The sequence below is a fragment of the Ruditapes philippinarum genome, unplaced genomic scaffold (genome assembly GCF_026571515.1).
Source record: "Ruditapes philippinarum isolate M1 unplaced genomic scaffold, ASM2657151v2 ctg735_1_1_1_1, whole genome shotgun sequence".
Lineage (NCBI taxonomy): Eukaryota > Metazoa > Mollusca > Bivalvia > Venerida > Veneridae > Ruditapes > Ruditapes philippinarum.
This window is the reverse complement of record NW_026865931.1, coordinates 24,356-96,444: the sequence shown is the minus strand read 5'-3', so window position 1 is coordinate 96,444 and position 72,089 is coordinate 24,356. Positions and strand designations below refer to the sequence as shown.

At 33.4% G+C, this 72,089-nt stretch overlaps 4 protein-coding genes across 9 annotated transcripts in view; 2 read left to right on the top strand and 2 right to left on the bottom strand.

Annotated features, from left to right (window-relative positions):
- Positions 1 to 5,948, top strand: part of LOC132730773 (uncharacterized) — an 11,121-nt gene extending 5,173 nt beyond the window's left edge. The window contains exons 2-4 of the mRNA XM_060716776.1: positions 1,744 to 1,969; positions 4,493 to 4,603; positions 5,066 to 5,948. Of these exons, the coding sequence (XP_060572759.1) occupies positions 1,744 to 1,969; positions 4,493 to 4,603; positions 5,066 to 5,886 (1,158 nt within the window). The 3' untranslated portion in view covers positions 5,887 to 5,948. The remainder of the gene's footprint in view (positions 1 to 1,743; positions 1,970 to 4,492; positions 4,604 to 5,065) is intronic.
- Positions 5,949 to 14,304: 8,356 nt separating this feature from the next.
- LOC132730771 (uncharacterized) lies at positions 14,305 to 23,982 on the top strand. Of its 6 annotated transcripts, none has more exons than XM_060716773.1 (3): positions 14,325 to 14,735; positions 17,794 to 17,849; positions 22,159 to 23,982. In XM_060716773.1, exon 3 carries the CDS (start codon positions 22,542 to 22,544, stop codon positions 23,319 to 23,321), a length of 780 nt encoding a protein of 259 aa, XP_060572756.1. In that variant the 5' UTR covers positions 14,325 to 14,735; positions 17,794 to 17,849; positions 22,159 to 22,541; the 3' UTR covers positions 23,322 to 23,982. The 6 variants fall into 6 exon arrangements, with proteins under 6 accessions (XP_060572751.1, XP_060572752.1, XP_060572756.1 ...); XM_060716774.1 differs by having other exon boundaries at positions 14,325 to 14,739; XM_060716768.1 differs by lacking the exon at positions 22,159 to 23,982 and having other exon boundaries at positions 14,305 to 14,735; positions 17,794 to 19,802.
- Positions 23,983 to 35,759: 11,777 nt separating this feature from the next.
- LOC132730768 (uncharacterized) lies at positions 35,760 to 61,867 on the bottom strand. The gene is made up of 14 exons (XM_060716758.1): positions 61,708 to 61,867; positions 60,202 to 60,327; positions 57,059 to 57,228; positions 52,570 to 52,803; positions 51,651 to 51,963; positions 51,010 to 51,194; positions 50,167 to 50,335; positions 47,971 to 48,272; positions 47,002 to 47,249; positions 45,590 to 45,827; positions 45,047 to 45,172; positions 44,637 to 44,763; positions 43,215 to 43,471; positions 35,760 to 39,551 (listed from the first exon to the last, which is right to left on the bottom strand). The coding sequence occupies exons 1-14, from the start codon at positions 61,748 to 61,750 to the stop codon at positions 39,339 to 39,341; spliced, it is 2,751 nt and encodes a 916-aa protein (XP_060572741.1). The 5' UTR covers positions 61,751 to 61,867; the 3' UTR covers positions 35,760 to 39,338.
- Positions 61,868 to 71,962: 10,095 nt separating this feature from the next.
- Positions 71,963 to 72,089, bottom strand: part of LOC132730772 (uncharacterized) — a 9,352-nt gene continuing 9,225 nt past the window's right edge. The window contains exon 5 of the mRNA XM_060716775.1: positions 71,963 to 72,089. This exon is cut by the window's right edge and continues 184 nt beyond it. Within this exon, the coding sequence (XP_060572758.1) occupies positions 71,978 to 72,089 (112 nt within the window). The 3' untranslated portion in view covers positions 71,963 to 71,977.

Below are 72,089 nucleotides of genomic sequence, written 5' to 3'. Positions count from 1 at the left end.
GGACGCTTGACTCATGCGAATAACAAAACATATTTTATATTTGTATCATAGTTTGGGAACCTTTCTGTTGAAAAAGTGTCCGAGTTAAATCGTATACATATACATGCACAGTGCGGTAACTAGTTACCCGCACTGCAGATAATGCCCGTTGATTGGTTCATTTTTGCTGGGGTTTACTTATTGTGACGGCAGAGAAAGGGAAAGGGGCATGAACTATCATATTCAAATGCTCGTTCATTGGTTATTTTTTTCTGGGGTTTCATATTATGACAACAGGGATCGTGCTGTCATGTTTGACTATGATACAAAAGAGAAAGAACACCAAAACACTCGGCAATCTGATTTATACTCGGGGGCTACGCCCCCTCGTACAAATCAGATAGCGTCATGTTTCGGTGCTCTTTCTATTACTAAGAACAGCCTTGTTCCAGAATAAAACCGCACCAAGCCAGCTCGCACCTGCGAATAAGAGTACAGTGGACTAAATATATAATTATATATACATTGAACTAAGAATAAATTGTATTGTTATACTATTTGTAACCGTCATTCTGTTTATGGCGACGGACATTGTAAAATGTTTATGCCTTTTGTAATAAAATCTTGAAATCTTGAGTATATTTTTTTGCATACTATCAAATATGACAATGTAACACATTAAACATATTTGAGGAATGTCGGCTTATTTTTTTTACTTCCGTTAAGTTCAAACGTGTCGATTTCATGTCAATTCTGCTTGATTGTTTCTTTGGCAAAAATATGATATCAAGTAACCGAATTCAGCTGTAAATCAACGATCTTTTGACGTTTTGAAAACTAATATAGGACCCTAAAACAAAAGAAACAAAAATACATGATAACTAATTACAGGTTTTAGTGATTATCAGACCGATAAATCTATAGTTGTAGATTTTGTCATAAATTTTGAACGCTCGAATTTGACAATTGACTTGATTTCATTCTCAAAATTAAATAAAAGGAAAGAGAACATATTCTTTTCATTTGACCACCACAAAAAGTACATTTCGGGCAATGACATTTACTGAAAAACAAAACTGGCTCATTTGAAACTTTAACAGAACAGAACAGAATTTCATTCACAGATGAGATATTTAGTTTTATTAAGTTTCTTCTTGCCGCGAAAAATGCAAACTTTTCTGATTACTGTAATAAAAAGAAATTTTCATTGTTAAACGTTATTTCAAAGAAAATAAAAAAAGAATAATAATAATAATTATAATAATAATAATAATAATAATAATAATAATGATGATGATGATGATGATGATGATGATGATGATAATAATAATAATAATAATAATAATAATAATAATAATAATAATAATAATAATAATAATTAAAATAATAATAAATAATGATCATAATGATGATGATGATGATAATAATAATAATAATAATAATAATAATAATAATAATAATAATAATAATAATAATAATAATAATAATAAATAAATAAATATAATGATAATGATAAAAAATAGCAATAACAATGACAACATGGAAAGAAAGTGCACTACCGGACGTTTGTAATGGCTATATTGATATAAAGCAGTATTTATAAGCAGAATAGCAACCCATAGCAGCCGACATTTTTTGGTCTGGGATGCCTCAGAAAAGGTCATTAAAGTTCAGAGAGTCCTTTTATTTCAGTTTATATTTATATAGAATATTTATTAATGAGAAAGGTATTTATACATTTATTATATTCACTCTCTATTCCAGCTTCCTGTCAACTGGAGCCCCTGGGTGGCTATAGTTTGGAACGCTGTTTGGTTTCTTTTTTTCACCGTCATCTTGTTTGTTGACATATTCTTCTATACCGGGAAGGACCGAAACTTCTGGATAATTTACCTCTCTCACTGGTGTTTCATTCTCGCAATTGTAACAACGCTGATGGAAGCTCTGGTCAGAATATATACTGTAAAATTGTCGTCTGGAAAAGACAAAGGTAACTCATGTTAAACCCGTTTGTAACTGCTATCAATGCTATATCATTATGTACTTATACTATTTCGAATATGGAACTGCCAATAATCAGCGATAGTAAATATTTAGAATAAATCGAGCAGACGACAGTAACAAGTATAATCAAAGTGCTGCAGCACTGAATGCGACGGACATGCAACCGGAGAGACATTAATTAAGGCTTCTTTTAGAAAAAAACAAAAGAAAACAAAAACAAAACACAAAATATATAACAGAGAAAATTTGTTCCATACAAGTTCGATATTTGTAGAGCAATATATTTTGTGTCCTAAATTGATATAATTCAGATTTTCTACTTTCAAGCACTTAAATACAGAATGAAATTTATGCCTAAAAACTCTGGTCAAACTTGTAAATCAGTGTTCCTTATCGATTTATTCTAAGAAATGATATGTAAATAGAAAAAAAAAAAACTATCAACGAAATATTCTAGAATAAATCCAGGCAAATAAAACTTCAAAACATAATAACATTATACATTTAAGAATGCTATTTTAGAATTGCTTCGTGTTATATCATAGTGGGCATACAGACAATAAAATATAAGTCATTTGTATTTTTATTTCTCTCTTGGATATGTCTCATTAAAAAAAATGGTTAAAATCATCAGCAATTAATAGTGTATTTCTTAGATTTTTTTTATTTACAAGGTAAATGTAGAGGCCAGAGCAACATCGTTTTATTTTAATTTAAATGTCACTTAAGCACTTACAGTGTTTAGTTGTCCTTTTCAACTTCACACTAAATTCCATTTTCAACTTGTTTGCTTCTTACAATTGTATAGCATTTCTAAAAGTATTGCATTACAATCCGCTGGTTTATTAATTACATGTTTAATGTGTACTTCCTAATCGCCTGTCCAAAAATCAGAACAGGTTAAGCAGAATCTATTTTTAGAATAGCGAAGGTTAACTCATATCATGACTAGTAAAATATGTAAACAACACCACAAGAATGTAAGTAGAACTGATATTATAACTTCCTTACCATGAAAGACTACATGGCGGTAAAGTGTCTTACATGCATTTTCAAAAAAAAAATAGATATTTATACTATCCGTTGTACTGTATCTAATATATTAATAACTGCTGAATATTCAGCTAAACCCGCGGTATGAGTCACGAAAATAGTTCTTCTTTTATTAATGAGCGAGTTATCCTAGAGTCACGAAAAACTTTTGATTTGTTAATAATAATGTTTTGTATTTAATGTAGAAATATTTATTTTCTACTAATAATGTCTTGGAACTCAAGAGGTTACACCTTTATTGAAGTATAATTTGCTGTCCTACTTTTTCGACAGCGGTAAATCGTTTCATCAGCAGTAATTTGCATATTGCGCAATAATGACTACGGACTACAACGTTTTATCAATAATATACGTTCATATTTTAACTTGGATAACTTAATTTGAAATTGAAAAGGCTAAATATGGAAGACATTAAGATATCCAGATAAAGTATGGGAGTTTTGAAGGATCAAATTCATGTACTATTTCTTGGGCTGTTAATTGGTTTAGGACACATTGCGCGAGTGTAGCCAACGAAATCTCATGTGTAGATGACTTAGCTCTGAACGCGCCTGAGGGCGCGTCCGTCGCAAAAAGGCAGATCGCTGACCTGGTTTCACTGCTATGTCTAATAGACGTATACTATTTTGAATATGGAGCTATAGAAGGTCTTAATATTTAGAATCAAAACACTTAAGTTGAGCCAGTATGAAAAGACAGCACGGATTTGACCAGGTTTTATAGTCAACTAGTACAGTGAGTGTTACAAATGTAATAGAGAAGTTTATATACATGTATACTAGTAGTATTTGATATCTATTCCAAATGATTTGTCTTATTATTAGTTATAAAAATGTTTGAGTGGTTATACGACCATTAACAATTGTTTGCATATAACCCGAGCCTGGGTTCCTGTCTGTCGATTATTTTATGTGCTTCTGTTCGGCAAATTGATATCATGAAAACACGAACGAGTAAGAAATAGCGCGTATGTTATGAATGAACAAAAATATCAACGCCTGAGTCCTAGGTTTATATAAACCCGAACCACTGGGCGAGGGTTATATTGCAAATAATCGTTTATATACTGCCATTTAATTTGTCAACGAATTCATAATATAACAAACTTCTTTTAAGAGAGGGAAAAAAACAACAACGACATAATGAAATTACTTGATAAATTGACAGTAGATATGTACTCGTTTATAAACGTCACAATAAGACCAATGAAAAGCGAAGTTGCAGTTTTATTGAATAAGATAGGAAGTTTTCCATGTGTGACATTTAAAAAAAATAGCTTTTTGAAAAAAAAGTCTATTAATTATTTTATTATAATATAAAACTTATGGTCCCTGTATTTGGTTAAGCCAAGCTTAACGCAACAATAATCCATTCGTCTTCCGGAAAAATCATATTGAATGCATGTTAACAGGCTTTCAGTAAGGACTTTTTCATCAAGTAATTTCTCTTCTTTCAGATGTTTCTGAAGAAATCAGTCGGATGCAGAAAGTACAGTGGATTTTGTACACCACAAATAACGTAGTTTCTTTGTCAATGACAATAATTTACTTCAGTTTGAATGACATTAGTGAGTATGATATATCTATTAACCTATACAATAGAGATAGTTTTTGAAAGATGTATTAATGGGAGACAAATGTGTCATGAAGAACAGAGCATTTATAAAAAAATTCAAATGTCAGTAGCTTTATTGCAAGGATAGGAGCGGTTCACTTGTATTTTGTTCGAAATGTGACGTTAAATTACACCGATGCGCACGGTTTGCTTGTACTTTCTGCCATTGTTAATGTTTTTGTACCGATTGCATCTTTCCCGCAATAGGGCACTTCTTTACACCGATGTGCACAGTTCAATGGTCTCTGCTTTGTATTAAGACATTTAAGCTCTGAATTATGTACGCATAACCATACCATAGGGGATTTTACTGGTTACGTCATTTTAGAATGAACAATACGAAATCTTTACTTTTAATGCTTATAAACTCTAAACGTTGGTGCTAAGAATTAGTTTATATTAATTTACATTTCAGATATGTCTCTGTCAAATGTGAGCATGCATATCCTTACAAGCGTTTATGTGATGTTGAATACCTCAATAGTGTCTTCTATTCCAGTGAAAATCTTTCACTTTTATCAGCCAGTCGTCTTCTTTATATTCTACGCAATATTCATAAGCATTTATCAACACGTTACGCCTCACGCTGGAGTACTAGTTATAGACTGGGACAATACTACACAAACTGCCATTTTATTATCAATCATGATAGTGGCAGGGCCTCCATTTTTACACTGTTTGCTATACTGCGCGTATAATTTACGAGAACATTTATTGAGAACGTGTTCAAGTTCCGGTAGCTCTTTACAGTTAACTTCTACAATGCAAAGGGACATTACTGCTACTGACGTAATTCTCGAGGATTCCGGAAGTCCAGAGTTTATTGATATCAAACCGGATGTGAAAGACGACATTTTATTAAAATCTACCTCTAGTGCCAATGGAGACGCTTTTCAACACTTAAACGGACGGCTGAATAAAAGTGAAACAGACCTTAGGGATTATAGATTAAGAAACGGACTTTATTGTGAATTTGCTAGATCTAGTCTTATATTACACACCAGAAATAAATCAGCAAGTGATATATTTGGAGAGGATAGTGACTTGGATAGCAGTCGGACGAAAACGCCGGAACGTAAAGGAAGTAAAATAATTGTTGTTAAAAAGTGTGAAACATGTACGGATGATGATATTGACGATGATGAAAATAATTCAAAATTATCCGACTGTGATTCAAGTGCCTCCTCTGATTATTTAAGTCAATACTTTACAGAAGACATATTAGCTTATTTATAACATATACTGATGTCCTAACATATTCATTTTTTATTCTAATCTTAATAAATGTGTAATAATTCGATTATCTTTACTTATATATTTAAATAAAAGAATAACATTTTAAAATATGTTACTAGACATTATGATATTGCAAAAAATATGTTTCGTACTTGATAAAAAAGAACGCTTATTAGTTTTTAATTAAAACCTCTATGGAATTTCCAAATAACTCGATTAACTGAATGTCACGATATACAATGAGTACTGTCCCTTTATATACATTATTCAAGTGATAATTCAATCACTTTGATACCCTTAATTGTATCAACTGATACATTCAGGTTTAGATTCATTTAATAGTGTCAAGTTAATTTGCCAAAATCAGCATGAAATATGTCTTTGGGTATCTAAATTGATTTCTAAGATAATAATAGAAAACATAATATCCATCAACATTTAAAACAATAAGAATTAAAAATGAATAAACAATATATTTCAACTGAATTAACAAATGTTACTAATGAATTTGTTTAATGACACAGAACAGAACATAACAACAAACAGCATTTCCATGTATATACAGCTCATCTTCAAATACAACAAATATAACTTTGTATGCATGAATGTGAAAAATGGTAACGCATATCAAAAAATGAAATAAACTAGTGAGAGTGTAATACAACACATGTTATATATACAATCGTTATATAACTTTAAACAATACAATAAGATGGTTTTTACATGACAAAAAACATAAATCTATTCACAGTTTCCTTTTGTGAAGTAAATTGTGTATTATTTTACGCATAATACAAAGTATATTAAAAATGTCATACTTGGTGTCTTGCAAAGGGAATGAAAATAAATAAAGTGAAATAACTTTTAGTGTTGATGATTGAATACCTCTAAACCCGGTTCTATGGGAGCGTGAGGAAAGACATCAGCCCAGTGTGACATTTCCCATGTGGAACTCCCCTAAGATTACAATTGCAACTTGTCAAGAATTCAGTGTTTTATTTTGTTATACAGGGGACGGCCTGAACTTTCCAACGAGAACTTGTTGAGCGATATTGTTTCACTGAGAAGGCAACAGTGGACTTTGGTATTCAACAAGACACGAACAATAAATGATTAAATAGACTCACAATATGTTCTTGTGTAGGAACCAATAATACTGGCTCAGTCAACGAGGATGTGGCCGACATATCATACCTCATAGTTGGTTCCAACTCAACTGCAATCTACAAAATATAAAGAAATAAAAAATCCCTAAAGAAAGCCCAATAAGACAAAATTTTAATTTTAAATTTAAATTAAGATTTGATTCATTAAATGTCGGATAATGATATATCAGAACATCTTGTTGTATTGACTTTTTACAGCCTCCTCACAAGTCGACCTATTTCATTCTTCATCTTCTGTTTTTCTAGCCGTTCTTGAGTCTTATATACAAAGTATATACATGTATGTTACATAATGTACATGTATAGAAAAATAAATCAATTTTTAAGTATTTTATTTTCGAATTAATTACATTTGGAAAATCATTGAATACGATAACAATGTTCCCACTTTCAGGAAAATCTACCAAAGAGATATAGAGGATATTTGTTTAGTTCAGTGTAAGATCGAAATATATTTCACCGAGTGAGCACCAAAAGGTATATTTCACGAGTGGCGCAGCCACGAGTGAAATATGAACTTTTGGTGTTCACAAGGTGAAATATATTTCGATCTTACACTAAACTAAACAAATTTTCTTTTTATTATATGCAAAGAAACGTTTTAAAAAGACATTAAACCTAATACTGAATGAAAAGCGCGCCAAATAATAATACAACGTGACGTCATTTACGCCGTCACGTCATTAAGTTGGTACCCAGTACTGTGCACGCTGGTATTTCACTGAAACAACGCAAGGGGCTTAAATTCAAAACAGTGAAATTATCAAAGTGGTAATTTCACTGTTTCAAACAGTGAAATTACCAGTTTTAAATCACTGATATATTTCTATAAACCACCGAAAAGCATGTAATAAATAAATGTAAACGTATTTAGACACACTTTTATCACAGCGACACATAACAATTATCTTCTAAAGAAACAGACTAGAACACAAGTATTTCACAATGATTTCTTTTTACTTTGTTTTTAATTCTTATTACGCATCATACATACACACGCAGTCATATTATTAGAAAAATGGGGGGGGGGGAATTGTGTTAAACATGAACTGTCTTTCATAAGGATTCTTGTTTGACATTGTCAAAGTGGATTTCGTAAAAAAATGGTGAACCGGGTCAAATGTTTCCACAAAGTATGATGAATCAGCAGCCCAGACAAAAAGCACATTTTACCGCAATAACCTTTGATTACATTACCTTTAGAGTCTGTGTCAAATCAGAATCAAAGTTATCACATGTGTACAATAACTTGAGTATCCAACCTATCCGATGAGTTCTTTGCATCCAATATGCTTATGGATAAATTTGCAGTGTTGTTTTGAAAGAATCTTTTGAGTCAATAACTTAAAATAGTTATATAAACTGTACATAGTTTGAAATACTGAAAGGGGCAAAATCCTATCCTGGGAGGACCTGTAATGTGTTTACTGGTAAACTTTGCACAAAAATTTGTGCTCCGCGTTTTCAAATTGTTTGTTTCGTCAAAACAGTTGGTCAATGAGTAGATTGCAGTAGGCTTCGTCGCAAGAAGTCATTTTGTAACGAGAGTAAATGCCTATACATAAATAAAGAGTATTTATTTAACTCCAACACATGCGTAATGAAAACAATGAATCCCATAAACTACATATTGCCGTAACATTGGCTAATAGCTTCCCAGATCGAGTCGCTTGAGAATAATCTAATGAGTTGGAAAAATTGAATTTTTCGACATTCTTTATACAGGCGACTAGTTTCTGTTTCTGCTCAACAACTTTTATTAAAAAAGAGAAGCACAGAAACGCCAAACAAAGCCCAATACGACAAAATTGAAAATGTTGTAGGCTCGGTTTGATTGAACCTGTTCATGGACAGTACAGCCCACACCGGCCAACTTGACGTACCATTGTCTGGGTGAAACAGTCATCTATTAACTTTAAAAATTAGCTTTTTTTGCAAAGGGTCATACAATACCAAGCTTTAAAGTGGCTATTCATGAAAAAATAGGAAAAAAGAAAGAAGTAGGAAAAAAGAAGGGCAAAAGTAGGAATTTGACCACAAAAAGTAGGGATGAATTTAAGACACATACCAAGAAATCTCGTATAAATTAACTCACTTTAGCAATGCAGAACATTTTAGAAAAACGGCAGTCCATGATATAAGGATGTCTTACTTCAGAAGGCTCTAATATCTTGTGTACATGCTGCTGTCAACCTGATTTTTTTCACTTTATTAATACAATCGAACATTTCGAACAAACTATAAAATACAGTGAATGTACATTTCAGTGCTGTTCTAGAGAAAGAGACCGAGAACCAGGTTGTTAAATTCTTTAGGTGGTAAAATTCTTAAGTTGGTAAAATTCTTTTCTAAGATGTTGCTTTAGAACATGCTTTTTTGAGGTGCACATGTGGCCTGTCAGGCAAAGCAGAACAAAATGCAGACAAAACTTCAATTTTAGACTTCAGTCAGTCAGTCTGACACCAAGCAGCTCAGTGTCTTTCTCAGGAACAGTTGATGCATGCTTGATTTAAACTTCTGCTGGTACAGGCACCCCAAGTACTAATATTTAAATGTGCAAATACACAATGTTAGTAAGAGTTTTGCTGAAGTAGCATATATTAAATGTTGCAGAACAATTAAAACATTACAACTTGATTAACAAACAAAACTAATGCCAGATAGATACTAATGCTCACATGTGCAAATACACAAATAGCTATTTAGTATATAATATTAGATTGAGTCACACTGGTTATAGACTAGTAAACACTTAATGTTGTAGTGCCATCATAACTACTAATAATAACTAATCATAACAATCATAATTGTTTGTGAATGTGGTATTCTTATGTAGTATTTTTGACGCTTACAATCAATACTTTGACGCTGCTCTCTACACCTCTCTACAGCTGCAGTAACCCTATCGAGGTCAGCTTTAGCCACTTCTATTAATCCTTGGGCTATGTCCAGCTCAACAAAAGTCTTCTTCTTAATAGCTGAAGCAAGTATTTTGTTTGCTTCAGCAAACACATGGTTAGCCTTTGCAAGGACTGACTTTAACTGGTCTTCGCTTTTTTAAACATTTTTTCCTTTTCACAAAATTTTCTCTATCTTTCTTCAATTTGCTTCAATGCTTCTTTTTCTTCTTCAAGTTGCTCTTTCGTTACACGCCTTTTACTTTCAAGAAATCTTGTTTCAGCATTTTCTATCTTAACTCTTTCTCTATATTTCTGAAAGGACTTGGTAACATATGACTGAAGTTCTTTAGTAATGGGAACATCTGTGACATTGCCCTTATAAATGTTTAATGCATCTCTTGTCAGTCAAAGCCCTTTTAATGATTCTTCTGAAAGCAAAGTTCTCTCATTTGTTAGAAATGTGTTAACAGAGAGACTTCTCTCTACATCTGCATTGCCATGACACAAACAGAGACAAGTAATCACTGGCTTTTGTCAGGTTCTTATTCCTCAAACGTCCTGAGGTTTCCACACTGAGATTGCAGTATTCCAGTAATGAACTATCCTAAAAATGCGAATATATTCTCATCTGGTACATTCCTGTCTCTGTACACATTCCACACATCCCTTATAAAGGATATCTCATTTTCAGAAATGTCTGGTAGTGATTCCGACAACCTACTGAATAGTTTACTGACCCCCCGTTTCCTCATTTACACCTGGATGTTAACATTCTGCCTTCTTTAATAATGTAACTCTAATTGGTAGCTTTGCAGCCAGTTAGCATGTAGCTTCTTGAAAGAGCTTTCGCATATTATATTGCAGATTGTTCTGTTTACCTGTAACAATCTTTGAAAGATTCTTCTGAGTGTAACTTCCAATTTCCATTTCTTTCAGATTAAGGAGGTATTTTGAATCTCTAGGATCTATTTTGGCAAGTTTAAATCCATTTACACCTACAGCACCCTGATTCATGAATCTGAGCTTTAAGGTTTTCACAAGATCACGTGATTCTGAATGCAACATGTGTATCTGAGGTTCCTGTTTTTGGAATAAGGTCAGGAATTTTTCAAAGATAAGGCTAACGCTGATCAAAAACTGGATCTGTGCCATTATTTCTTTGGACTTTAACTTTTCACATATTCTAAGATAGCGTGTATTCCTTCTCAGATATTTATCAGTTCCATCTTCTTTGCTCAGCTGAGGTAAATCTTTCAAAACGTACTGGTTTTAGGCATCACAATTCTTAAGATCACTCTTTAGTGCTGGAATTAATGTCAGCCACGTGCATTGAACATGTCTTATAAACATAGTCTCCTCAAGATTATGTTCATCCAATACTACACATGTAATCTTCTGTCTGAGAGGCATTTGATTTGAATAATTGTAAATGATCTAAAGCAAGTTCTTCTGCATCCTCCCCAAAGACATTTAATCATTTTCGTTACACATTGTGCACTGTATGAATTGGACATGGCACAAACTCAGTAAGTTCATGCATTCCTTTGGATTTATTATAATCATTTACACAATTCCAAACAGTTTTATTAGCAATGGGACCATCACTTCCAAGCGAAATAAGTTCTATATGTACTAAAATATTTCACAACCTTTTTATTCAGGGTATCTATAATTGCTTGACAAACATAGACACCTTTATTAAGACCAAAAATATACTTGTTAAGAACACCCTCTCTTCATTCCCACACCTTATAAAACATCAATTTTAGTGTTTCTTATTTTTACTGTACCATTCTAATCAAACTGAATTGTGTATGGACTTTTATTTGTGGTTATTTTCCTTGCTGTATGTATGGTCCAAGACCATCTGAAATTATATAAGACACCTTGGATTTGTTCATACAATAGTCTCTGGCAACAGGGCGACCTTCAAACATGTCCTGAAACAATTTTGGGATTCCTTCACAAGAATTATATGATTATCCACTTGATGCCACTTTAAAAGCAAAAACGCGTCTCTGCCTTACATTCTCTCTCTTCGAGAGAAGAATACTGAGAAAAAAATGACTTTGTTTTCTCAACATCACCTCCTGTTTTTGAGGAACTGGATATACTGGTCTTCTCTCCTTTACAGACAGAGATGTGTTTCTGAGAATCTGACAGCTTTGCTTTCATAACTTCTTTATGACTAATTCCATTTGCATGACTTATGGGTTGTTTTGCACCAATATAAGCACATTAGATGGACTTGATGCAAACAAAACAAAATGCATTGCAGACGGATGCTGAATCTGCTTTGAACCACTGACTAAGGCGGTGACCGTTGTTATCGATTTTTAGCAACCATGAAGCATTAAAACGAGTCTTTCTACTTGGCATGGTAAAAGTTTATGATCAATCAATCTGTGAAATCTATCTTAGATGTCTGTTAGTAGTCTTTGTTAGTAAATTGTTCCTCTTCATCTCATCTTCTTTCAAAAATTTGAAAAATACTTATCTAAGGAGTAAAGCTCCCCCCCGGCAGCTGATATTTCAAACCCTTCATGATGGAATTAACACTCAAAATCAAGATAAACTGAAAGACCTTTCAGGCTTTGTGAGCATCATTCTGTGTGCTTTATATACCCCAATTAGTTTGTTATTTATTGTTATTTTATATTTTCAAGTTTTATTTGCATGTAAAACCTGAAGAATTTGAAACATCAACTGCAAAGAGACACGGCAAAACATCACTGCTGCAACGAATTTTAGTCTTCCACCATGGAGCCAAACTCAAGTTGGTCAACCTTACCTTTATTTGAAATCACTGACCAAGTAAATTTAAAAGACACAGCAATTTAAATATAATTATTGCTATTATGTTCATTTTAAACTGTGGCAATCAGTGATTTTATGAAATGAGTAGAAATACTTTTACTTATAATTGACGTTTATGCATAAGTATTTCTCCTCAATACAAACATGAAAAAACTTTTAACAGAGCCTAGAAATGTGTCATTATTTGTATATCTGCACAAAGACAACATTTTCACTTCAACTTACCTCTTAGGAAAAATCGTTCAGCAGTTCCCACACATTATATATAACTTTTTACTGTCACATCAGCGTTGTTTGTGTCGTATGAGGGCATTAAATCGCCCTGTAAAATCGTGAAAAGATTTTATAGTTTTGATCCTTGAAGATCGTTCAGCAGGAAGCTATATCTGTGTTTTTTGTATGATTTTTTTGTGTTTTTTTTTCTTTATTTATGATATTTTTCCGGCCGTGGACCGGTGTTAAATCAGTTTGACTTCCTTTAAAATTTACAGGAAAGAACTGAATAAAAAAAAGTTTTCATTTGTCATTATTAAAATTACAAAATGAAATGTGGGAATATCATTGGCCAATCTAAAATAAAATGTAAATGCCAAAAGTAAAGTCGAAGTTTATAAAATACGTTTCAGATAACGATGTAACAAAGATACAAGTGTGCTTTCTTGATAACGCAATATGAACACATCAGCAGATGATTTTTATATTCAAGGTATCAATATTATCAGGTTTAAATGTTGAATTCTGCTTCAGCTTTTGTGCTTTTTGTCGTAAGTATTGATGTTACAGGGGAACGAACATTGTTGCTACAATTTCGAATGTATAGTTAAGAGAGGAAATTCGACCACATAATTAAATCCTATTCATGTTTAAGAAAGCATATTAAACCAGTACTTAAATATATGCACGAGGTAATAATTCTAAACTAGAGCTGTTCAGAGCCTCTTCTCGCTTGGAACGATTGACAAATCAATGAATCTCATTTTAAATATTTCTAAAAGCGAGATTGGAACAAATTTAACTCTTGTATAAAGTACCATATAACTGGAAGATTGTTTTAGGGGTACCTCTCTCCGGGATCTGTTTCAGTGCCAACATGCCAATGAGAAAAAAGTTATAATACTTTCGTATCGTACTTAAATCTGTTTTTACGACATCAATTGACATAACTCGATTGCAAAAATATCTAGGCGATTTTTTAAGTGAAAAATAATTCTATTCTTCCATGATATACATAAATATGCTATCGTTTGTATGCGGTTGAGAGTTTTTTTATTTATCAAAAGTCATTTCACCCAACCAAGCTTAATGGTCCGGACAACAGTTTCTTAAAAAAATTTCATTTTTTTGAAATAGGCAATAAAGTTACTGACCCATTGTGATGAATTAGAATTTATTTACGTCGTTTTTTTAATTATACATACAGAATTTAAGGGGATGATGGGGGAAGCAATTTAAGGGAGCACCCGCCGGCTCCACACCATCACCCTACATCCATCCTATATATCTAAGCGAAAACATTATTGGGCTCTTTAATGCATTTCTATTCATTCGAGTGTATTATCGCTGTCTCATTACCATAAACACGAGCTTTATCCGCGTTTTATATATACACGAAAAAGTGTGTTTGGTTTAAACCGAAACAATAAAAAATGACAGGAATTGAACTTGTTTTGTCAATAGAGACGAAACTTGAAACTTGTTTTAAAAGTTGCACAATTAATCAAGTGTATCTAGACACATACGTTAGACATACATGTGTTGTGTCAAATAATAGTTAATATAGTAAAATGTTGTTAAATCGATGTATATTTTTGAACTGAATAAAGATTGTATTGGTAATCCATAATTCAGAGTCCCGGTGGAATTGTTATAGGAACGTATCTACCCTCGTCGTGCATTTATAGCAAGGTATCAATGGACTAGAGAAAAACTTCAGGAGAAAAAAAACTCCTTTGGAATAAGCGTATCAGTAAGTGAGTATTTTACTTTAAATATAACCTGATTATTGCAAGCGTAATTATCGCAAATCTATTATTATTTAACAGGGCACAGTGAAATTAAGATTTTGTTTTCGCTTTTTATTTTAAAACAAAACTCAAAGTGGTTAATTGACGAATACGAATAAAATGAAGATAATAACATGTGCTCGAAACAAAACTTGTTTTCAATCATAACATTCAAAATAAGCAATACGTTTATTCAATTTTACGTTATTTTGAACTCTTCCGAAAATGTTTAACAAATGTAATTTGTTAGAAGTTTAAGTACCTATATAATAACGTTACACCTAACATTTGTATATAACTTAGATAAAATGTATTGATTTACAAAAAAATGTCTATTAAATTTCTTAACTAAAATTCATGCTATTAATATTCCGTGTTGACATTTTATGCTTTATTGTTTTAAACTGTGTAAAATTTTGTTAAATCTAAATATATTGTACGTCCAATATTTTTGGCCTGTCTGTTAAGCATACAGTATCGCGCTCATTTGAATATTCTATAAAACTTTGGATATATGTTTGATAGTAATTTAGTATTTAGTTTTTCTTTAAGATTTGCATTTAGAATATTTACTTACGTTTTTTATTTGAAAATCATGCAAAAATTAGACTCATGAATCAATATCCCCATCGTTTGTAACCCCAATGGCTAACGGTCCTGGGTCTGCGTTTGCAGTTTACAACAAATATTTGTTTGATAAATCAAGTGCTTGCCTAGACTTTCCCATAAACTTAAGAATGATTTACCGTTTGTTCTTTTCATCAACATGCCAGTAAAGAATACCTGTATGAAAATCTTCAATGTGTTTTTCTTTCAAATATCGTATTCAGTCATTATTTATGAATTATTTTCTCATCTATCATTACCTGAATACCGTCACATGAATGCATGTTTATAGTGTGCCTTAAATCTAGTACTACCCACACATGGTTTTTAGAAATGTAAAATATAAATTTTTCAATTGTTTATCTATGTTTTGCATATTATTTGTTGCCCATAAAAGTTTTAACACTTTCATGATGAATGCATTTATGTCCTTTTATTTACGCAGTGATAGCCTCTCCACGTGAAAATGGTAATTAGATGTGAACAACGACAAAATAAAACACGATTCTTAAAATCTAAAACAGGTTTAAGTGTATAAACTTTGAAAAGCTTGCATTTCGGAAAGAAAGACGTGTAATAATCACTTACTTTTAAATATATGAACATGTATTGTAAAATTATCTTTAAGTGGACTATTAATTTCGGACAAATCAATGTGTGCGGGAGAATTCCTATTTATAACTACTCTATAGGCATGTATGTCTTTTTTGTGTCTAAAACTACCCCAGTTCTGTGAACATTTGTCGGCTTTTTGTGTGCTTGTTTGTTTAATATACACATAAAACAGTCCAATTGTTTTCGTATTTTTTTAGTGCATGCACTTTGAGCGCGTTCTGTAACAACGTCACCATTTTGCCTGCATTTATCATATTTTGATGAATATATGTCTATTGTACGCATATACAAAATACGCTAAATATACCAATTGCAAATAGAGCAAAAGAAGCGAATGATAGTTCATCAATGAGGCACACGCGTAATTTTTTTAACACTGTAACATGATAACCACAACAAAAATGAAAAAAACAAACTTTTATTTGAGAAACAAAAATGATAGCATTCCTGGAGCATAATGGGAGTTAAGACCTTAATTTGTGTAAGACTTTGTTGAGTTATATAGTATTCTTATAATTTTAAATCATTGTACGTCATAAAATGTCTGTTTGTGTGTGTTTGTGCTACTAGCTTTATCCATGTTTTTCCATTGATTACCCTATACTAACCGCTTGTTTAATTTTTAACTAATAGTTTATTAATGTTTGTGCTTTATATTGCCCGTATCTGCCTCACCATATTCTTCATGGTTAAGTCTGAATCTTCAGTGAATATATTAGATATTGCTTAACCACAATACCGTCATTTTACGATTGTTTAATCACAAAAGAACGATAAGGTTCTATGTGCTAGGTTTAATATAAGATTACACTGCCTCGTTAAAACATTTTGATGAAATTATTAATAAGTCCCGACAGTGACATGGAAAATATTGTTTTTTGTTTGCTTTTGCTTGTCATAAACCCAAGGCTGATTCTTATTGCCTAAGATTACCTAAGAATGAAGTTTGGAGTTCTATGAATGCGTTAAGTAACAGATAGAGCACCGTAAAACAAGAGGCTTTCTTATTTGTACAAGTGGGCAAAGCCCCTGATTATAAATCAGATTGCCAAGTGTTTTGATGTTCTTTCTCTTTTGTATCATTGGCAAAAATAAAAAAAAACACGTTCCCTGTCGTCACAATATGAGATCCCAGAAAAAAGTAACCAATGTACAAGCATCTAAATATGACTTTTCTATCGTTAGCCCTTTCCATGTTACCTGTCGTCACAATAAGTTAACCACAGGAAAAATAGGTCAATCAACGAGCATGCTCTATTTGTATCCCCGATAGACAGTGTTGTAACTGATTTGCAGGTAACTGACTCCTGACTGATCATGTGTGGGTACACGATTTCACCCTGACACATCTTCGATAGAAAGGTCTTAACACTGTGATAAAAGAAGTAATCTTCATGCTCATTTAAGGCGGTGTGATACTAGCTTCAATGTCTCCGACATATCACCCCGCTAATCAAACAAATTCATGATACAATATATCTAACTGGCGAATTAATATATGTACGCTCTTTACTTATCATTAATTATCGAACTTAACCAAATGACATTTGTGTCTTTACATTTAGCAAATATTGGATTAATATTTTAACTGACTTTATCGGTGACATCACGGAGCTTTCTGGAATCAATTTCTATAATAATAAAAACACTAATTAATACATAGATGGAATTGTATAATGCATCCACCCAGCCGTTTATTTACAGCTTTTTCAGGGATCGATATCAATATAAAAGCTTATAGGTCGATATCTGTTAACAAGAGATGTTTAAAATGATTTGGATTCCATTTTTATATTTCAGAATGGTGCTGTGTTGTGTATGTCTTTTGAATTGGCTTCATTTCTGTCCTCATCAAGGTGATGGAAAAAAATGTTTCTAACTCTACACCAATAACATTTTAACATTGCTTGGTGACGTTTTACACTAACCATTGGCTTAGGAACTACTAACCAGCGTTTGTTTTCTTTCGCAGTGGCTAATTAAAACTGAGTAACAACTGCTTATACACAAAATATCACCCTACTCCGATGCAAAACCCCATCTTTCTGAACAAATACGCCCCGCTGAAATGCTACGGTTGTACAATTCGTGGCATGAAGTACAATTAAAATTATTTTCTTCTCAGGCTTGCCTAATGTAAAACATCTTTACATGATCTGTAGCGGTTCTGAAGTGGACAGTATCTTATATTATTTGACCGCATATTGCTATCAAACGGTTCAATGACTCCATTTGATTAATTTTGGTGGCTGCAAAAAGAAGCCAAACTTACATGTGTATTTCAACATATTACCTGCACTGGCGCGTAATTAAATACTAGTAGGTGTAAGTGAATTACTCTTACGGACGCTTTAAGGTTTGTTTACTTGACAAGTGGCAGACGTTCTTGGTGTCAGTATTGTTATGAAGTCGCTTAGAAACTGTACAAAATCGCACAAAATCTATAAGCTCAATGTATTCAACGACTCAGCATTGATGATAAATTATGTCAGCATTAACAGGTCATACTTGATTTATAACCCTGGCGGCCATTAAAATGCCATCTTTTACATTCAAACGGAGATTTGGATTCATCGTCATACTGAGCATAAGTGTTATCATCCTATATACATTATTTACATTTAAAGAACATACTGATCAGTCGCAAAGTGTTCGTCCTCATATTATAGAACCAGACAAAATGAAAATGATCCAAGTTGAGCCCATTCTTAAAACTGGTGAAAAACATAAAGATCCGGACGTTAACAAAACAATGTATAAAAATAGAACAATTTGGAAGAGCTTACCACGAGGAACACAAATGGGTGAGCAACAAGTAGCCGCTATAACAAAAGTTCTTCCACAAAATGGTAACCTACTTGTTTGGGGACTTGGAAACGATAGTCCCTTCTGGCATGACATTACACAAGGCAAAGTTATCTTCATTGAGCCAAAAGGTTTCTGGTTTGATAAAATGAAAAATTCATATCCTTATTTGGAAGCATATCCAGTAAAATATACTACTGTGACTGAAAAATCCTTTGAAAAATATATAAACAACCGAGAAATTTGGTCTGACCTTGATCTAAGACCAGAGTTACCACTAGTTGTCACTCAGACGCCATGGGATGTAATAATTGTAGACGCGCCACCTGGATATAAAGGCGCGCCGGGAAGATACCAGTCTATTTACACGTCATCGTTAATTGCTAAGAATGGTACACACATTTTCGTTGACGACTACGAAAGGAAGGTTGAAAGAGAATTTTCGCTTAAAATGTTAGGAACACCAGTTGGAGTTGTTCATCGAAAGGCCAAGGGGATCATAGGTGCGAATCAACAGGCTCATTTCATATATATCAAGAGGAGATAATTGACTAAACATGAATTTAGTTGAATTTTAAAAACCAATAAATATTAGAAAATGTCTAAGTCAATTATTGCTGAGCTTTACGGCTATAGTTTAAGCGTACCCGTACTGTGACCGTACGTAAACGTGAGTACTTCGACGTAATTAACTTTCCGTTCGTAATGCTTCACATTTAGTTTTCATTTAAAAATTGCAAAGATCTAAACAGCCGTTTTCAAGGTAGTATATTCTGTATTCTGCTCTTCTCGAGGTATGTATTTCACAGATGGCCATTCCTTCGCAGCTATTTTACGCATGCGAAAAACTTCTTATTTCTATTTACTGTGATGTGAAAATACTATGTAATAAATGGAAATAAAAACTCGATGTCTGGATGTGTTTTACTATATTTCCACAATGCCATTTGTATAACCGGTTGACATTAACTAGCTGCACACAAAATCTCGTAAGTTCTAATAGAAAACCGAACCAACATGATAGTTTGAATACTGAGTGTGAAATTTTATTAAATATAAACAAAGTAGTATACAAAACACTAAAACCGAACTTATTTCCAAAAAGGAAAAGAAAGAAATAATGGTTCAGGTTGATATTCAATGCATTTATATCACACCCGATCACAGTCATGATATGGTGGGAGTTATCAGTGTGATTTGAAAATCAGTCAAACAGCCTTTGATATAAATAGAACAATTACCATGAATTACGCATTAAAGCAGTCTACGTCCAAACTTGTGTTTAACATGTGTTAATCTTTAAAATTATTCTAATTTGTCAAAATTAATGATGGGAAATGCACAAATGAAGTGTTTTAATTAATCACAAGACACCTACTTTTCACAAAAATTACGTGTAACTTGGTGAAACATACAGAAATTTTTATCACTCATTCCGTTGATAAAAATATTAAATTCTGTCAAACTTTTTACAATAAGAGTACATTCAATACATGTAATGTTATCGATAATATATTTCTTAAACTGTAATTACATTTTTCATTAGATTGATTTTTTCTAAAGATTTAATTTACTCATCTGGAGGTGTGTAGGTTTAATGATTGTGTTAATTTATGTAATAGTATTTGATATATGAGCCGCGTCATGACAAAACCAACATTGTGGGTTTGCGACCAGCATGGATCCAGACCAGCCTGCGCATCCGCGCAGTCTGATCAGGATCCATGCTGTTCGCTATCAGTTTCTCTACTTGTTATAGGGTTTGTAAGCGAACAGCATGGATCCTGATCAGACTGCGCGGATGCGCAGGCTGGTCTGGATCCATGCTGGTCGCAAACCCATTATGTTGGTTTTGTCGTGACGCGGCTCATATATGATACACATGTGTTAATTGCAACAGAAACTTACCTCCATGAGAGAGGTATAAAATAATTCATTCCAACATCGATGCCTTAGAAACCAGTTATTGAAAATTATAAAAAAATTAAAGAATAGCACTTAATTGGTTGAAACAATCGACAGATGTAATTTACTTATTCACGCATGACACTGGAAACTTCATTTGAAGAATTTGGGCTTTAGACAATCACAATGGATGACTGGATGTGTTTCATCTATGTATCGTTAATATAATTACATGTAATATGAGCATCGTAAAACGCGGTACAGTAGCAGACAGACAGACGTCTCTAACAGCATCCTTTATATATGAGCCGCGTCATGACAAAACCAACATAATGGGTTTGTGACCAGCATGAATCCAGACCAGCCTTCGCCTCCGCGCAGTCTGATCAGGATCCATGCTGTTCGCTTACCAACTCTATTACAAGTAGAAAAACTGATAGCGAACAGCATTGATCCTGATCAGACTGCGCGGAGGCGCAGGCTGGTCTGGATTCATGCTGGTCGCAAACGCACTATGTTGGTTTTGTCGTGACACGGCTCATATTATTTTTTTCCGAGCACTGCACACATCAGCATTTAAAGCACAAGGTAAATCTCCTAGTTCAGGAAAACGTTCAAGTAACAATAGGGTAAACTAAGACAGGTTTCTAAATATTTATAATATATCTGCATTGATAGAACACCCAGCAAGCTAAATCTAGTATTACAGTCGAGTATCTTAACTTTGCTATTTTAAGAATAACTAAAGTGATTTATTGCTGTTAAATATTGCAGTAAATAAATAAATTTAAGCTAACGTAAGTGTATAGATATATACATTTCTTGTCTGAAGAGTACAGAATTATTGTTTTAATTTAAAAAGAAAGAAAACTTCCAAAACACCTGCATGACAGAAATATATTTGTATATTTCTAAAGCATTATAAAGTATGTTTCTTGAGGCATGCACGAAATAATTGATTAACGGTGAAAACCCTACTTAGATACTTTATTGTCATAGAACACTTTTTTGTGTACAAAATCTTACAAAATCTATATGTGTTTAATAATAGAGACATTCTATGTTACAACTCTTTCATAAATCGACCATATGATTACGGAAACAACAAAATTTCCTGTTGATAAATTCTATAACAATTGAAAAATATAACATAAAAAAACCCACCCAACACCGGCTTAAGCATTTTTTTATATATTTAAACATGAAACGATCAAATTGTTTTTTATAATGATTATTTAAAAGAATTCTGCTAGTATTCAAAGTGTTTTCCCCACATAAATGTTGCTATAACATTACAGTTTTATCTGCTTTTCTGTAAAAATGTATATGTGTGTAACTAATTACTTTACACAGGCATATGTACAATAATAATTACAAATTAATATTGATACAAATTATATACCAGCTACCTTTTTATATTGACTTATCTTATTAAAACGTCGTTACATATTTCAGATTGGTGAACGTTATCATTGTCAATCCCCTGGTTTGTTACATCAATTGTTCTAGGAAGAGAGATAGATGCTCGTCAGAAATTTGGCATAAAAATACAGTGAAAATTAAATAGCAAACAATTTGGAACCTACGGTGAATATCTTCACTGCAAAGCCAATCCGTTATGCGCCTTCACACTAAAATGGAATACGCTTTGGTAAAGAGCTGACCTGGTTGTTTTAAACAGATTTTTTTGCCTCATTCGCACATTTGTAGATGAATAGAACAGACCTTGGGTAACGTTTTGTTGATGCTTTCACATATCCATAATTTTCTGTTATTAAATGTAAATAGTTTTTTTTTCTTACACCATTTGTAACTATTGTAATATTTTATTTTAAAGAATGTCAGTGATATATTGTAAACTAAATAGTGGTCGTGCTTTAACTTTATGCACTAGTGTAATAGTCATTGTGATAATATTTTACACGCGACCTATACAACAAACGGAAATAATTTCCCCCGTCACACAGAAAGCGCAGAAAAATATCAACCCGAAAGAGCTTATATTAAAGCCACTTGCGTCTACAAATAGAACAATATTGAAGAGGCTACCGCCAGGAACTCAAATGGGTGAAAAACAAGTAGCAGTTATCACAAAAGCTCTTCCCCGTAATGGTAATTTACTTGTTTGGGGACTTGGTAACGACAGTCCCTTCTGGCATGACAGTACACAAGGAAAGGTTATCTTTATCGAGCCTAAAGGTGTATGGTTTAAGAAAATTAAAAACAGGTTCCCTTATTTAGAAGCATATGCAGTAAGGTATACCACTGATACGGTAAAATCATTCAATAAATACATAAACAACTCAGAACTTTGGACTGAGCTTGATCTTCGATCAGAGTTACCTCCCGTTGTCACCCAGACGCCATGGGATGTAATAATTGTTGACGCGCCACCTGGATATAAGAAGGGGACACCGGGAAGGTACCAGTCTATTTACACGTCATCGTTAATTGCTAAGAATGGTACACACATTTTTGTAGACGACTACGAGAGGAAAGTTGAAAGAGAATTTTCGCTTAAAATTTTAGGGAATCCCAGAGAGGTTATTTCACGACAGGCGAAGACATATGCTCCTGCAAACAAGCAGGCTCATTTTATATGTATAAAGGAGAAATAACCTAACAATATATTAACTAAAACAAGTTCTAAATTTGATTTTCGTTGATCAGCATTAGTACATTGTAAATAGCAATTGGGTAAATATGTAAAATATAAAGTTGTTTTTTCTGTTTTGATTTGTGAAAATAAACCTGTGAATACTAGTTATATGCATATATAACATATGCATACAACACGTTTGTTCGCTATATGGAAGCGGATATGTTAAGGAATATAGTACAAAGTTCGCTAAGGATTGTTTGATAAAAATTATGGTTATTTCTTTAAATTCCTTCTAAAACATTTGATTCATGTACTGTAATGCTATCTCTTGATATTAGAGATTTACTATCAATCAAAGATGGCATGAAATAAATGTGCATTGGTTGCTTTGCATGACCTTTAATTTTCAATTAAACAAAAGGCAGGTACAATAAGCTGTTGATTGTTTAATCCATCTTGCTCGGACATGAATTCAATATATATTTTTACACTAGTTGCTTTTGTATTATTTTTATAAACCTCACTTTTTTGCTGAAAAGGAGTCTTGTGTATGTTTTGAAATTAAGCTTTTCATAAATTATTTGATATCATGAATTATTTGTTAAACAGTGTAGTACTATCTTTTATGTATCAACTAAGCCTATTTGAAAACAATAACATGATTGTCAAAAACTGTATGTAATTATCTTGTTACATGATATTTTATCTGCATCATGCACTAGTCCTTTATTACCCAGGGGAAAGGTGGGGTATAGGGTAAAACAAGGAAAATGAGCTTAATATATTCTTTACATAGTATTTTGACTAGGGTTTTATTTTCTTTTCAAAATGGCATACGATTATTGAATATATTTAATTATCTGAAAATAATCAGAAATTTAGGAATAGGGCGAAATGGCCGATCTAGAAATCATCATAAGTGCAAAATTTATACCTTTGTACATATCAAATGTGCAGTAAATAATAACTCTAATTTTGTCATAACACAATTTATACGCAACAGCAGAAATTCTACATTTAAATATTGAACGACGATCTGTTAACAATTTTTTGCGCACAGATAGACACACGTGCCCTTTTGACCTCCGTCCCGGCCCCACCGTATATAATTGCTATTTTTTGCTAATTTTTATTACTAAAGGTAAAAAATGATATAAAGACTTCAAATCTTAAATGGAGTTGTTTTCCCCAGATACATATGTACAAAAAGACGTGTAATATCGGACTACTAATTTTCAATGGCTGAAAATATTCAATGTTTGGATTTCAAAGATCAGGCAATTAAATTAGTAATACACTGAAATAGTAATTAAAGCGACTTTGTAAAAATAGATGTCACTAATCTAAATATTTTTTTACTTCACTAGAACCGAAAGTTCAGGATGAGCTACTAGTATCAAAATCTGGAAACAAAGTGATTCCTCGGAAGCATTAACCGCAATAAAGGTGGATGCTCCGGCGTCCGTCGTCATGCATCAACATTCGTCTTTGTCTCTGGAACAGTAAACTTCTGGGCAAATTTACTTCAAATTTGGTATTCTTGTGACTAAATTTGCTCATATCATTTCAATTGGCCCATTTTGAAGTCATAAGAGCTAAAAATAGAAAATAACCCGTTAAACACCATTTTCTACTGAACTAATTGATGAATGATCAACAAATCTTTAATTTGCTCGTATTACATTGATTGGCCCCTTTTCCGCCTCAGCTAAAAAAGAAAAACCTTTAAACATCTTTTCCTATTTAATTTATTGATTTATTGATGGATTATCATCAAACTTTGTCTGTAGTCTGTTATCAAATTTGCTCATATTAATTTAAATAGCCATTTTTACGGTCCGCTGTAGCTATAAATGAAAAAACCTTTAAACACCCTCTTCTACTGAACTAATTCATGAATGGATGATCATCAAATGTGTGTAGTATTTTAGAGTATTTTTTAATCAATTTGATTGGCCCTTTTAGAGCTGAAAACAAATCTAGTAGCTCTTGTTGACATGCTTTTTTACCAGAAGTACAGTAACAATGAACTTGTGCCTTTTGTAAAAGGTTCCATTTTTCATTATGGAGAAATGTCTGGAATTTATATAACTAGAGGGGCAAGTTGAAGTTGAGCTAGACTTGCCTTTTGACATGTTTCATTTGAAGAATTATTTCTAACACTGAAAAACAGTTGTTTCTGGTGAGAGATTCAGGGTCATTATTGCCCTCTTGCTTCCTATTTTGTTTCGACTCTTCGTGTATTCAACAACATGTGCCTTACAATTAAACCGAAAAGAACAAATCAGCTCATATTCTTACAGACCTAACTAACATTCAACTTAATAAAAACAAGTTGAGCGGACATGTTTTAAATACATGCATATAAAACAATTGAACCGAAGATGTTACTTTAACTTGTATACTTTACTTCGTGATGAACAGCATGCAAGCTGTGGTATAATTAACTTGTTATCAGCTTGTTGATAAAATAATCGATAATAATTGTTTTTTCTTATGTTCGTATGATACAGTGACGACTACTTACAGTTTTAATATTATTGCATTAGAACAACACTAATTTTACTAGTATTTCTTGGTAAAAAAACACAGATAGTACTAACACGGATTTACAATGATTTTAACATATTTAAAATTGTTTAAGATAAAAAGTAATTAAAAAGAATTAAGATTTTCTAAACATTATTCTGACATAGTTATTTTTTTTTTGACTCTTTTATGTGTAAGTTGTGAAACGTAAGTTGTGAAACTAAAACAGGTTAGAACCAGTCTGGCTAAAGTCGGAGCTATTCGGTAATATGTTGGTTCCCATATTCAAAGTGCGGCGCATTTGAATACGGCAAAGCTGGGAGCCATTTTTGAATTTGTCAATGAAGTAAAACGGCGATAATTTTAAAGTTTCATTAGCCGGTTTCGTTGATTATAATTATTGATGTTGAAGTTTAAAATTGGCTATCATCGAGGAGAATAATATCTTCTGTGTCGATGGACAAAAGGATTATGTGAAAAAATTGGAATTGGAATAAAATATATATGATATATATGATAAGTGCATGTGCTGGGATTGACAAATATACATTTTATTTTGAATTTAAATGCGTTTTGAGCCCCACACTTCGAGTCTATTTTTTCATTACATTTGATACTTTTTCTAATTGGATAGTCCCATCCATTATTCTTCATTGAAAAGTACATTTGTATCTCAACACCTTCAGTTTCGAAGTATGTCTGTCAAATGTAGGCTTCATAAACCCTGGTCCCCTTTCAAAATTCACACGCGATTTTGATTTCATTTGACCATACACCACTTTCCTGGCATGATTCGAAATTCTAACATTAAAATCCCACAAGCACCGCCCGATGATCAAGTCTGCGGATATTTCTCAGTGCCAAATCTCACAACTGTCATGTAAAAATGTTTTGCTTAATTAAGCCGATGATAGGGAACGCGAAAGAGGTTTACATTTATCACTAACGTCTAAGAACAGGCTTAATCAATCTGTATATCTTTCAGTTTTGCTGTTTTAGGCGTTCTTAAGGGATTTCGTTTCTTTATCTTAATCTTCACGGCGGAGGAACTGTTACATGAAGGATGGAGTTCCTATGATAACTTGCCAGGAGTTCTTGTGATAACTGTCATGGCGTTCGTCGGAAATCTTTTGTATATGTTTAAAACACTCAAAAATGTTAATATTTCATCTTTAAAAAGTGAGTTTTAGGTGTGAAATTAAACTTTAATGATTAAAGCAGCACGCCTCCAGATTCGTGCTTATTTTCATGAAAATTTTGAAAATGTATTTGAATGTATTATAATATGAAATAACAAAAAAAAGAGCAATTTACACATAATCAATGGCACTTACAACCAACGTAAATTACCAATAAGTGGTCAACATATGCATAAATAGCCCATACTGCGTTAGTAACGCAGTAGAAATATAGTTGTAAATACTGAAAAATCAGTCATTAATCGCACATTACATGTAAAATATATTTTGAATCATTTTACTTTTCCTAAATTTTAGTACATATTTCTCATGTTTGATTTTATTTTTTTTTCTCATCTGGAGGCATGCAGCTTTAAGCTTGCCTCACATCTTGTATTATGTGTCAAAAACTGATTCAACTCTTTTTTAGTATGTGCAAATGTTTTCCGACGAATCAGTGACAGTTATCACACGAACTCTTGACAAGTTATCATAAGAACTCCATCCCTCATGTAACAGTTCCTCCCCCGTGAGCTTAACGCTTCTAGACGCCATCATTCGTATTATAATATGCACGAACTCAAGGATTGAGGCTATAGTAGACCGTTAAAAAAATCCCACATAACTATAAATTTTTATACCTGCTAGGAGTGTGTTTGAAGTGTTTTGACAAGAAATTTTTCCTTTTTTTGTTTTAGCCATTGGCAAATGTTTGACATTAAATGATACATTTTCAAGTAATGCTTTCATTATAACGCCGTATGAACACATCTGTGGATGTTTCTAGATTCAAAGTTTCACCATAATCATGTTTAAATATTGATTTAATATATGAATGATCTTTACTCATTATTAATTATCAAACTAAACAAAATGACATGTGTTTTTACATTCAGCAAATATTGGATTTGTAAACTGTTTTAGCGCTATTGAACAGAATCGCTCAATGACGTCACGAAGCTTTCTGAAATAAATTTCTATAACAATAAAACACTAATTTATGCTGACAACATTGATAGCATTGTATAATGCATCGACCCAGCCGTTTATTAACAGCTATTTCATAAATCGATATCAATATAAAAGCTTATAGGTAGATATATATTTGTTAACTAGGGATGTTTAAAATGATTTGGATTCCTTTTTAAATTTATATTTCAGAATGGTGCTCTGTTGTGTATGTCTTTTGAATTGGCTACTTCTCACTTTACACCAATAACATTTTAACATTGCTTGGTGACTGTTTACACTAACCATTGGCTTAAGAACAACTAACGAGCGGTTTTTGCTTTCCTTCAGAGCGGCTAACTTAAACGGAGTAACAACTGTTTATGCACAAAATATCACCCCATTCCTATGAAAAACCCCATCCCTCTGAACAATTACGCCCCGCTGAAATACCTAGGCCGCCTGTTTTATAACTAGTGGCACGAATCACACAGCTAAAATTATTTTCCTCAAGCTTGCACATGCCTGATCTGCAGCAGTTCTGAAGTGGACAGTATCTAATTGTCAACAGGCTGGTTTTGACCGCGTATTGCTATCAAACGGTTCAAAAACTCTATTTGATTTATTGGTGAATGTAAAAAGAAGCCAAATTTTTTCAACAAATTACCTGCCCTGTCGCGTTATTAAATACAATTTAAGAAGGTGTATGTGGACAACTCTTACGGACGCTTTAATGATTTGTTACTTGGCAACTGACCTTCGTTCTTGGTGTCCCTATTGTTACAATATCGCTCTTTGACTCTATAAACTATACAAAATTGCACAAAATCTATAAGCTCAAAGTATTCAACGAGTCAGCATTTATTACAACGGACAAATTATATCAGCGTTAACACATCATTCTTGATAAATAACCCTGACAGCCATTAAAAATGTCATCTTTTACATTCAAAGGCAGATTTGGATTCATTGTCTTACTGAGCATAGGTGTTATCATCGTACATACATTATTTACATTTAAAGAACATACTGATCAGTCAAAAAGAGTTCTTCATCAGATTATAGAACCAGACAAAATGAAAATGATCCAAGTTGAGTTTATTCTCAGAACTGGTGATAAACATAAAGATCAGGAAGTTAACAAAACAATGTATTTAAATAGAACAATTTGGAAGAGCTTACCACCAGGTACACAAATGGGTGAGCAACAAGTAGCCGCCATAACAAAAGTCCTTCCACAAAATGGTAACCTACTTGTTTGGGGACTTGGAAACGATAGTCCCTTCTGGCATGACATTACACAAGGAAAAGTTCATCTTCATTGAGCCAAAAGGTTTCTGGTTTGATAAAATAAAAAAATCGTATCCTTATTTGGAAGCATATCCAGTAAAATATACTACTGTGACTGAAAAATCCTTTAAGAAATACATAAACAACCGAGAAATTTGGTCTGACCTTGATCTAAGACCAGAGTTACCACTCGTTGTCACTCAGACGCCATGGGATGTAATAATTGTAGACGCGCCACCTGGATATAAAGGCGCGCCGGGAAGATACCAATTTATTATATACTTATAAATGAAATATTGAGAAATATTGATGAAATAAAATGCGTATTTTCATTTTCCGTATTTTCACTGTAAAAATTTATTTTTCACTGCAGTGAAACATATTTTCCGTATTTTCACTGGTGTCTTGCCGGACTACTTTCTTTTAAATTCTGCCAGTACACAAAATTTAAGGGAAAGTCTTTCAAATTTTAATGTCAAAAAAGAGAAAAATGTATATAATAAACAGAAAATTCAAGTTTTTTTCTATAAATACATGATTTATTTTCATCTTGTGGCATGAAAATTACCATATTTCACTCGTGGCTACCGCCACTCATGAAATATTTATTTTCATACCACTCGATGAAAATAAATCATGTATTTATAGAAAAAACTTGAATATCCTCTATCTATTTACACGTCATCGTTAATTGCTAAGAATGGTACACATATTTTCGTTGACGACTACGAAAGGAATGTTGAAAGAGAATTTTCGCTTAAAATGTTAGGAACTCCAGTTGAAGTGGTTCACCGGAGAGCCAAAGAATTCGTAGGCGCAAATCAGCAGGCGCATTTTAAATATGTAACTGAGAAATAAAATATCAAGCTATTTTGTTAGAATAAATGAAATTTAGAAAACTCTATATTTTGAGCTTGTATGATGATAAAATCTAAAAATTGTGTAATAACGTGCATGTCATAATTGTCGTTTGCTATGAGAGTGTATAATATAACCGGCATTATATGCATATATCCTAAAGCAATTCTTGCTCTTTGAAAATAAAAATGACATCTGACTCGATAAAATTTATTTCCTTTTTTAAAATTTTTTTTTGCTTGCATGCCCCGAACCTAGTGTGCGAATTCACGTTTTTTTGGTCATTTAGTTTCAATTGTAGACATGCATATCGCTTTCTATCATTACAAGCGCCTTTATATGAAATATGATATGATTTATATACCAAACTGTTCAATTTTTGCGCCGTGTTTGTTATAGAAAACCACAACATTAACATTTTTTGACGCTATAAACGTTTCATTGTCCACTTCCTTACAATAATAAAAACGTTTTTGCCATTTTAACCTATATCTGACAATGTGCAAAGCAGCAGTTGTTGAATTTAAGACTGTTTAAACGATTTAATACGTACTATAATCTTTAAACATTTGAAATATTTTAAAATTATGAATAAGCACATAAAGTAAATTGTGAAATGCGATTGATTTGATGTCCCCATAAATGAAAGGCATTTGAGCAGATCATGAATCGTTTTATATAAACATGTACAATCAAACCTGTGATCAAAGGTCATCCAAAGGAGAGACCAAACATGACCTTTATAGACAAGTGGTCTTTATCTGGAGGTAACTCTGTTTTATTCGATCAATGACGGGTTTTTGAAGCATGACCTTTATTTACAGTGTTACCTGTGTTTAACATAGGTTTTGCTGTATTGAGAATAAATGTGAAAATAATTTGTATACTTTTATGGTGCTATCCACTTGGTTTCGTCTATGTAGGTCTTAAGATTTTTGTCTTCATATTTTTTTAAATCTCATGACATGCTAACAAGGAATGTGACCTACCCCGTTCTTTTTTTCTCGGACATGTTTCGATTTTACAAAGTAATAAAGGAAACAATCAATTTAGATATATTTAATTGTGCAGTGTAATACAGCACTTTAGGGTCAAACGCACTTTAAGATCCGGCCCCAAAGTGCAGTAAACTTTACAGCGCACTTTGGGGTCAAACGCATTTTGTGTTAAAATGAAGAAATTCACCCAAAGCGCGGTAATATGCTACATATCAAGGCACTTTGGGTTCCCAAAATCTCCAGGGTCAATTGAGTTCTGCACTGAAATATTTCAGTTGAATACACCAATCTTAATAAGTGTCGTTTAAATTCTGATGTAGCAGTAATAATATTATATAAAGATATGTTTGATGCTCAAGTTGTAAATGTTTTATCATTTTACCAATTGAAATATTTAGAAATTGCGACCATATAACAAACTACTAAAGTAAAAGATTCGTTCTGTCAGCCATATACTTGATAATTTTTGATGCAATATTGAACCCTTTTGTTAAATACGTGTATGATGGGAAAGTGATAAAATGCAGTTAATATCATCAAGTGTATTTCAATTTCTGTTTAAATGACTTGTTACAGGTAAGTTCAATAAAAGTTATCATAATAAAGTTACGTGACGGCTTCATCAAGCATTTTTCACAATTGATATGTTTAAGATTTTGTTTAAATCAACATACAACACGAGAAAGTGTGTATTCTGAATCAAGGAATACCGTCCATGTACACGCTCAATCAAACCGAGCCTGCAACACTTGCAATTTTGCCGTTTTGAACTTTCTTTAGGGATTCTAATTTTTTCATTTTTAATATATTTCGGCTACTTCGTTCCTTGTTTTTAGTTTACAACTCGCATTAACTACAATACATTATTTTAAAAAATCACTAAAATTAATTCTTATGGCGGTCGTTTGTCTGATGTTAAAATTCATATGTACTTGTGTAACGCACTTTGGGGATTGGACCCAAAATTACGTAACGCACTTTGGAGTCGGACACAAAAGTGCGTTTGACCCAAAAGTGAGGTGTTACAAGCACCATTGCATTGCTTTTTACATTTCATTTCCACTGGATCAATCACAGAACTGCTTTTAAGGAAAAATACGAAAATACTAGCATATTTCTTTCATTCAGGCATTTTGGAAGTTTTTTTTTTTCAAAATTTCAACAATAACTTTTGTCGCAGATATATATAGCAATATACACTTAAATGATAATTCGCGCCATATCTGCATAACACCGTAAAGTATCCGTTTTGCCGTCGAATGTCTCTTAGACGTCCACAAAATTTGCCATTGGCTACGCTAATGAAATGAGAATGTTGAAAGTATAAATGCGTATAATAATAATAATTTATATGTTTATATGGACTTTTGCGTACTCAACCATGAAGTTTGTAAAATTGTTCAACCATGATGCTATTTTCCCCTCATCATAAAACATCGGTTTACAAGCAGTCTTAACTTTGATTTAAATATTAGAAAACATGTATATATATATAACACAGAGTACTATTGTTGATTTCAAGCTTTGGTACATGATCGGTGTAGTTGTATGTGCATATAAATATGTTTGTGTTTTTTAAATCATCATTGTGTAACGTGTAAAAAGATGTTAAATAAAAATTAAGCTGAAGCAAGTATGAAAAGTATTAAATCAAGATGTACACCCGGTTTCGTCGTTGTGACGTGTTCAAGTTTGGCGGTGATCATGTTCATATTTCATTTGTTTTCTTCACAAGATATTAAAATTGGCAAAGGAAGCACGTTTCATGAGCAACTTGACAAAGATTTGTCAACCAATTATCAGGAAAACACAATTGACGCGAAAATTAATATGATAAAATCTGTTATAAACACGCTCAAAGCGGATATAAAGGTGATGAAATCGGATATAAATATGATCAAATTTGATAAAACTAAATATCAATCAAATCGGGAAGGAAAACGTATTTATCCTAAAAATAGAACTATTTTGACCAGTCCACCGCATGGTACTCTTCTAAGTAGTCGACAAATTGCTGCTATTACAAACGCTCTTCCAGCGTCCGGAAATTTACTCGTTTGGGGACTTGGTAATGACAGTCCATTTTGGCATGACAGAACAAAAGGCAAAGTTATCTTTATTGAACCAAAAGGTTTCTGGTTTGAAAACATAACAGGTAAATATCCGTTTTTAGAAGCATATACAGTAAATTACACAACGGATTTGCTCAAAGCGTTCGATAAATACATAAATGACAGCACAATCTGGTCTGATCTTGATCTTCGGTCACAGTTACCTCCCATTGTTTCTAAGACGCCATGGGATGTGATAATAGTTGACGCGCCACCTGGATTTGGAAATGGCCCAGGAAGGTACCAGTCTATATTTACGTCATCGTTAATTGCGCAGAATGGTACCCATATTTTTGTTGACGACTTTGAGAGAAAGGTTGAAAGAGAATTTTCGCTAAAAATGTTAGGAGCTCCAGTTGAGGTGGTTCCAAGAAAAGACCCAGAGAACGCAACACGTGGGAACCAGCTTGCACATTTTATACATACACTTACATAACTGATATGAATATGGGGAAGCCTTAAAGCGAGATCCACGATTTATTTTTAAAAAGAGAGGCAACCAAATAATCGGGAAGGAGTAATCTAGAGACTATAACGGGACTATATATCATGCATAATTTCTAAACAAATCTTTTGTTTAGTCAATATAATTGTGTAGTATGCAAAATGACTAGTAATTTCCAGATATGTAAGAGATGGGTCATCATAGAGAAGTATATGAAGGTTAATGTTGAAGTTTTTCAAGTTATGTAGGGGCGTATTACAAGCGGGCGGAATCGTATGCATAAAAATCAAAGAAGAAAGTGTAGGTACATTCAATATTACTGCAATGACATAGAGTGGTAAGAGAAATATTTATCTCTCAAAGAGATGGTGATTTAAAGCAAATTGCATATTGTTACTGGACTAGAATGAATAATCTGAAGTTTATTGCTTCCTACATGAACTATTTTGACATTTGAGCTGGCTTTGTTACAGATAGTTTGGAATGGAAACAGCGCAAGTGTCTTCCGTACCTAAACTATTAGAAAGTCCCAATTACGAATAACTGACGGTACGAAAGAGTTGTGGTTGTCCTTGTGGATATTCTCTAATATCTACAATCAGAGATGGATGTTGCATCGGCATTGATCAGGATATGTTATAAAGGATTAGAGATAATCGAGTGTTTTGACTGCATGCAAAACATGAATTTATAAATTTGGGTTTATATCTTCTTTCTGATGACGATCCTCCTTTTGATTTAATTTTGAACCCCTTTTCTTGTGAAATAAGCTTGTCTGCACCAGGAGCGAAATGCATGCACATTCATTTTGCATCTTTTAGATCAAGTTGTTCGACTTCGTATATTGAAACAAATAAAGTGAATAAACATTGGTTCTTTGAATGAAATATATATAAATGCCAGATATTTACAATCCAGAGAACATAATGTCCGCACATTTCCCAAGGACCACATTTGATGAAATATGTTCCCATATATTGTGATGGCGACAACTATTTCTATTTGTTATATTTTCTAGAAATTTTAAATAAAAATGATACAATAAGGTAATTGTCTTATCTATAACTAAATAAATATTGTTCTGTGTATTTATGCACAAAAATATACAAGGGAAAAAAGCTTAATCACAAAAACCCGTTCCATGTGTTCCATATACGAGGTTTGGCCCTTGAGTGTTATACTTCGATACCCCGGTAGGTTGACTCCCGCATTTCTATAATTTAAAATACCATTGAAATTATATAACACTTGTAAATGCTACACTTTACTGATTATTATTGTAACGCACTTCTTGTGAATTAATCCGTGAATACAAGGTAGTGCACTTTGAATGTATATTATTTTATGTTATTAATTAATAACATTCGAAATTTGAGAATACGAGAAAAAAATTCGTTTGAGCGACTGCTGGCGCTATTTTTAATGTTTTACATATGACGAGGTAGAGCTCGAACCGTCAATCTCCTTCAACACGAAGAACTGAGATTCTACCACCAACAGGTCTAACAGTCTTGTACAGAGATGCAGCTCATGTTTTGTGCTAGTGACCGAGGCTAAAAAGCAGTTGTTTACGTACCTTTCCTCGCCTGTAATATGCTTCCTTTAACTGTAATATGCTTCCCTGATCTGTTATAGGTTTTCCTTACTTGTTATATGCTTCACTCCCTAAACTGTTATACAAATGTATTCTTAAGCATTTTAGCGTATTTGGTGTAACAAATGAAGGGCTTTGTAAGGATCAATTATCATATGGCAATGTTTTGAGCACATGGGAATATAAATGGGCATTTTTACCTTTCATATATAATGTTGTATAAATTTCTTTGTGGATTTGGTTAAGATGAAAACTGGAATATTTCATAGTATGTACAGCATCTAGGCGTTTCCATGAGCACCGTTCTTTTGAAGTGAGGACAACACTTCAAACAGTAATTTTGAATACAAACTTGTGCCGTCTGCGCATAGTCTGCACTGTTCGCTGTCCACTCAGAAAGTTTCCCTAAAAATAATGAACGGTTTTGTCCGGACTGACAGATGAACGAGTGCTTATAAGATATAAAGTAAGCGGGAAATGGCAAAAAAGATGAAACACACGAGCATTTTTGAAGCAAATATTTTAATAAGCAAGCTAAGAAAGTAACAATTATAAAATTTTAATTATCGAAAACAAAATACAATTTATATGAGGGCGGAATATTGTTGTTTTATGAATTAACTTGGTTTGAATATGAGCTAACATAACTGTATAATTTACAAACAGTGATTTAAGGATCATCTCTTTTCCAATGCTGATAAACCCGTTTGCTTGTCGGTATTTATATTGAATATTAAAGTTGCTATACCTCCAGATGAGTCAAAAAATATTTTCAATAAAATCATTTTTGAGAAAAATTTGCAAGCATTTTAATAAATAAAATATACTCTTAAAATTCAAGAAATAATTTACATATAATATGTAAACAATGACTGATTTTGCAGTATTTATCATCATATTTATAATGCGTGATTTACGCAGTATTGGATATTTTTTGCATATTCTGACCTACTTTTGTAATTTACATAAATTGTAAATGCTGTCTGCAAATTCTAAATTACTTCCTTTATTCATTATTGAACAATATTTTACTTTTAATACATTTACAGAAGAAAAAAATCACGAACATTTGCATGAATCTGTATGCATGCTTTAAATTTATCTGTGTTCATTAGTAAAAAAACTTGCTATCTTTAACACTAAGTGTATCTATGACGTGCATAAATATAAGTACATGTACATTGTATGTATTGAGAGCTATTAAATTTACAGGAAATTGAACGTGATAAAAAAAGCAAAACAGGGAGAAATGATGCATAAAAATCGAGACCTTGAAATGATTTTAGTAATATGTAAAAATGTCACAGGTGCAAATATGTAATTATATGTGAAATTAAGAGCAGAAAATTGACTCTAAATCTTTATATTAAGCACAAAACCACCCACAAGATTCATTGTTCATATGTATATTATATCTTTATCATCACATGTTGATTCAATCAAATTTTATATAAATATCTTTGTGTTTACATGTTAAATATCACAGAGTATCAATAAAAGTATATATTTATAGATTTAAATAATTCAAATATCATAGTTTATCTTTGCAGTATATCATAGTATATATCTTTTATTACAGATTGATTCATTAAAATACTATATATCTTTGTTATTACAGTTTAATTCATTTAAATATAATAGTTATATCTGTTATTACAGATTGATTCAAATATCATTGAAATATATCATTGATTGATTCAAATATCATAGTAAATCTTTGTTTTTACAGATTGATTCATCCAAATATCATAATATGTCTTTGTAATTACAGTTTGACACATTCTTATATCATAGTATATCTTTGTTATTACAGATTGATTCATTCAAATATCATAGTATATCTTTACACAGATTGATTCATTCAAATATCATAGTATATCTTTGTTATTACAGATTGATTCATTCAAATATCATAGTATATCTTTGTTATTACAGATTGATTCATTCAAATGTAATAGTATATCTTAGTTATTACATTTTGATTCATTCATATATCATAGTATATCTTTGTTATTACAGATTGATTCGTTCAAATGTAATTGTATATCTTAGTTATTACAGTTGATATAAATATTATAGTATATCTTTGTTATTACAGATTGATTCAATCCATTGTCATAGTATATTTTTGTTATTACAGATGAATCAAAGATTGATTCATTCAAATATCATAGTATATCTTTGTTATTACAGATTGATTCATTTAAATGTCTAGTATATTTTTGTTATTACAGATTGATTCGTTCAAATGTAATAGTATATCTTAGTTATCACAGTTGATATAAATATCATAGTATATCCTAGTTATTACATTTTGATTCATTCAAATATCATAATATATCTTTGTTATTACAGATTAATTGGTTAAAATATCATAGTTTATCTTTGTTTTCATGAATTGCGTTCAAATCGTATAGAATTTTCTGTTTATACATGTCAATTCATTAAACTATCATAGTATAGTTTTGTTATTACATATTGATTCAATCAGATATTATTAGAACTCTTTGTTACAACATAATGATTCATTTACTTAATATTGTAATCTTTTGTTACATTATAAAACATTGAAAATTTGACATTTACATGGTGTTTCATTTCAATTTATATTCCATAACATGATATTATGTTGATTTATTTAGATATAATAGTGTATCGTTATCACAAGTTTGGTCATTCAAAAATCGTATTATATTTTTATTATTACATGTAAATTCATTATCATAGTATAGTTTTTGTTAAGTCATTTTTGTAATCTAATACATGTAATAAGTTTATGAATTCATGTTGAATCTTTAAAATATCATAAAATATATTTTAATATTACATAATTCATAACATTATTACATACCGTAGTGGTTGCATTCTATAATAGTATTCTTTAAAGGCCCATTATGCCTCAGAAATGTTTATATTTATATTTCTCAAAAGCTTTTTATTTTTGGTATACTTTTAAAGTTTCCAAACTGTTACTCTTTGCAAATTACATGAACCATAATGTTCATCTGCTTCTTACATTAATAGTCATTTAGTATTTTGCATGGAAGTCAAAATACACAATGTACTACTTTGTTTACATGTTGCCACTTTTATGACACATTATTTTACATTTATCGCTACTTACTTTAGATTACAAGCCTTAATATTACTCTGAAATCATTATTTAAATGTTATTTAATTCATGTTTGCCCTTTCTAAGTTAAAAAAGTAAAAATTTATTCATTTCTGAGGCATAATGTGCCATTAAATTCATTACATCTTGATGGCAATTGATTTCCTTAATTAAGAGCTCGTACACAGATGAACACATATATACACAGATGCAATATAAACAATAACAATCATAAAGTCACAATCCTTCCGAAATTAAGCAGTGATAAGGGCGATAGTTAAGTAAGATTGCCTAAATTGATATAATGCAAGAGGAAAAACTTGCAATCCTGCGTGCCCACACATCCTTATACACGCACTCGCAAAAATTTACAAAAGATACATCTAAAATGATTGCAAGCATTATACTTTATTTTACAATTATTTATCCTTTTCCATTTCATTGTATGCTTCCTTTTATACTAACAATATAATGTGTGTATTATAAAACACGTTCTGGTGACACTCATAAAAAAAGTAAATGTTGTCACTGGGTTGTAAGTTATGTAAATGTTTTGAACCTTGACCTAATTTATAGCATTTAGGACAGAACATATTAATAAACCAAAAATCCTAAAAAGGCAGACAGAAGAACATGCGGAATTTCAGGCTATTTGCTCACTCCCTTTTCCGGAGTAATTATTCAAATTGTGAAAAATGGTCTGAAACTGAAAAGCGTTGCAACGCTTTTAAGTTATTACTCCATTCGGGCGTAGAATTGCCCAAAAATACAAATTTTAATTGATTTCTTTTTATATTTCTTAATTACGTTTTCCATATTTCTCTGTTTTGAGTGCCCAAGATGATCTAAGTAAGAAATTAAAATTGTATGTTTTTAGGCTTTGACACATCAGTGAAGTCCTTTAAAAGAATTCTGAAATGTTTATGTTGTCTGCTAAATATCGTTATGTCATCTGCTAAATATTGTCTGCTTACTGTGTTGCCGATACGTCACATAGCTTGTAGTCACTTGTCACTGTTCCGTCATAATAGAGGACAAGACTGACGTTAGCACACGTAGTCGCATCTGAGCATGCGCACTCATAAGTGCATGACACCGGCGGTCCTGCAACCTCGTTTGTTACCTTGCATTTCTTGCGTCTTCCCAGAAATGTGAGTGTGTCCGAGTTCTTTGGGTGCATGACCTAATTTCAGAAGAAAAGAAACAAGTTATCTAATAGTGAGCATGAGTTTCTATACCATGTACTTGTAGAATGTCCTCCGAGGAATCATTGATGACGATGGTCCTGACGTAATAGAGACATATTACGTCATGACGCAATATAAACCTGTTACATCAAACGTGAATTGCAGGATCATTTCGTTAACGCAGTACGCCTCCTCAAGAAGATTTGTGTTTCTTTAAAACACGGAAATTTAACCATTACTATTCTAATGCTCTGATGGTGTTTTTTTGTATATCAGACTGGCGTTTCCGTGCCGGAAATTTCATCTGGCATACAGTGAGTCAGATGAGTCGCGTGCTGCCAATGGCATGCTTAGGATGATATGAATGAAGTTGTAATTTCATACGATGTTGTAAGAAAAAAGCTACGGGTGTAATGACATAGATTTTCATATTAAGGTAAAAATGGAATATGGAAGAATATGCAAGATAAAAATATCTGACATAAGTTTGCGGTTCGGATCGGAATATTCCGAACCTCAAACATATGACAGATATTATTAGTCGGGATTGTGTACACAGATGGACTTAGCTTATGGCACAAATTAATACAGAAAACCTGTGGTATACCGTACCCCGGATGTTCGATCCCCGGGAGATGCTTTGGTAGTTTAGCGCGGAGGAAGGTAGTCTAGTACTGGTGTATTTCTCCAGGATCGATGGTTAGGAAACTACCCGCCTATATGACTGAAATACTGTTGGGAAAAGGCGTAAAATGAAACAAAACAAACAAAACAAAGTAACCCGGATATTGCTCGATATTATGAGGACTTTCTTTGAACGGGGAACGAAAGTAAGTAAATCGACGATATTTTCCAAACTAATAGCTATTTCATTTATCTTAACGGTTTTTAAATACAATGTATCTAGAGATACTTCTGACAAAATGACCGAGAGTTACCTTTATATGGCATAGTAGGAAGTGGGTTGATCACATTAGCTCAAAACCGGCTAATATTGACAGTCTTGAGGCAACATCAATGCACTTTCGATGCAATTTTGTGTTATAGTAAGTTATGCAATAATTACAAATACATTCTGAAAGGTTGATCCTTCGATAGCAACGAGAACTTTGTAAACACAGAAAATTGCTGATTTTGTTCGACTGAGTCTTTTCATGAGCAGGAATGAAAATCTCACTGCCTATGAATTATTCGTACATGTTTTCAGTAAAGAACCTCCGAACCCTGCATATGTTGCACATATAGTGTCAATAGGTATACACAATAAGGAATATTTAAGATTGAATGTGGTAAATACTCTGCGACTACTCCACGCATTTACTCGAAATTGATAACCAACATTCGTTACAATAAAAAGCAATACTCGTGACACCGGCCAGCAACTCAAAAGCAATACCCGGTACACTGACATGTGTATTTATTCTTAAAAAGCGTTGTCATCTGACATTCTTTTGTTAATTGAACATTAACAACATAATATTTATCATCGTTATCAAATTTCATTCGATTCAACTTTTTCTTTTAAGGAAGTACATGTATATGCACAAAAACAACAATTTCGACTGATTCGATGTTATTTATTTCTTAAGCAAAGAAACATAATATTTACCTCTTAATTACATTTCAAAGCTAGTTCTCAACAATTATGGGTTTTCAGGGACTAGAGAAATAATATAAATATTTGTTTTTCTATAAAATTTATATCATAACTAATTATCGTTGCTGAACTTACATTTGTTCCCCGTTTAAAGTTGCGAAATGGGATGAAAGTCCTCATAATATCGAGCAACATCCGGGATACGGTATATCGCAGTGTATATGCAACATTCTTAAGGAATCCATAACAAGCCTAACTATTCGTTTTGAAGAATGTTTAGCCATGCTAAACTGTATTTTTTTTTACAAACTACAATATTAATATAAGTGCTAATTGGTTAATAATTATCACCAATAAGGAAATAAAAACATGTATATTTTTTTTGACAGATTAAATTTGTCCTAGTTAATCTATGTGCATGCCATAGTAATGTGCATGCCATAGTATCAAACTCATTTGGTTTTATTAGTACAAAGAATTCATGTGCATCGTTTATATGAGCCGCGTCATGACAAAACCAACATAATGGGTTTGCGACCAGCATGGATCCAGACCAGCTTGCGCATCCGCGCAGTCTGATCAGGATCCATGCTGTTCGCTTACAAACCCAATAACAAGTAGAGAAACTGATAGCGAACAGCAAGGATTCTGATCAGACTGCGCGGATGCTCAAGCCCATTATGTTAGTTTTGTCGTGACGCGGCTCATTTATTGTTTAGATTGATAATTCCTGTTCTATGGTGTGGATCGGATCGAATTTCCGTACCTAAGGTAATTGCCTTGAGGCAGTAATGAGGCTTGCCGAGTTAAGCTTCAGTCTCACATCCCGGCAGAGCCCCAGTAGTGCCCCTGTAGGCGTCCAAGGTGATCCGAGAACGACCGGGGTACAACTGGAGTTACATCTGGCCTTCGACCCCGGATGGAATAAACTATCTAATATCACCGGGGAGGTCCGGGGTGATCCGGGAAGTACAGCTTTGTCGGCTTCATCCTTAGCATTGCCAGGAAGGTGGAAGCACCGTAGCGGCACAAACCGGGGATGATTTGGGGTATGATATAGCCGGTAGAGCTACAGTAGAGCCCCGGTGAATGCCGACAGAGCCCCGGAGGATGCCGGCCCCCGGAGGATGTCGATGGAGCTACGGTTAATCCCGGTAGAGCCCCGAGAAAGCCTGGTTCATTTCAAAAGAATCACGACAATTTGCGATGATTTTACTTGTTTGTATTAAAACCCTTCCCCATTTCTCTTCTGTCCAGTCTTGCATAAGGATTCGGAAAATCATCATGAATTACTGTTCTGGAACATATCAAATGAAAATTATCTATCAACGTTATCATGTTCGCGCGTTTTCATTCCACCGGGGTTCTACCAGGACTCTGCCGGAATCGTCCTGTGCTCTGCCGGGGCTCTGTCTGCCTGGATCGACCGTGGCTCTGCCTTGGTTAACCGGGGCTCTGCCGGCTGCATCCGGAACGACCGGGGAAGCGCCGGCATGAACCATAGCTTCATATGGATTGTCCGGGGTTCATCCTGGGTGGTGAGATGGGAATTATCGTAGTGCTGCCGGAGTAAGTATGACCGCATCATTGATTTCACCCCGGATCGTCCAGGATCATCCCAGTAACTTACCGGGACGGTCCTGGGCTCTGTCGGGAGTAAGCTTTAGATCTACCACCCATTGGTAGGTACCAGAGGAAATGATACACTTCAATCCAAACAAATGCATGCCAGATATTGATTTTTGCATACGAGCATTTAAGGATATTTTAGATAATTTTTTGTGTGAATATTTGGTTTTTCATTGAAAACTTGTCATTTCACCCGTTACTACATTTAAGACCTTTTTGGTAAGGCCCGTTGGTGGTCTTTATAATGGGCTTTTATTGTATTTTCTCAAAGTAGCGTATGAGTGTATAACTTCATTCATGACGTCACCTCTAGCATGTGAAAAGTTTGCCCCAATGCCAGATGAGAGTTGCAGCATGTGAAAAACTAACGTAAACATAAAGTCAGTACATGTACATATAAAACGTGCTTTTAACAAATTAAAGAACATCTCACCAGAGTGACTTGAGGTCCAGCCAACGTGTTACATTGCAGTCCATGTCCTGTCAGTTTTAGGTTAAAAGCGGCAGTGTCATTGACACGAAACACGGATGTTTTAAAGTTAGCCCAGTAATAAGTGGCGGTTTCAGTGGAGGCGGTTGACGGCAGCGTCAGACATGTGGTTTCGTTACCATCTAGGAGGAACTGCACTTGTGACATCAAGTTAATTGTGGAACTGGTCGACCCGTGGAAGTCAATGTCATCACTGACCGCTAAAACGAAAGATGTATTCGAATTATATATAAATATTATCAGTCCGCGTGATAAAATGAAGAAAAATTAGAACAAAAAACACACCGCACACGCGCACGCGCGCGCACGCACGCACGCACGCACGCACGCACACGCACGCACACACACACACACACAACAACAACAGCAGCTATGTGACATATCGGCATCAAAGTAAGCAGGCGATATTTAAGTGGACGATATGAACATTTCAGAACATTTATAATCGGCTCCACCGAGGTCTTTAAGTATAAATATACAAAAAGGGAGAGAAAAAAAAGTTTTTATGAATGTCTATAATACATGCAGCTTCATTGAAATGGAATCTATACATTCCTGTATAACTTAACATAAGTTAAACGGGTCTTATAATTATATAAACAAGTCCCGAATCTTAATGGCACACAAATAAAAAGTACAGGAAAAATTAATATGATACGTCCTCTGTAGACAAGGTTAACCTTTTTCAAATAAATTTTAAGTTATGCGTCTACACTCTAAAAAAATGAAACCTTTATTTCATAAAGTTTAAATAATGGATTTATCCTTTGAAAAAGACTTAATGTTGTAATATTTTCTGTTATTTTTCAAATTAATAAATGCGTAAATGAGCCGCGTCACGACAAAACCAACATAATGCGTTTGCGACCAGCATGGATCCAGACCAACCTGCGCATCCGCGCAGTCTGATCAGGATCCATGCTGTTCGCTATCAGTTTCTTTACTTGTAATACGGTTGGTAAGCGAACAACATGGATCCTGATCAGACTGTGCGGATGCGCAGGCTGGTCTGGATCCATGCTGGTCGCAAACGCACTATGTTGGTTTTGTCGTGACGCGGCTCAATTGCAGAAAATCCAAGTTAATTGCTCAGATTAACAATTGCATATGTAATTTATCAAATAAACTATTCTTAATTTTTAGATGATAATTTAGATTATATCACATTGTTAATGAAGTTGTTGAATAATGATAAAATGTAATATTTCGCTATTGTTCTTTTTGCCCTACGCAAAATACGCATGTGCGAAAGCTACTTCCGTTTCTATGGAAATACCATAGTGTAAAAATGTCTATACTAGTAACTTAGAAAGATACATTTCTAATTGTATGAGAACGCCTACGCAATGGTAAAAGTTAACTCACCCGTGGTTTCAAAAGTATATTCTGTACCGTTACCCCCATCATTGTTTATGAGTCTCGCATAACGTGCATACAGTGGTGGATCAATCGGATAGGTTGTCGTGCCAGTACCAGCAACACCTGTACCAAACTGTTTAAACAAGTACAATAAATATAATACATTAAACGAAAAGTACACAAGCGTGCATCCTAAAATAAACTTTTTGCAGTTTCAAATTGACTCTTATAGAAAACTGTTGCAGACTTTATCATTTCAAAAATTGTTTCTATTTGCTTTCTGGTATATATATATACATACATGTTTAATTAGATAAAAGTTGAAGATATAACACGCATCTATCATTGCAATATTTTACTTGATTTTATAAAACAAATATCAAATAATTTTGATATTTAATTAAAATAATTCTCACTGGGTGGTTATGGGTATGGAAATTGACATTATCCGGACTCCATTGTAGCTCCAGGTCAGCCGGGAAAGGTACTGGTCCATATCCATCCTCAATTGTCACGCCATTGTAACGTTTCAAGTCGTCAATCTAGAGCAATAGAAGGAAAGGAAGAAAAGAAAAAACATTGTCATTCAACTTTGTGTACAAAGTTATAAAGTACATGTAATGATAGATCCATAATCTGAGCTTTTTTTAAATAGCAAATGATTTAACCACAAACATTGACATTTGATCTTTTGTTAATTAGTAAAATTCTTATTGTTTTGCACTTATCTGATAATAGGAATTTGACAGGCTATGACCATATAGGGATCTATCCATTAACCAGCCAGCCTGGATATTAAGCACTTAGAGATGCAAATATCCCGGATTTACCGTAAAAATGACTGTTTCGGCCGATGAATATTATCGAAAAGTAGTTCAAATTCCTTCTTTCTTTTACAAGTTTTATAATCATTTTAATGATTTATATCTATTTTGATAAATTTTGGTAAACGACATTACCGGTGCTTTCGTGTTGAATCCACAACTAGCTACCCAAATTTTGTTTCCAATCTTCACTCCAATGCCAAACTCATCCAAGTCAGTTCGATCAGCCGCATTCTTTTCAGCACTATCAATGAGTTTAACTTTCACCTCGATATCCACTTTGTTTGCATTCTCATCAGTAGAGTCGATCTCTACGTTACACATCAGCGGCACGAAGATTGAACCTTTATCTTTGAGACCTGAACCAGTTTCCCTAAAAATATTTAAAAAAATCGTTAACTGCTATAATAACAATTAAAGAAAGCTAACAACGATATCATTTTCTTCTTTATAATCTTATAGCATCATGATATCTATCCTCCTTCCTTGTGTATTACAACTTTCAACCTTATTTCGGATAAACCAAAAAGAGAAGTATAATGCTCGCCCTTTGCTCTCACCCTTTCCTGTATATGTTATTTTTTTTACTGTTAAATGCATACGTAATAACATGTTTATATAATATTTTTAATTTTTCATCTATACATGACAATATACAAAATAGTTCAATTACATAATTTTACAAGATAAAAGTATTTTGTGTACGGCCATTCTATTCTGACATGCTGCATAATTTAAGGGAGGCAACTCCCATTGCAAGGATTTGCAATATAACTTACAGAGTTACGTCTCTTCTCATTCCATATTCATATATTACAACTATTGCTAATTTTGTTCTGAAGGAATTTCTGGTAATATTGCTGTATAATGAATAAACTAGCAATGTTCTCTAACTTTAAAGGTTGTCATAAAAATTCTAAGACCTATTAGCAACAGATTTTTAACATATCTATTCATTTACTGGATTTGTATACTTTTGTACAGATATACTTATAATATTGTAAATACTAAAATAAAATTATTTTAACATTTCGATGATTTTCGTCACCTTCGGCATCTCAAATTCACATTGAAAGTGGTGATTAGGTAAAATATTTTGATGCTCTTGTTCACGAGGGCGCATGATAAATATTCTTATGATACAAAATGTGACGACGGATTTTCATAAACTTATGCTTCAAACTGACTGTTGTAATCTGTTAGTCTGGAAGTATCATTGGCTTTTAATATTGGCATACCCAAGAATAATTATTATATTATATATACTGTAAACAAGTGTCAGCTTTTCGATTTCACGACTGGCATTCTACTCATTTTAAAACCTGACTTAGTAAACAATAATGACTTTTATTAAAAACTAAGACCTGTTTTTTCTCCCCAAATGATTCATGATATTTATTTGACTGTCAGCGTAGTACAATAGTTACTTTACTAGAATTACATAATATACTCGATCTAATATTTATGAAATGGGAATGGTTACAAAATATGCCTGAATCTTTGAAAATAATATTTATTTGATACCATGTATAGGCTTTACGTCTTACCAGTCAGTTACGACCGCTGTTAATTCTCCAAAAGGTATGCAGACTGGATTGACACCTTTATTTTTGACTGTAGCACTGACGAATTCCAAATACGAGTCTGATATGTTAACAGGGATGGGGGTTTCAATGGTCATGCTCCCAGCAGTTATCCCAGGTGTTGTATCAATGGTAACTGTGTAGGACAACACAGAACCACTTAATTTAAGGGTATTTCCGCAGTCAATCGTGTAGGTATAGTTGACGTTCTCCTACAAATATATAAATAAACTATAAATTCAACAATATCTGGAAAAAAGGAAATAACATAAGACTTTCAAGGAAAATAAATACTCTGAAGGTATGACTTGCCTCTAATGGTATACATAAATTAAATTATTACTAAAAGGTTAAAAATCTGAAGACGACATTCAATGAACTGTGAAAATATACTTGTAAAACTATTGATAATTTAAGGACGAAGATAAACTTTAAAGGTACACGTAAACCCTGAATATATCAAATCATGATATTCAACGTTAAACACTTAAAGTATTGGAACAGTCTAAATAAAAAATAGTCTGATAATTAATCTAAACTGCAGTTTTGCTTAAATAGTATGTACATTAGTTTTCCTTGAACACTATTTGAAAGTTTAACAAAATCCAAAGGTTTTTGCTTTATTCTTTGCAAATCCAGTCATCTAAATAACTGCAAAGGTTATTTTATTAGATTTGTTGCTGGGCAAAAATATTCCATATATGTTTGACAGCATATTCTATTCGACAGGTCGTGTAAAAAGCTGTCTGCCTCTCAATCCAGGGATCAAAGGTTCAAGCACTACTCGGATCAAGACCATATTTCTTCATATGACACCAGTACTGGTTGGTTCGAGGAAGTTGACTCGAAAGTGATTAATATAAATTGCAAGAATTTGTTTCGCAACCGAGCTTAAATAAAATATGTTTAAACTAGATAATGTTTTATACTTACTGGATATTCTCCAGGACCCCCAGCAGTGAATGTAACCACCTGCACCGACTGACTGTCAATTTGAATATTTAAATCAAAAGTCTCTGACTCTGTAGCCGACGGCATCATCATAACATAAACGTTAAAGTTATAAACGTCAGAATCGGACGTTGTATTCGGTTGCATATTTGTGTTAGAAACGTTTACAGACAAGCTTGCGCTTTCAAACAGACCTGGTGTCGTCGTACTTTCAACTCGTACAATATTAATGGCTGTACTTGGTATAGGACATGGAATATTATCACCGTGCGACACTGGATTAACTGAAAACAACAACGACAAAATCTTTAGTTTTTACATTGTGTTACTTTACTTAACGTGTTTAATTCAACTTTAATTGCACTTTATTTAAAGATTTCTGAATGCCTCAGATTTTATACTCGTTTGACTTTCCAGTTTTGAACATGGTTTGCTCTTGTCAGCCCCTCACCCTTACGGAATGCCGTTAGGGCCATTGCCTATGAATGTGTTGATCTGAAACGCGATAGTCGATAGTACGATGGTGAAAACGCGAAATCACGAAACTACGATGGTGAAAACGCGAAAGCACGATGATGAAAACGCGATAGTACGATGATGAAAACGCGACAGTACGATACTACGATGATGAAAACGCGATAAACTATCGTGTTTTCACCATCGCACTGTCGCGTTTTCACCATCGTAGTTTCGTAATTTCGCGTTTTCATCATCGCACTGTCGAGTATCGCGTTTCAGATCAAACCATTCATAGGCGATGGCCCTAACGGCATTCCGGAATGCCGTTAGGGCCATCGCCTATGAATGTGTTAATCTGAAACGCGATAGTCGATAGTACGATGGTGAAAACACGAAATCACGAAACTACGATGGTGAAAACGCGATAGTACGATGATGAAAACGCGATAGTACGATGATGAAAACGCGATAGTACGATGATGAAAACACGACAGTACGATGGTGAAAACGCGATACTACGATGATGAAAACACGACAGTACGATGATGAAAACGCGATAGTACGATGGTGAAAACGCGATAGTACGATGGTGAAAACGCGATAGTACGATGATGAAAACACGACAGTACGATGATGAAAACGCGAAATCACGAAACTACGATGATGAAAACGCGACAGTACGATGGTGAAAACACGATAGTTTATCGCGTTTTCATCATCGTAGTATTGTACTGTCGCGTTTTCATCATCGTACTTTCGCGTTTTCATCATCGTGCTTTCGCGTTTTCACCATCGTAGTTTCGTGATTTCGCGTTTTCACCATCGTACTATCGACTATCGCGTTTCAGATCAACACATTCATAGGCAATGGCCCTAACGGCATTCCGTACACCCTACACTGTATTAAATGATTTGCTTGTGCTTGCTTTGCTTTACCAATATTTACAGTGCTTTGATACTGCAGACTCCGTAAAGATACAACGCTCCAGAATAGCTCATTCATGAAAAATTCCCTGTTAACCCAGACCAGGTAAAACGGCAATAGAAAAATCTATATTTAGATTAATTAAGACTTGCTTGGACGTCAAATTAAAATCAATTCTAAGATTTTTCAAAATCCGGTTTGACGTCAAATCAAAATTAACATTTATCCAGGTCCAGTAAAACGTCAAATTAGATTTGTCTACACATGTTTAAACGTCAAAAGGAAATCAAGAATTAGATTTTCTACACATGGTTAGACGTCAAAACGAAATCAAGAAAGTGATTTTTCTGATCATGTTTAGCTTTTAAACGAAAAAAAATGTTTCGGATCTGCGATTTTTCTGTGTTTACAAACATACATTCAGTTAATGCTAAAAAACGAAAAAGGATACTCTCAACATTTATTGGATATTCATTTCAAGTGTAAGGCCATATAGCGAATGTCCACTTAAGGCCAGATAACGACTTTCGACTTGGGTCATATAGCGAGTTTCCAGTTTTAGGTCAAACATTTTTAGCTTTACTGAGAAACCTCTTTCAGGCATTATGACGTATTCTGTGATGTAACCCCCCCCCCCCCAAAAAAAAAAACGGTGTGTCCCACGCTTTGGAATGTGTTTAATCGTATAAAAATGATCTTTTTGAAAGGATGATTTTTTCTGGTTTGCTCTAAGTAAAAAGTCTAGTAATCTTCATACAATTTAGGATTCTTGAGGGAAAATTGAGATAACGTACTTGTTAGAATGCTCAAAGCATTGGTCACTGCTGAATTAGCCGTTGAAGTGATGCTAAAAGTAAAATGTGGGTTTGTTCCCCTTGGAATCGTAACGGCTATGGAGGCACCACCTGCAAAACCTGGCGATATTGTCGTTTGGCCGCTATCTCCTGTCGCAATGAACGTGACCTAGATTAAAAAAATCATATGTCTTAAATTATTTAACCATAGCAAACATTATATAAAATATTATGTTTTAATACATTTACATACTAGTATATTTAATTATGTAAACAAATGTTTAGTTATATAAACATATGCTAGGTACACGGATTATTTAGATCATATAAACTGCTGTTGAAGTACATAAGCACATTTCAAATTTATCTTAATTTATGAACATATCTTAACATATCTTAAATAAGATAAACCTTTCTTAGATTATATAAAACAAGTCTAAACTTTATGAACATATCTAGAAATGTAAGAGAAACAAACATGTATATATTGCCTGTGTTACATTTTTCTGGTATCATGTATTTTCACAGTGACATATAATGTACATCACTGAAAATGTCGTGTCCTGTTATGTCATGTTTTGCTTTGCCGTGTTATGTCAACCGTGTAGTATCATGTCATGTTATATCGTGTTGCATCATAAGTCAATGTTACATAGTGTTGTGTAATTTAATCATATATCGTGTCGTGTCATGTCATTTTATGTGATACAATGTAGTTTTTATAACATTAATTTAAAGACTTCATAAATGCAACAAATGTTCCAAACAATGGCATATATAAAACTATATAAATAAAAAATGTTACGCAATTAAAAAGTTAGTTAAAATAACAATACAACTTACAGCAGGCGGTGTAGGAGCAGCAATCACATTAAGGTCAATGTCAGTGACCCAAACCTCACTACCGTCGATATCAAATCCAAAACCAACCCCTAGTGTTTCACCTACAAGGTTTGGATTATCCACCATCAGCACGGCTTTTACTACTAAGGCATACTTGTTAGTATCTGGGGACGGCTCTTTGGACTCTATATTGCAAAAATAATAAAGTGACAAATTAGTAAAAACAAGAATTATAACTATAATAATAACTTATACCTTTTAAGTCACAATAACATGACTACGGTCATATGACTTTACCACAGCTGTCCTGGCGGAGGAATATCTCAGACGCATAAGGCCATCCGGCAAGCAATAACACATATGGAAAACATCGGTAATTTGTTCCTCAAATTATTAAATCCAAAGTAATAATTGTTTATTTTTACATCCAAGACGGCGGGTACGAAGTTTACATTTGTATTACTTTTACAATAATTATGGATATCTGCTTTATGAATTTCAAACGTGTCATATTCTGCTTTGCACAGGCAATTAAAATAGCTTTTTAGTAGACCCCATTTTTTTTCATAAAGAAGTATACTAGTAGTTGGGGCTATATAAACAACACAGTAAAAAATTCTGTTTTAACTGTGCTTGCTAACCTGCATTAATCGGTTTTCCCAGATCAAGAATCAAAGATGAACTCAATGGACACGTGCTATAACCGTGCACGTAAATGTTTTCTTTAATAGTATTACACGCATACGCTTCACCCACGGACACCAACTCTATTTTTTGCACGGAGAACCCTTCAACGTCCGTACTATTCATTCCGACAACCTCGAACGTCAAAGCTGACGCCGACCTTGGACTTTTTATGGTGACCAAGATTTCTTTAGGCGTCATCACTTGGATGTCTTCGCTGCCGCCATTATTTATTGCGAACGTAGTGTCAGATGTCTCAGAGGTCCCTGTCTGAAAAATTGAGAGAAACTTTCTTCGCTTATAAAATATCCCTAAAATCTCTTTATTTAAGATGTCGGCAATTTCTTCGTTCAGTCATAGCACTGTGATATACGGGCATTCTGCGCATTAAATTATATTTTCTGTTTGTAATTAAACAGTAAACTTGTCGCACGATTAAAAAAATTATACATATTTAGATATATCATACTATTGTTTTAATGAAAGTATAAATAATAAAGAAATAATTACTCTTGTAATTATAATGATAATAAAAACAACAACAAATAATACCCCTCTAAAACGTAACAAACGCTTGTCTTCTACTCTTGCTAATAGAAAAAACAGATTTGAACCCTGTATTTCTGTTACGATTACAAAAGACAAGGTATGTAATCCCATTTGTTATAAAAACCTGTTTAAAGTGATTTTTGAGAAGAAGTTGTCATCTACTTGCAGAGAAACAAAAAACATAGTAGTAATGACTATCAGTAAATGTACACTCGTTAGGTAAAACAGTCAAACAATATTATACCACATGCGTTGGTTAACTGATATAATAAAACAAAGTGTATTTTTTAAAAATATTTTTTTATGTAAAAATAAACAATTGTTTACCCCAGCGGACGTCCTAATGTTTATGCTACATATGCTAATCCAGATATAGTTCCCGCCGTCGTATTCCATACCAGAGCCCATGCTTTGTTCCGACAGATCAGCATTTCCGGCGGCAGATACATACACGACTTCGTACTCTATGACGATTTGATAATCGGCCTCAGCCCCGCCCGTTACACCGCCTTGCACATCCCCTATCGTGAATACAGCCCTATCGTAGAATCTTTGTTTCAACTGAAGATATATCATGTACATGTATATTTAATTAAACACTGCGCATGTGTCATATTTAAAACAAAGTCATTTAAGTTTTATTCAATATAATTATGACAAGGGAGGTTTTACGCACGCGTAAAATGACTGCGAAGTAATGTTCAGCTGTGTAACACAGCACTTTGGGGTCAAACGCACTTTGGGGTCAAAATCGAGAAATGCTACATATCAACGCACTTTGGGTTCCAGAGGTCTAAAGGTGTCATCTGAGATCTGCTTAAATACTGAGTACTGATTTATTTTCGATCTGCGACATTGAAATATTTGAGGTGGAGTTCAAGATGGCGGTCAATATTTTGATGATGCTTAAGTGATGAAAGTTTCATTAATTTTACCACTTGAAATATCTAAAAATTGTGTTCATATAACAAAATTACGGTGGCATAAAAGTGACATTTGAAATTTTTTTTTTAAGTTTTGCATACATATTTTTTTTTAGTTTTGTATACATATATTTATTTTAGTTTTGCATTCATATTTTATTTTAGTTTTTCGTACATATTTTAGCAAATCAAAACAGCCTTCACATCTCATAACAGCCCATAGTTGAGTATAAAACTAGCACAGTGGTTTGGTCACATTTCGGCCCATTTTTGAAATCGGCCCAGTCGTTTTCGGCCGGGCAAGTCTGGTTTCGGCAGACCCTTTTCGGCTCATTTTTTAAATTATATGAATTTTATATAATTAATGTTTTTTTTTATTATTATATACTATTATATTAGAGTCTATTTAAAAAGGGCTGTTGATTGTGATTGCGTGATCAGTTATTGGTATGAATATGCACCACTCAACCCCACCCCCTGAGAATAGCAGGGGGGGGGGGGCGGGGGCAAGCCGACCACTGGTAAAATCTTCGCCCTGCGGGGGATACTCAGATAACAACATTACTGCCTTATGCCCCGGAACAGCGCAAACATCAAAACACGATTCTTTTTTAACCCGCACTCGCCCGGCGGCAAGGGAGGTGGTTACAAATGACTGGTAAATTATAATAATGCTTAATAAAATATCTAAAAAGGTCCTTATATTCCACTGAATTAGAAAAATGCTTAAAGCTTTGAAGGATTTTTATGAAAATCGGGTCAATTCTTCAATGGGCCTGAGTGATTAATTACAAAACATTTGAACGAAAAACGTGCATTATTATACAATGATGCACGAAGAATTAATATCTATTTCCATTGTAACACGTCAAGAAAGAATATAATTATTATTATAGTTGGACTTTATGTTTGGTGGTTAAATTTGTTTTCGCCTCAGAGTTTCCGATAGAAACGTTCTTTAAAGGCTGTCCAGTGGGTTGAAAAAAAAAACTGTCGTTCAATCTACCGTGTGTAGAAACATTTTCAGAATAACGAGTTTTGAAAACGTTGATAAAAGTTTGTATGTTTATTTTATTTCACTCTATAATTTTTCAAGCGAAATACAAATTATAAAAAGTGGAATAAATGTAAAACTTAACTCGATTGCGACATTAAAATAGCGTACTTGATTTGATTGTTTTGCACGTGCTGTTTGTTGCTACATTGTGACGTCACGTACTTTAAACGTCTGTACACCGTTAACGACTGAATTAAAGATATTGGTGTTCGGATTCATTTTCTTAGTTAGACCATTTTCTTTCATTTTAGATAGTGTTCACAACAAAATTCGACAAAAAAATGTTTTTATTTATCAGATTTTTCAAACAAAATGGCACCCTCAACGTGAAAATACACAGGGAGATAATAAGAACGGCGAGTGCATTGTTGTAGAATAATGCACGCTTCGGGCCTTCTTTGTTTATATAGAAAAAATTCCGATAGTGTTAGAATGTCACTTTTATGCCACCATTTAAAATACTCTAGTACAGAAATGGTGTATTCTTAAAATTAAAAGATGCTGCGAAAAATGTCTCGTTCTGTCAGTTATTTACTTGATAACTTTCGGTGCCATATTGAGCCCCATTTTAAATATGTTGGAAATGAAATAAAATGAAGTTAATATTTTTTCCAAAGAACTATAGATATACTCTATTGCAATGTTCTGGTGAAACATCAAGTTTTTCGATCGGACTATAAATAGTGATTTTTACAAATACATTATTAAGCTTATCAACAAACTTAAGGATTTTTGTAAGTTCCGTAACAACCGTTCGCCAGAGGCTTTTTTAAATATGAAATCTTACATACTTTTTTAGAAAGAGCAAACATGAATTTCATAATGTTAAAATAATGGTATCTGGGAAATGTAAGATGCTTGTTACCTGAATAAAGTAGGTAGCAATAAATGTGAAATCATTTGTCATAAAATAAGTCAAAACACTGTAGTATTTGACTTCCATATAAAATACTAATTTACTATAACTGTACTCATCAATGCCAAAAAGCAACAAATGAAAGAGATTGTTCAGGTAATTGGCCAATGTGTATTTTTTGGATAATATAGAAGAACATCAAAATGAAAAAGCTTTTAAGAAAAACAAATAAAAGCATAATAGGCCTTTAAAACGTTATTTTTAACCCTCGGGGGGGGGGGGGATCGATACCCCACAATCCCCTCTATAACTCCAGTGAGAATTTTACATTATTCTAAAGCTCCGCTCTTATTGTCACATTTAGCTAAATAAAAGGCTCTTTCAACATATAAATTAAAATGCCTTTTTGCTTAGCTCACTGTTCACTGCTAACTTCTCACATACCCAGAATTTATTCCTTTGTCTATGCTAAGACTATCATATTTCTATAAAATGTGTAAATAAAAAGACGGGAAAATAATCCATTTAGCTAAAAACAATTCTTTTAAAATATATGGAAAATTTGAGAAAAAAATTAAGCTTAATAATTGATACAAATTCTTTATTAGGTGATTTATTTGGTGAAAGTTCATCACTTACTTATCAAGACCATTTAAATCCCTATTGATTCTACTATAATCCAGGGCACATGTTTTGCGTCTATTTAATACCTAGTTTTTTGTTTACCATTCGCTTTGACTACAATATATTATTTAAAACATAATGAACATTAATTTTCTATGACCCAAAGTGCGGTCGTTTGCCTAATGTTAAAAAATGCATATGTACCTGTTTAACGCACTTTGGGGTCGAAATTGGAACCTAAAGTGCGTAACGCACTCTGGGGTCGAACCCCAAGAACGTAACGCACTTTGGGGTCGGACCCCAAAGTGCGCTTGACCCCAAAGTGCGGTGTTACACAGCTATGTGCTGCATATCTTTAGAAGAGTCGAATAGAATCCTGCGCAGTTGTTAAAATTAAAGGGCAGTTACGACACGAAAATTCCATTACGTCCGTACTAGTAGTAGTCGTCAAGACGGTTACGCTTCAGGCAATATTGTAATGTGCAAGGAATCCGACAACACAACAGACCCACGTGACCTCGCTTTAAAACATAAATGGCATAATTAACACGAACTTGTTTCCTAGTTTCTAAAAGTCAACAAGTAGTTAGATTGAAAACTTTTAATGTTTTATGACGGTGTAATGCAACAGCTCTGACAGCTACGCGTTTTGTCCAAATACGAAACAGTTCCCCTTTTTCTGGAGACAACCTGTTTACATGTATGTGATTTAATTTTAGCCTGGTTCCACAATATAAAATTTTCGGTAAACTACAGAGATAAGGAAACATTGTCTAAGTTGTAAATAAAATGTTTAGCAACAAAGCCACCAATTTAAAAGTGGTCATTAATTGTAACGCTGATGTATGCGAATGTTTTATGTACTGGTATTTTTATTGAGACTAGCAAAATAAATCTTGTCATTCGGAGGAAATCAAGCGTCTTATTCAAAATCATATAAGGCTCGGCTCGAATTAATATAATTATACATATATTAAGATAGTTTCCTAATTATCAAATCGTTAGAAAGAAAAAAAACAACATAAAAATACAAAAACCGAAAGGGCTATAGTCATTATTCTTAGCAGTCTCACAGTTCATCTAGAACTATAAGCTGATATCCCCTTGTTATTGTGATAGCTTTATTGTTAACATTCTTCGAACATATATTTTTTCGTTTTTGTTCACATTTAAAAACAGCAGAATGTACCATTACATTGACCGTGTACATTAGGACATTTACAAATGATGAAACAACAACAACAACAACAACAACAACAACAACAACAATAAACAACATCATCAACAACAATACAAAATGTTAAGAAGTTATGAACAACAAACAAACATGTTGATGAACTATAAAACAATGCATACAGTTTCGTCTGTATAATCCTGACCGTAGTGCAAGTCATATTTGCCCTCAAAACTTCCGGTATCCAGAGTGGTGTCGGGTGTTGTCAATCTCGAACCCTTTGTGTAGCTCAATATCTTGCAAATAGCGAAAATCGTCGACTGAATGGACGGTATAAGCTCGATAACTACGCCTGAAAATCAAATGAGTTCTATACTGAGTTATCTCTCTTAAACATCTGCTTTACTTCGAACTTAAATGATTTATTGGATAAAGGGAGAGTAGTCTTAGTTATTTTGATTATTGCCCTTGTTCTGAATTGTTTTGTTTAAATTATTTAAAGAAGGAAAATGTGTCGACTTAATCCTTAACTGATTTGGTAACTCATGTAATACATCAATATCAATGTATCATGCGTTATTGTGATTACAAGTATACAGAAACAGGAAGTTATCTGATTTATACGATGGGTTGTAGCTCCGGAGTATAAGTAATAGAAAGGGCACCGAAACACGAGGCTATCTGATTTGTACGAGGGGGCGTAGCCCCCAAGTATAAATCAGATTGCCGAGTGTTTTGGTGTTCTTTCTCTGTTGTATCATAGTCAAACATAAAAACACGTTCCCTATTGTCACAATTTTAAACCCCGGGAAAAAGTAACCAATGATCGAGCATCTGAATATGATATTGATATTTCTGCCGCTTTCCCTTTCTCTGCCGTCACAATATGTAAACCCCAGCAAAAATGAGCCAATCAACGGGCATGATCTGGAGTGCGGCACTCCAGTTACCGCACTGTGAATGTATATGTATACGATTTAACTCTGACACTTTTTCAACAGAAAGGTTCCCAAACTATGATACAAATGAGATTACGAGTGCTTTGATGTTCTTCCTGTTTTGTATCATAGGCACACATTAAAAATTATCGAGAAAAATTAAAAACTTATCGAGAAAAGGTTCCGCGAAATAAACGTTTTTCTTTAAATCTTTGTTAATGAAATGAATTGATTTGTATTAAAAAGTCTAGTTAAATCGGATTAAAATCTGCCGATTTACACATCATGATCACACTTATTGGAGGCCCCTTTAACGTTTTCGTGGGAAATAAAACATACGATTAGAGACAGAAAAGAGATATGGTTTGCTCATGTAAATTGATTGAATTCACTAGATAAGAATACGCAATAAGACGAAGCTGATTTTTTTTCAGTGACTTAAGTTATTTAAGTTACTACAGTATTAGTGGTAGGGGAATGGTGGTATGTTTGTTGGTTAACGTATCAGCCTTTCAGTCAAGGGTCCGAGCTCTACTTGGATCACGACATTGATTCCTCATATTATACCCCAGGAAGCGGATTCGATAGTTATTATAAATTGCAAGAGTTTTTTTGCAAACGTGCTTAAACATGAAGTTTGATATTTATACTAACTCTTTAATAAAAAGCAACAACAATACCACATTTATATTACCGGGTTTCAAGTATGTATAACAATGCAATTGGTGTTGAATAAATGGCACATGATCAATATTTTGACTATGTAGCCACAAGTTTAAAACATGATATTCTCACTGAAACCTATAACCGTTTTAATTATTTAAATTAAAAGGATGATAAAAGTTTCATATATTTGTTCAATAACCTGTGCGGTCACAGACACCTGCACAAAATCTATCTATTGGTAAACTCTGGAAAGTTGGATACTTATTGGAAATCGAAGGCAATGCTATACAGTTAGTTGTTTAGCTTGCATCAGGTCTCAATTAATATTAATTGTTAATTATCAATTATTATGGGTCAACGCTTTGATGATTTCATTTTTAGTAATGGGACAAAACTAATGTAATATTTAATTTATGGGCAATATTTTTGGTCTTGTAATAACGTTCAAGTACGCTATAGGTTTAACATGTGCTATTTTGTGTTTTAAAGGGTATATAGCTAAATCTTATAAAATATTTGTATAAAATTTATCAAAATTAAAATTATAGAAGTTCCATAATCTTATGGAGTGTCTCTGTTATTTAATACACATGAATATTGTACGTAAACAAATTTGAAAAAATATATATCCGTTAAGCAATAATTTCGTGCATGTACCATTCGCTTTTAAAGCAATAATTACTAACTACCATATTTTTATCATATAAGCATTTTGAAATATTTTTTTTTTAATTCAAACAATATTTTTTTAAGCATATATACACTTTAATAAGAAATATGTATGCTTTACAGATAAATGTTAAAGTCTTATTAGAAGAAAATATGTTTGTATTAAAGGGACTCCACTTAGTTTTAAAAGCCTAAAACCATGAAATTTGAATTCCTTACATAGATCATCTGGGGCATTTAAACAATAAGAAATTCAAAACATAATTAAGAAATATACTAAGAAATGAATTGAAAATCGTATTGTTTTGTGCTATTCTTAGTCAAATTTGAGTGAAAGCATTATAACGCTTTTCAATGTTGGGTCTTTTTTCACAAAAAAAGATGATTATCCTGGAAAAACGGAGTAATCGAACGATCTGAAATTTTGCACACAAGTAATTGGTCTACACGTACAACAAATGGAAATCAATTTGGAAAAAAATATTTCTAGTCCGGTCCCTAAAAGAGTCCCTTTAATAGCAACACTCCGGTTGCTATGACGTCGTCATGACTTATCCACCTTTACGAAAAAAGGTATTTTTGCTTCCGATCTCAAGGTGCTATTGATAATACAAGAATGCTATGTTTTGTAGGAAAGAAAACATATCAAAACCTATTCGTTACTTTGACGTGAAATTTTAAAGATCGCTGCACTATGAATTCTTTTCAGTTTCTAAAATTCAAATATTTATTTATTTGCCATACGGAATTCTGAGAAGAAAGTAATTCAGATGCACATTTTCATAGTTCAGTAGAAAATGAGCCGCGTCACGACAAAACCAACATAATGGGTTTTCGACCAGCATGGATCCAGACCAACCTGCGCATCCGCGCAGTCTGATCAGGATCCATGCTGTTCGCTTACCAACTCTATTACAAGTAGAGAAACTGATAGCGAATAGCATGGATCCTGATCAGACTGCGCGGATGCGCAGGCTGGTCTGGATCCATGCTGATCGCAAACAAACTATGTTGGTTTTGTCGTGACGCGGCTCAACTGTTTTTTAGTTTACCCGTTGTAGTTGCTGCTTCAGCAAAGGTGGCTGTGGTTTGAAGAACAAGTTTCTGTCCGAGATAGACCTCCGTGACACTCGGCGACTGTATAGTCATTCCTAACGTGTACTCTGTACCACAGGACACTGCGTGATAATAAAGTTACTTTATAACAACAACGATAACAACAACAACAACAACAATAATCATTAACTCAGCAGGGGCGGGCTTTTTTAACTTAAACGATGCTAAGTACTAGTATAAAGAGAAAGAAAGGAAAAAAATGAATGTAAAAAGGAATGATAGAAAGAAAGAATGACTGAAAAAAGAGAGAATAAAGGAAGAATGAATGAAAGAAAATCGGAAGAAAAACAAAAGAAAGAGAGAATAAATGAATGAATGAATGAATGAATGAAAGAATGAAAGAAAGAAAGAAAGAATGGATGAATGAATGAATGAAAGAAAGAAAGAAAGAAAAAAAGAATGAATGAATGAATGAAGGAATGAATGAATGAATGAATGATATTGGAAGTTTATAAATGTAAAAAAAATACAATCCTCTTTTTTATAAGATGATATAGATGCCATTCAAAGCCATTTTGTAGTATTGTATTTAACCCTTAACCTATGGACTTGTCTGGAACGATCCATTAAAAACATGCAGAACGTTTATTAAAAATATAGAATAATCAAGATGTACACAGCAGTATAGGGTTTGGTCAGACTGCATGTCGTGCATGGTAGTGAAGGCTGACCTCGCTTTAATGCTATTGTTATTAATTCTATACTGGTGAAGGTTAGCGGAACTGTAGATTTATAGTTACTTTTTCATGTTCTTAATATAGTCATATCTGAAGAGTAGAGAGGTTAAGCAAAAGTGTCTCTGTTATTAAATGCACATTAATTACATATGAAAATAAAATAAAACATTTCCTAACAAAATTACCAAACATTTTTCATTATAGAAACGCTGGTATCATAGCTATCAAAATAAATGAATGAATAAATGAACAAAATTACCAAACATTATAGAAACGCTGGTATCATAGCTATGAAAATGAATGAGTGAATGAATGAATGAATGAATGAATGAGTGAGTGAGTGAGTGAGTGAGTTGGTGAGTGAGTGAGTGAGTGAGTGAATACTGTTTTATACATCTTAATTCCAAAGTAGTGAAATGGCTAATCCTTGCCTTGTTCAAATGTAAATAATGATTGGAAAATAGATAATTAGTTTCTAATTTCAGTTTCTAATCTAACATTGTCTGAATGTATTGTAGAGCATTCGCGAGGAGAACAAGTTATTGAATATGAAAACAATGTTAAAAAAGATAATCAATTGGAATATCGATATATGTGAATCTGAACATTGAACGTAACTACAAAATAGTGCCATCAATTACTTGAAAACAAATTTATTCTCACAAAACTTTTTAAAAACCAGGTTACCATTATGTACGTATTTTACCGTGTTTTTTTTTTTAAATCAATTTAAGTTTACAGAAAGATGTTGAAGTATCAACATACCGTATCCGAGGAAAAGCGCACTGCTTACAAATATCCAAAACATTTTAACGTCTGTGTAGATTAAGGGTTTGCCGTAAAATGTCGTCTGCGGAAAGCCCTAGCCGGTAAGGTCACGTGACTGATGTCGCAACAGTCCGTGGCGGTAACTATAACGACTTCGGTTATTCTAATGTTGGATACTAAAATATTTAAAGCTCTTTTTGTTAAATAGCTCTCTTGACAATTAATTTGAATAAATGCCGATAAAGAGAAACTTTAACCAGGTAAAAATCAATATATACATATACTTATAAATATTTATTTTGTACAGCATCGATGACAATTCGTTACGAAACCCACGCAGCCACATTGATTTATTTTCATGAATTATTTTCGCCAGTTTGGTAAAAAAAGTTATGTCAAAATGTATTTTTTTTTCTCAAAAATCATTCAAAATCTTTTCATGGAACAAATACGAGATCATGATTATGATGATAATGATGATGATGATGATGATCATTATCATCATCATCATTATCGACGACGATGATGACAAAAAAAAACAAAGAGACAACAACATCATCATTAGAAAAGTGGGGATTATAAATAATTTAAGTTTTTTATAAAACATATTAAAAATTTTACTGCACTTTTGGAATAACGTTCGTTTGTTTGGTTTTATGCCAATATTTAAACATTTTTGGTCATAATATAGCGTCCTGTCTTCTTAATTTCCTAGATTATCAATATATGCAAATCAGATCCATACGATTTTGAACCAGTTAGATTTCTGTATCAGTGAGTGGCAAATGACCGTTAGAATCAATGCCTGAAAACTTTTCGCTCCGCCCGAGGATTGAACCTACGCTACCTTGAATACAAACCCGATGCTCTATTTATTGAGCTGAGCGGGCAGGTATGCTCAATGAGTCTTTAGCAAGCAAAACTGATTAGGAACCTACATGACGACATGCTTGATGGCCGCACTACGGTGTCTCGTTATGGCCACCGTGACACTCACATGGAAAATCCAAAATTACGATGGTGAAAAGTCAAAATGGTAAAAAAGGTGAAAATACGAAACTACGATGATGAAGAGTGGAAACCACGATAGTGAAAAGTCGAAAGTACGATTACATAAAATCAAAAGTACAATGGTGAAAATTAAAAATAATGAAAAATGTAACCACGATGGTAAAACTTTGAAAGTACGATGGTGAAAACACGAAATAAGTTTTTATCATCGTGGTTCATCGTGGTTTCGTTGTTTCGACTTTTCACCAATGTGTGTGTCGTATGGACCTAACGGGACATCGTACTTCACTGTTACATTGAAGGCCGAAGTCCGAGATGATAAAGAAATTATCTAAGCTCTGCTATTTGATTGGTATGAAACATTACTGTCACATAATGTTCATAGACAAATAAAAATACTGAAATTCGAGAAAGAAGTCAAAAAAGGTTTTATAACCTCGAGGCTAGATGTTTCTTTATAAATCTGTAACCTAGTCGAAAGCCCCTACCATCAATATAGAGCAAAACCGGCCAGGGAAAATCCGTTATGTAAATTGAAGAGGTCAATGGTTAAACACTAATTAATATAAATTAAATCAGGTTGCATGTAGAAAGGTACATTTACATGTTTCGATCACATTCACTGAAACGAAACCAAGTTATGAATTCTTAATTGCCCCAAAATGCAAATTATCCTACGATAGAATCCATAGAGATTTAGATGGATTCCTATATGTGCGCGCACGTTTGGCTTCAAGTGACTTAACAAAGCACTGACGTTTTAAGCGATAATTATTAAAAAAATTCATATTGACAATTGCGTATATTTATAACCAGTTCCAGCCAATATTTCAAACATCTATCGATTAATTGATTAACAATTCTGACTGCCTTTCAAACTTCTATTATCATTATGAATATCATGTGTGTGGAAATGGATGTATAAATTATTCAACAATAGAGGATTGACAGGAAAAAGAGAACTATTTTTTATCATATAGTATAACATGGAGGATGGGGTCTTTATGATAACTGCCACGGTTTTCGTCGAAAAACTTTTGTATATACCGATGAAACACGTACTCGTCATAAAAAGTAATTTTCATGTATCTTTAAAATGAGAATTTAACAGAATTTGAGGCGCTAAATTAAACAGATGATTCAACTTTCCTTACATATTGTATTATGCGTCAGAAAAAAAACTTTATAGTTCGTTTTTCATCGCCTCTTGTTTAAAATCTGGTAGTATACATTATTTACTCATTCGTACACATGGACCTGTTTATTTGTGATCTTTTTGACATTCTTAATAATGGACAGTTGCAAACATAAAGCCCCGATTTACAAATTTCTGCCCGGTATTTCAAATGTCCTAGAATTCTCCCGAAAAAGTTCTTTTGATTAGTAATAAAAAGAGCATCGAAACACAATGCTATCTGATTTGTCCGAGGGGGCGTAGCCCCCGAGTATTAATCAGATTGCTGAGTGTTTTCATGTTCTTCTGTTTGGTATAGTCAAACATAAAAATACGCTCCCTGTTGTCACAATATGAAACCCCAGAAAAAAAACAACCAATGATCAAGCATCTGAATATGATAATTCTGCCGCTTTCCCTTTCTCTGCCGTCACAATAAGTAAACCACAGCAAAAATGAGCAAATCAATGGGCATGACCTGGAGTGCGGGTAACAGCATTCAACTTTACAATTCAGCAACATCTTTAACATTTGTACATTTTATTGTTTCAGTGATGCCTTGTAAAAAAAATATTGTTCTTATTATACTTTGTTCATACCAGAGTAACCTTCCAATTACAGAGCATCTAGGTAACTTGTTGTTTTTTTAATGCCTCTATCTACGTTATACAGATACTAACTGATAGACATTGTCATGTTCATCTTCATTAGCGACGACAACAGCAAAAAATAACAAAAAACAACATTATCATTATTACCTTCTCATAGTTATAAAAACAATTTCTGATGAAGTTACTTTCATTTTAAGTTAACAACAGGAGCAGCAGCAACAATAACATTATTATCAGAAAAATTAGTAATTACAGGACAATTAAAGTAATTTCAGATACAGTTGTATATTAAGTTATCTTTAATGTACCGACATTTTTTGCAATAACGTTAGTAAGGTAAGTTTTTTACGCCGATTTTAACACATTTTGGTCATATCTCGGCGGTCTTTCCACCTAACTGGCTTTCCAAAATGACTAACCTCCAAAAGTGATTGAATACGTAGACCTAGTTTCTCGATCAAATATGATTTCTAAATCAGCGGTGTGAGACAAATGACAATTGAGCCGCGTCACGACAAAACCAACATAATTGGTTTGCGACCAGCATGGATCCAGACCAGCCTGCGCATCCGCGCAGTCTGATCAGGATCCATGTTGTTCGCTTACCAACCCTATTACATGTAGAGAAACTGATAGCGAAAAGCATGGATCCTGATCAGACTGCGCGGATAAGCAGGCTGGTCTGGATCCATGCTGGTCGCAAGCTATTATGTTGGTTTTGTCGTGACGTGGCTCAGTTAGATTCAATGTCTCTCTTACCCGAGCCTCTGCAGTACAAATCCGGTGCCCTCCATATGCAATAAGCGAGCGGACTTAAAATTAAAATTAAATAATATCAGGTGAAAGAAAATTATGTCATGATTCCATTAGTTTCGACACATTTGCTCAAGCTTGATCGTGAAGCTTGATATTATATCGCTTTGTGTCCCATACATGTGTTATAATCACGTTAACAGATAAGAAACATGTATGAACGGATAAAATCTCATGAGCACGCCTTTCAATATTCATCACGCAGTTAGCCATGCAAAATACCTTACTGCAGTCACGATTTCGGAAGTTTGGTTATTACAAAATAACTGTGAAATGGAATCGTACAGTCACGTGAAAATCATGACGAAACCGGTCTCTTTTATTGGAAAAATATATGAAGAAACGCGGGATTACAGAATCATACGTATATTTTTATGCAAGGACACATTTTGTGTGTATTTACATCTGCAGAAGCCCTGGGACCTACCACAGGGATAAGACGCTTATTTTTGAGCTGATATTATCCCTTTACGGTACCCACTCCATCCAGTCCCTGTTAGAGCCCTCAAAAATATGAGTTTAAGTATATTTCCACACTTTGTTTTCATAACTACAATAATATGACACTACATGTATATCACAATTTTTATCATACCTCTATATAGTATTAATTATACAAAGGTATCCTTCCAGTGCTTTGATTATACTCAAGTTTACATTTAGTGTTATAACTCAGCACACTCTCTTTCTATTAAAAAACTTTTTAGATATATGTATGCAATGACATCTTCCATATTAAGTAGTGTTAAGTATTTTGTTTTATACGAACACCGACACAGCCGGTTACATGAAATTTGACAAGATCTGGTTTACCTAAGCATTGAAATTTCTACGACTAAATCGCTAAAAGGGGACGATTTTGCGTAAGAAATATCATTGCATCTGTAAAAACTAATCGATGACACTTACCAACGAAAATCCCTTCCAAATCTATTTTATATCAAAGCCAGACGAAAAAAAATAATAAAAAATTAAAACGCGTATTTTCTTCACTGCCCACAAACTTTACCCAGAATACTCTGAGTTTATCGTAGAGCGAATCTTTTAAACAATAAAAGTATTCTGGATAATGTAAAAAAAAGTTATGGAGGCATGAAAGAAGAAGAAAATGTCCGTTTTGCATTTCCTCTTGAAGAGGATAATATCAGATCAAAGCTATGCGTCTTATCGCTGTGAGACCTATTACACACCCGTCCTGACAGATGTTATGCACGGAAAATGGTGTATCATTTCAAGTGTTTCTGGTAAAGGGGAGGGCATGGGATTGTTGGTAAATCTATATTGCAAATATTGCAAACAAAAACATGTTTACCATAGCGAGGAAGCACGTTTCAACTTTTCATTAGCATAATTATCACTGAAGTCGTCTGATTCCGTTCACAAGTTTCAAGGTATTTGGCCTACTTAGTGTAGGCGAAGTGGTAAATATATTTACAAGTCGCAGATTGTTTATCACGATACGGTTTTGTTGACTACAATGTACATGTATATACGCCAATAATGGTATTCATCCTCTAACGCTAACTTATAAAACTTATGTTTTACGGAAAATATAATAAACAAATGAACCCCTAAAGAACGCCCTTACATGTTGCAGGCTCGGTTTTATTTAGCCTGTTCATGGACGGCAGTGGTATTTGTAAGCAATCGTCCACGACCCCTAGCACCGGCTTAAGCAGAATCCAACATTTAACATGGAAAGCATAGGAACTCTGGAACAGGACCGCATATTGCGGCGCATAAATCCGAATCCGTACCGGCTTTACATATTGTTTGTCTGGCCTTTGAATATATTTTCATATTATGCTAGCGTGTGGTCTTAAATTATCTAATCTCAATTTAATATAATCTGCTAATTTGAAAATCAGTCAAATTTACGGTATATTGAAAAAAGAAAAGGAGTGACATCCGCCATTTACCGCAACGTTCGGCGTAAGTTATCCCCCTTGATATACTTGATTTTTGTTTTAATTTTTCTAGTAATGAATACCAGACGAGGGCCTCAAATATTTATGGATCATGTTTTAATTTTCCTATTTTCAGTTTGGCAAAATCAGTTGGACCATATTACTAAAGTGTCTGTTTTCTCCATGTTAACAAATCAAAACACGAATACGCCCGTTATAATGCCGCCTATACATGTCAACATGTGTAAACAATAAACCGTGAACGTTATATCCGGACGATACCTGATAGTTGACAAAAATAACGGGAACAAAATTCTGATAAAATAGTAATCAATTGTAGCCAAAGGGAAAAAACTCATGCCGAAAACGTTGCGGCAAATGGCGGATGTCACTCCTTGTCTTTTTTTTATAATACCGTAAAATTTGACCAGTTTGAGACAGATTGGGTTCAATTGATAACATATTTTTTGAGGCCATATTCTCGGATAATACTAAAAGATATTTAGACGTAGCAGAAACGTTTTTAAAAACCGTTACACGATCGAAAATATGCGCCGCAATCTGCGGTCCCGTTCTCGAGTTCCTATGATGGAAAGGTATACTTTTAGAAACGTCCACAAATGAGTTTTTTTTCCAAAATAATGCCTATGTTTAAACACATTTTGTAACTGCTATACGTGTAACTTCACAGCGCACCATCGTCCACAATACATTAATCAGCCTGTTGCCCTGATTTTTGAAGGGTTTGTTTTTACCTTTGGGTTATTTTGGTAAGGTCAAAAGGCCTCAAACACAAACTTTGAGTTTTTACATAGATCAAGCGAAGCATTTTAAGTGATAAATATGCGAAGGATAATATACAAATATACTCAGATCGATAATTAGTTCAACTCTTACCCTGATTTTAGCGAAAAGCGTAGCAGCGGTTTTCATTTTTCGCGGCCATTTCGCAAAATAAAAATAATTATTCTGGGGAAAATTGGACAAGGTGCTGATCTGAAAATTTACACACAGTCTTGGTATTGGTTCAGAATTTCATTGAATGGTACCTAAATCTCAGAAAAATATTTCTAGAACCCTTATACCAAAAGTTCAGTCATTTGAAAAGCAGATAGATCTAATTCAAAATAAATTATACTAACACGTACTTTGTATTTTGAATAATTTTTTATGTTTTCATTTGCAGTCATTGTGCAAAATCTTAAAACAGTTCTACATATCAGAAAATTTGGAAAAGTGAAGAAAATTTCTATACCGGGATATCTCACAAGCGTCTATTTAATAAAATCAGTTTGCTCTATGACGGAAAATGAAATAATGAATATAAATTTGAAATCAAATAAATTGTTGCTTGTCACAGTGTGTTTGAATTATCTCCTTACTCGTTGAATAAAATAATATCATTTAAATGTTCATGAAAGGCACACTATACCTCAGTAACAAATACATTTTTACTTCTTCAGAAAAGGCAAACATGAATTTTATAATGTTTAAATAATGGTTTCAAGTAATGTTAGATGTTTGTTACTTGTAATAGCAGAGATAAATTTGAAATAATGTGTCTTAAAAGTAGCAAAATGTAAACAAAAAAGTAGTATTTTGACCTCCATACAAAATACTAATTCACTATAATTATACTTATTGTCCAAAAGCAACAGATAAGAAAGATAATACCAATGAGTAACATTTTTGATACTACAAATGTACACTAAAATAAAAAAGCTTTTGAGAAGTAAAAAGAAAAAGAATTCCTGAGGCATAATATACCTTTATTTTAAGTATTGAATATATACTCATTCAAAAACAACAACAACAACAACAACAACAACAACAGCAACAACAACAACAACATTTTATTTGCATATATGTCATAACAACATTATAGCTATAAACACGAAATCATGTAAACAGTGGTACATGCTCAAAATTCTCAAAATAAAAAAAAAATAAAAAATAAAATAAATGAATAAAATAAATTTAGTTCGGGAATCCTAAGGATGAATTAATTTTAATATCCTCTATTTCCTAAGCTCAGTTTATTGAGAAGGGGTTTCTTTACACTGTACATGTATTTGAATTGATTATTAAGGCCTTTTCTTTCGAATTAGAAAAAATCTGTCGAAATTCTTCTTTAATAAGAATAAATATTTCCTGAGTTTTACAATATTTACATCCCTTGCTAAAAGCAGTGGCCATTATAAAGGTCAATATTCTATATATAATATAATTGGCAAACTATAAAGACAGCTGATTTAGGTGAAATGTCAAAGTATTTTTTACATATGAAGGAAAATATTATTATAGCACTTATATGTCAAAGATTGTTTCATGAAGATGATAGAATTATGAAAGATTTTTATCTTATCTAATAAAGCTGCGTTTTCACTTACACCCGGCAGAGCCCAGGACCACCCCGGTAAGTTACCGGGATGATCCGGGACGATTCGGGGTGAAATTATTGTTGCGCTCACACTAACCCCGGCAGCACTACGGTAATCCCCAACTAATCACCCAGGATGCGCTTCGGATTATCCAGGCAGAGCCCAGGTGAAGCTACGGTTCATGCCGGCACTTTCCCGGTCGTTCCCGGATGACGCTGGAAGTGCCCCGGTTGACCCAGGCAGAGTCCCGGTCGATCCAGGCAGAGCCCAGGACGATCCAGACAGAACATGTTCTTTTACATTAGTTCCTTGGACTTATTATCTTAACAATGTCTTTGTAAATTACAGAAACTATGTAAGTATAGTTTTATACACTTTAAGGTAACTTAGTGTTTAAAATTATTTTCGTCCAATAACTTTGCAGTATTCCAAATGAACACATTTACTTGAGTAATTCCAAACTCCTCACAGTGATAACCTCCCACGGCAGATCTCTGTACTGATAAGGGGAGATCACTGCGTTTGAGACTGTAGTAAACCGGCTTACTTTTAAATCACTCTATTAAAATAGACTGTCAATAAAAATAATTTCAAACACTAAATTTGTAATTGCTCATTAGTAAGCATTTACCTGTCCACATTAAATTAATTTAGCGGCTGCGCTGTTTTTGACAAATTTAAGTTTGTAAATGCATACTAATAAACGCTAACCTTTACAAATAACTTCAGTCTTTCACAGTTTTACTAAATCACAAAATGAAGATGTCTACATATAGTATTAAAACACACCAATCAACAAACTGTTTTGAAGGAAATGACAATTTGTTGTTTAATATTGTACGATTTTTGAATTTCTTACAGCAATGATGATGATTAAAACGACACGGGTATGATATTTTGAAGTGATTAAAGGTATGCTATATACTTCATTACTTACAAAACAAATAATGACTTCACAAAATAAATAATTAATTAATCAAAATACCGGCGGAAACGTACAATTCTAGCATATCTTTTTCGGAGGATTTTGGCAATTTTCCCAACAAACGTAAACACAGAAGAGACATGCGAGAATTAAGTAATCCTCCCGAGGGTCAAACGCATAAATTCAGTTAATGTTTGATTGTGACAAATATACGTTGAACGTTGCTGTACTTTCCCAGCCAGATCTTAAATCTGGCGATAATTTAAATGGCCAAAAAAAGGAAACCCCCGTTTTTGTAATTTTAACTCCTGGGGTTCAGTTTTACATTGCCTTTTAAAAACTTGAATGTACGGGTTTTCTACTAAAAAGGGAGCTTTTATTTTCCCCGGGTTTCTCTTTGGGGTAGTTTTTTGGAAATGTTTTTGATGATGTTATTTGTTAATCACAAATTAGTTGTAAAATTCCCAGCAAATTTTGGCGACATGTGTTCACATATAAAAAATATATCTAAAGTTCCTGAAAATTGTCCTTGTGGAGCATTCCCTTTTTTCCATAATTTAGGGAATCCCTTTTTGTAGCCAGGATTTCGGGGGGGGAGGCCCCTGAAAAAAGAGACAAAAAATTTTAAAATTAATTTTAAAAACCCAAAATAATGGGGTTTTCCCACCAGATGGGAAACCCAAACCCGCGTTTTTGGGCAACCGCGCAGTTGATCAGGATTTCCCTTTGGTTCGCCCTTTCAATCTTTAAAAGTAAAGGAAAAAAAATAAAGGGAAAAGCCCCGGATTTCCCGCAGACTTTCGGAATGTACCCGGGGTGGTCTGGATTCATGTGGGGAAAAAACCCCTTATGTTTTGGGTTTTTTTTATGAGCGGCCCCCCTTCGTCACTTTTTATTTTTTTTATGTTTTTTTTCATTCCAAAATTTATTTTGAATAAAGGCATCCCAAAATTTAGAATTTGTTATTTATCGAATGTGTTACTTATCAACAATTTTGAATTATATTATGTAAGGAAGGTACCCAGCTGGCATACGGATGGTTTGTTGTTATAGTCTTGTTCAAGTAAACAAATATTTTGTCACTAGTACAGCGCAATGTGACTGTATTTAGATAAAATCCTCGATATCCATGTAGAATAATATATTTATTTCTCTTTTGGAACCAGAAAACAATATTCTATGTATCTATGTAAAAGAAACACTCTGGAAAACCGGTTAATGACGATGTTTAGCTTTCACATCAGTCACGATATCGATCGCTCCGCCCACTTGGTCATAACAAAATAAATTTAATCAAACTATCGGAAGAAATGAAATACGTACATTGACGTATAATTTTTCTATCTTGGCATAAATTGACTGTTTCCCTTAGTTTTGATTTGTATTTCAAAATATTTTAGTTTATTATAATCTAGAATAAATATTTTTCATATAAGGGCTCATTTCTAACAATAAAATGAACAAATCATACCTTCGTATGGTGGTGCAGGTGCGTCCGGTGGTTCCTTATTTTGCTGCCCTACCACAGTCGGCTGGTCTGATACATGTTGGAAAACT

What these genes read in the sequence shown, in the direction of transcription:
- LOC132730771 (XM_060716768.1), top strand. Translation starts at nt 18,530, where the DNA reads ATGCCATCTTTTACATTCAAACGGAGATTTGGATTCATCGTCATACTG.
- LOC132730768 (XM_060716758.1), bottom strand. Translation starts at nt 61,750, where the DNA reads ATGTTTTGGATATTTGTAAGCAGTGCGCTTTTCCTCGGATACG. An exon ending in TGCTTTGAGCATTCTAACAA is followed by an intron (nt 48,273 to 50,166) that starts GTACGTTATCTC and finishes TGTTGTTTTCAG; the next exon opens with TTAATCCAGTGTCGCACGGT. An exon ending in CTGGACCTCAAGTCACTCTG is followed by an intron (nt 39,552 to 43,214) that starts GTGAGATGTTCT and finishes TTCTGAAATTAG; the next exon opens with GTCATGCACCCAAAGAACTC.